We start from the raw sequence: 71,934 nt of genomic DNA on the forward strand, positions 1-71,934 counted from the left end.
AACAAGATGTTTATCTTTCATTTGCTGTATTGGACTTGTTACTGTGTGAAAGTCACATATTTCTAAAAAATATTTTTGAATTTTGCGCGCTGCCTTATCAGTGGAATGTTGTCGAGGGGTTCCACTAGCGGAACGCCTGCCCTAGAAAGGTTAAAAGGTTGGATGGAAACCTGGTTTATGATTGGTTCAGATTTGGTCCGGCTGAAACAAATTTGTTCTAGTTTGGGGGCAGAGCTATACCCAAATAGTGGGTAGAATAGTACCCAAATATGCAAAGGAGGATTATGCATATGTATACCTTTGAGTACCTATTTAGGATAGATCACCATGAAGAGAATGACATTCAGAGTTTTTGGAAAACGTGGTCACATAAAAAACTGAGGGAGATTTGCCGGAATTCTGTTACCAAACGTTGAATCTGCACAGTTCTTCCAGTGAATGTGTTTTTGTAAAGTCTTCAGTGTAAAGTGTTAAAAGTAGTCCTTGTGACTTGTATGGTTTGTTTAACTTTGAAGTCAATGGTTTTTGTTTGGCATATATTTTAAGTGAAAAATCTTAGTCTCAGCGCAATTCTGTTCCAGTGGAATTGCCCAGACAAATACTTCCCAGTTTATTCTATTTCCTGCTTAGGAATTCAAATACAGTATTACAGAGAGAGAGAGAGTCAAAATAACCATTGCTTTGCAATTTCTACGAGGTTGATGTCTTACCGGTTTTTCTTCTCCCTTTTTGTCTCTCTCTGTCCCTCAGGTGTGGTATCTGTGAATTTTGAGGAGGATGAGGAGGGCAACCTGTGTCTCATAGCGTATCCACTGCAAAGTGACTCTGGGGTGGGGGACCTGGAGAATATAGACCCATCGGTCAATGGCGAGCCCAACAGCAAGATTCACCAGTGGGGCATCAAGCAGTTGTCTGCCCAGAGTCTGCTGGACTCACGCAAAGACAAGGACAAGAGGTGAGAGACGAGAGAGAGACGGGTGCACTTGAAACACTGTTACAGAGACCTACTGAGATACACCAATAAAGAGATATACAGGGTGACTGTTGACTGAGACATACACACACACACACACACTTTAAAACCCCAATGCTCATTTGAGACCCCTCTTTTAAAGTCACTGAGATCTATTCTTCTAGTCAAAATAATGAGCAACTGGGCATTTTTATACATGACCCTAAACATTTTTATTTTATATTTATTTAACTAGGCAAGTCAGTTAAGAATAAACAGTTGATTAACTGCCTTGTTCAGGGGCAGAACGACAGATTTTCACCTTGTCAGCTTTGGGATTCGATCTTGCAAACTTTCCAAGTCCAACACTCTAACCACTAGGCTACCTGCCGCCCATGATGGGGATGTTAATTGCTTAATATACTCAGGAACCATACCTGTGTGGAAGCACCTGCTTTCAATATACTTTGTATCTCACATTTTCCTTTATTTTGGAAGTTACCTGTTACCTGTATGTTGAGACACATTGTAGGTTCTAGAATAAGCTTGATGCTCTCCACCCCTCTTGACTCCTCTCTTCCTATTTCCCCCAGTCATAAGCTCGAGGGGGAGGTGTTGGAGTGGCTGCAGCAGGAGGAGGTGCCTGTGGGAAGCAGAAACGCCATCCAACACAACCCCTGGAGACTCAAACTCCAACAGAAACACCTGCAGAGGATGAAGGAGAACGCCAAGCACCGCAACCAGTACAGTATCCTTTCAGCGTGGAACAACCACTTTGAACATCAGGCCGTCCAGCACCTGCCTGCAAAGTTTGTCCATGTACTGTTCCTAAACGTATTACTGTATAGTGCTGCCTATTTCTTCACTCTGCAGAATCTTGTGCCCAAAGTAGCCTTACAATCTCACAGATACTCCACTTGTGACATCTGTGTATTTGTAAGTGAAGTGGATTGATGTGAGGAAAGGCTCGAGATGGATTGGTGTCCGGTGCATCTGATGAATTAGTGTCTGCTGATAGGGATTCAGGTCTTCCTACTACATTAGCGGAGAGTTAAGTCTCCAACCAGGTGCATTAGGAATATGATGTGATTCTCCTGTAACCAGAGGCTCCTTGACTCAGGACCCCTTCCCAGAATTCATCCTGCTGGAGAACCTGACGTGGCGTCATGCGGTTCCGTGCGTGCTGGACCTGAAGATGGGCACGCGGCAGCACGGTGACAACGTGTCCGAGGAGAAGAAGGTCATGCAAATCCGCAAGTGCCAGCAAAGCACCTCTGCCTCCATCGGAGTACGCCTCTGTGGCATGCAGGTACAATGTTAACTTGTGTTATTGATGGGGATGGGGCAGAATTGAAGAGTCTGAAATTATATATTGGCGAGGCATAGCTTAGTTCTAGTTCAGAATGAAAGGGAAGAAATGTGTTTCTGAACCCCTCCGTCTCCTACCTCTCTCTCAGGTATACCAGTCAGACTCGGGTCAGCTCATGTTCATGGATAAGTACATTGGGCGTAAACTGACCCTGTCGGGCTTCAAGGAGGCTCTGTTCCAGTTCTTCCGTGACGGGCGGCGTCTGCGGCGCGAGCTGCTCTCCCCGGTGCTGCGGAGGCTCAGGGAGATGCAGGCAGCTCTGGAGGGCTGCGAGTCCTACCGCTTCTATTCCTCCTCCCTGCTCATCATCTACGATGGTGAGCCACCCCGCACACACACACGCAGAGGCCCCGAGGGCGGTCTGTCTGAGGAGGAAGAAGAGGAGGAAGTGGAGAAAGATGAAGAGGCAAGTGCGTTTGGGTTTCCCGGCAGCAGTAGTAGTGGTAGCACTGATGGTGGACGTCTGGCAGCCCGATCTGATACGGGCCCTGGCCCGGCGGTGGACGTGAGGATGATTGACTTTGCCCACACCACGTTCCCTGACTATGTGGAGGACAGTGTGGTGCACGAGGGCCAGGACAGTGGCTACATCTTCGGTCTGCAGAACCTCATCACCATCATATCCCAGCTGGAGGACCACTGCACAGACTAAAACACACACACATAGTTTCTCTTCTCTCTTTTGGACTCATAGAAGAAGCAGCACACTGGACTACAGAGGCTGGCCATAGGGGCACACTGAACATTGCTGTTGCCAGTTTTTCCACAGGAGTCCTTCATTTGGGTGTTTTTGTTTGTATCCACAAGGGATACAAAGGGCCATGAAGGTTACATTTGAAGAGACATTTGCAATCTTTTTTAGTTGACTCAGTGAGTTGTCGCCATTATCTGCTTACTCTGTTACCTATTACGAAGTTGGTTATTTTACCCAGTTATTTATTTAGAGAAAAAGCAACACAAGGAGGTTTGAAATGAAGTCCAAGACTGCAAGCATGGATTCCAACTGTCCAAAGGTGCCTGGCTTATGCAAGCATACACACACATGCACTGATTTTTATGTGTGCTACTGATCGGGCAGATGTACTTGAAAAAGCAAAGAGGAACTGATGTATGTGTGTGAACTATTAAAGTTGATGAGAGGAAAGAGAAAACATAATCTCATCTTCCATTTTTCTCCTAAACCAGTTTATTTTTCCACCCTCTTTTCTTAGAAGATACTAGAATAGAATAAAATTTGATTTGATTTGATTTGACTATGTTATATTCAGATAGCAATTACATTACATACAGGGACTATAGCTTTATTTATTTGACATGTTTCTTAAATAAAATACAAAATAAAAAATTGAAATAATTGTATGTTATTGTATATTATTCATTTTGTTAGAATAATATTAATTAATATTATTATTTGACATGTTCAGGTACAGTTGAAGTCGGAAGATTACATACACTTAGGTTGGAGTCATTAAAACTTGTTTTTCAACCACTACACAAATTTCTTGTTTACAAACTATAGATTTGGCAAGTCGGTTAGGACATCTACTTTGTGCATGACACAAGTCATTTTCCAACAATTGTTTATGGACAGATTATTTCACTTATAATTCACTGTATCACAATTCCAGTGGGTCAGAAGTTTACATACATTAAGTTGACTGTGCCTTTAAACAGCTTGGAAAATTCCAGAAAATTATGTCACGGCTTTAGAAGCTTCTGATTGACAGAAGCTAATTGACATCATTTGAGTCAATTGGAGGTGTACCTGTGGATGTATTTCAAGGCCTACCTTCAAACTCAGTGCCTCTTTGCTTGACATCATGAGAAAATCAAAAGAAATCAGCCAAGACCTAAGAAAAATAAATTGTAGACCTCCACAAGTCTGGTTCATCCTTGGGAGCAATTTCAAAACACCTGAAACTACCACGTTCATCTGTACAAACAATAGTACGCAAGTATAAACACCATGGGACCATGCAGCCGTCATACCGCTCAGGAAGGAGACGCGTTCCGTCTCCTAGAGATGAATGTACTTTAGTGTGAAAAGTGCAAATCAATCCCAGAACAACAGCAAAGGACCTTGTGAAGATGCTGGAGGGAACAGGTACAAAAGTATCTATATCCACAGTAAAACGAGTCCTATATTGACATAACCTGAAGATCGCTTTGCAAGGAAGAAGCCACTGCTCAAAAACCGCCATAAAAAAGCCAGAGTACGGTTAGCAACTGCACATGGGGATAAAGATCATACTTTTTGGAGAAACGTCCTCTGGTCTGATGAAACAAAAATACAACTGTTTGGCCATAATGACCATCGTTATTTTTGGAGGAAAAAGGGAGAGGCTTGTAAGCCGAAGAACACCATCTCAACCGTGAAACACGGGGGTGGCAGCATCATGTTGTGGGGGTGTTTGGCTGCAGGAGGGTCTGGTGCACTTCACAAAATAGATGGCATCATGAGGCAGGAAAATGATGTGGATATATGGAAGCAACATCTCAAGGCATCAGTCAGGAAGTTAAAGCTTGGTCGCAAATGGGTCTTCCAAATGGACAATGATCCCAAGCATACAAAGTTGTGGAAAAAATGGCTTAAGGACAACAAAGTCAAGGTATTGGAGTGGCCATCACAAAGCCCTGACCTCAATCCTGTAGAACATTTGTTGGCAGAACTGAAAAAGTGTGTGCGAGCAAGGAGGCCGACAAACCTGACTCATTTACTCCAGCTCTGTCAGGAGGAATGGGCCAAAATTCACCCAACTTATTGTGGGAAGCTTGTGGAAGGCTACCCAAAACGTTTGACCCAAGTTAAACAATTGAAAGGCAATGCTACCAAATACTAATTGAGTGTTTGTAAACTTCTGACCCGGAATGTGATGAAATAAATCATTCTCTCTACTATTATTCTGACATTTCACATTCTTAAAATAAAGTGGTGATCCTAACTGACCTAAGACAGGGAACTTTTACTCTGATTAAATGTCAGGAATTGTGAAAAACTGAGTTTAAATGTATTTGGCTAAGGTGTATGTAAACTTCGGATTTCAACTGTACCTATCTTGTAAATTATCTGGATTGTCCAGTTTGTTGGAGGGGAAATAAAAACTGTTTTGGTTGTGGTAAAATGTACTGTTCTGCTCTGTTTTCTTTGTGTGCTAATACTGTATTATACAGTTATGATCATTCTCACTACAATCAGACATTTTCACCATCTTAACAAGAGTACAAAAACAAAACTTGCATTGCAAGTTTTTACTGCTTCTAAAACTGCTTCTTGCCCCACATGTTTTCTAAAAATAGCTTTCAGCTAATACAATGTTGACATGTAATGGATGGAAAAACAAAATCAAGTCCCCTTCTGGCACACCGAGTCCAATTGGTTGTAATGGGACTTCGTGTTTTTACCCTGCAAACTAGAATGAACCCTGACTATAATAGACAGCTGACAACGCTCTTAGATTATACACATTTGATGGAAGGAAAGTTCATGTGAATGATGATGGGGAATGCCTCTCAAAGTGCCAGCGCATTTATAAAACAATTTAATCCATGATTCGTTTGGAAAGTATGAGAACTGCAGCTCCATAATGTCAGTCATGATGCAGTCCCACTACCACCTGCTGGGTCAAGGGGAAAGACCTGACCACAGGGCTCAGACTGCTCTGTTAGATCACATCTAAGAATGGAGGCTAGAATCCCATCTAAATAACACTTGAAAGTATCACTTTCAGTTTATTAAAATGTCAGATGAACATTTATCATGATCGCATTGGGTTGCTGAGAAACATGGGCTCTCTGGAGCTAATCTAAATAAATGATACAAAGCGCCACATGACAGCTTTATGGTCCAGAAAGGAATACAGAGACTGTGTGTGTGATGGTGCCAGATGGGGCTGGTACTACAGTAAGAGGTCAAGTGAGGTCATCCAGAGCTGGGGGGAGATGGTGTCTGGGGCAGCCCACCGTCAGGTCCTAACCAGTCTGAGGTGGAATCAGAGGAAACAAGACTGAGGAGAGGAGAGTCAATCAGCCAGTCTCGGGAGGAATGCTATGAGTCACAGACTTCTGGAGACATGTGATCCACTCACTGAGCATTCAGAGCTCTTCTCTCTCTCCTGTGTACACAGAGGTGGTAGACCATTATCTGCCTAGCAGCTCAACTTCCCCTTTAACTCTATGTGCCGTGCTTCAATAAATAACATATGGTGGACATTGACAATCAGAGATGCTTTCTGCAATACGCACAAGCCATTGTGTCGGTCAGTGCGTCAGTCTTCTGTCTACAGGTCTCTTGTTTCTCTAGTTAGTCTGACTGATTTAAAGGGGCAGTGTCCTGCTAATAAACCTATGTATGTGGGGTAGGAGTCTCATGTTAAACCTCTGCACTGCATGTGGAGCAGGTCTGACCAACTGGCTGATGTGACCCAGAGGACACAGCTCCAACCTCAGGGTAAACAGCTGGGTGGATCAGGGCAGGGGGCACACAGGCAGTACATGTACACACAAATGCACACAGGCACACAGACACGCACAAACACAAGCACATTCACTGCTTGAAATCACTCTCTCCATTTCTCGCCATACTAAAGATATTTGATGTGTTTTATCTAGTCCCATTCCTGTGTGAGATTGCAGATAGAGAGATTGAGTGATTTGATAGAGATAGTATAAACTGTCATATCTCCAGTCTCTTGAGAAGGGACTTTAGTTGATGTTAATGTAACAGTGAAGCCACTGAGTGGACTGTTCTATATTCTAGACTGTGTGTGTTGTTCATATCCTTGCCCTTCTTTTAACTCTGCTCTGGCTGCCATTGCAAGTGGTCCAGTTGCTTAACAGTGGTACAAAATCACTATGGCAACAGCAGCATAGTATTTTTAGGTTTTCTCTGAAGCTGAGGATAAAATGGTGTTCCAGAATCTCAGATGTTTGTGATCATCATACCCCAAATGATGAAACACAATCCCCTTCAAACACTCAGCTCCATTTCAAACAAAAGTATTTCTTTCTTACTTGTTTATGTGTCATTCTCCAGTGACTACCATGTGATTCACCTATATTTGGAATCAGAGTTTCAGCTCTCCTATTTTTCTCTCAACCTCATTCTGTCTCCTCTAAAAGCATGCGCTCAAATTCAGCATCTAGGCCTAAGGCCATTCTTAAAATACTCACCCCGGCTAACTTAGGTTTCTGTTTGGTGAAATCGAAAGGAGCCAGAATGCTGCAGAATTTAAGCTTAATTCCTCTTGCCCTCCAATTGAGTCCCACACAAACACCCATCTCACACACAAACAAATACACTTCAACAGCCTGCCAGAACTCACAAACGCATACACAGATTAAGAGTGTTTAAGAGTTCTGAGAAGACCAAGCTAGGCACAACAAAAAGCATGCAAATGTCAAAATGCATCAAGGGAAATAAACACAAACAAGTTTGTACAGACTGAGTATATAGGTTGATGGACGCAGGCAGACAAGCACACCGATTCCCTTTCAGTCCCATCTCCCACTCAGTCCATCTGTCTCCTCTCAAACAGACAGCCACAGAATCCCTCATTTGTCTGACATGCGATGGCTTGCAAAGGCTTCCATACATTTATTGTGGCTCTGCCGCTTTCGCCTCTCAAAATGGACTGTGTGTGTGTGCATGCGTGTGGTTATGCTTGGTTAATTCAGCCCGAGTCAGTGCCTGAGGGGTTTACATAAACAGAACGAGGCTGTGACAAGAGAGATGCTCTTTTCCAACTCTCCTCTCTCTTGCTCCTAGAGAGTACACAGAAAACTTCTCTGTGATAAAGGATGTTTCGTTGTGTCATCTGTAGGAAGCCAAAGGCAACGTTGACTTTTGAAGGAATTATATTATCTTCAATTCCATCACATGGAAAACGATACAATACATGTTCTATAGATCCAATACATGAATAACGACACTGAAAGAACAGGGATTGACATGACTGACATACATTAACGGCCTCTAAAAATAAGGAAAATAACAGTTTAATCTGGAGCAGTTGCAAAGTAACTGTCCACTCCATTCACTGTGTGTTCCCACAAGTCTCTACTGCACATTTCTCTGTGTGGATGTGTGTTTCTCTGTTAAGAGTTCATGCAGATTTTTCTTCAGGGCCTGTATGAGTGTTTGGCAGAGCTAAATGTATTTGTTGTATGGTAGCCTACTTGTCCAGTATGTGAGTGTGATGGTCAGCTACTTATAAGATCATAGACAACACTGAGTGAACCACTCAGACATGCCCTTCAGAGAGCTCTGTCCATTGACTGAGGGAAGCGTGTCCCCTCCGGGGCCAGCCTCACAAGGACAAACAGATACTGATGTTATTTTTCTGTTGTCTTAGTGTCAATATTGGTCTGTCATGTTGCTGTCAGTAATGCATTTTTGAAACAATATGCACCGTAAATATACATGTATTTTTATGTATAATTTTGATGTTCAGTCAATCAGCTCGTGGAGAAGCAGGTCAGAATTGTACTGATGGAAGTTCCAAACATGTTTTCCCCGATTAATCAATTAGAGAGGATGAAGGCAGGTACAGTGACAACAGTAGCTGATCAAGGTTGTTCGTACACCTCTAGGAAGAGGGAACGCAACACCCTGCTACAACTCAACTCCCCGTGGAGTGAAAGAGGTATGGGATTGTAGGTGCGAGTAAGGATGACAAGGCAGAGAATTTACCATTTACTGGGAATTTATTCCATCACACAGTAAATTTGGGGAAAGGGGGCTGGATGGAACCAAATAAAGTAAATGTCAAAGCCCCCTCTCCTACCTTACCTGCCTACCCACTACTTACCTAATTTAGCACCACCTGGTGCGCTAACCAAAATACAGGGGGTGGTCCGCCCAGGTCTTACCTAGTGTGCATAGACATAGTACATACTACGGGTATAAGTATGCCTGCAGGCCTCTTGCCTAAGCACTCCCTAGGTGCCTTCCCCTTCCCCCTGGGAACAAATTAAACAGAATATTACAAACAATTTCACAAAAACAACACAGGACACTAAATAAGCTCTATCTGACTGAGCAACAAACTAACACAGAAGATAACCATCAGCTCTCTCAGCAACAACTAACATAGTACATACCAAATCTCTTTCTAAGAACCAACCAACATATGACATAACCCTCAGCTTTCTTCTGAGCAACAGAACACTGGCTTATATAGCTGGAGAGGAGTCTAATGGGCTACAGCTGTATCCTGACGAGGGGGCGGGGTCAGCTCTCCAATCATCGATGTAGCCGACCAATCAGCTGCTTGGGGGAATTTCAGGAAGCCATCCTGAAACACACACACATAGAAACAAAACCACAACACAGAAACTGGGAAATGTAACAAAGGTGGATGAGGCCATCAGATCACTTAACATACAGATTGGGTTAGATTGGAGGTCCTAATGAACAAGTGCTCTTTCATCGGTGAGGGGATAGCTGACAGAACAAGGGACATCTTTGAGGGTTGTAAAACCAATATGTTATGCAAAATGCATTTTCAATGTTATTAATTTGTTATTGTATTGTCCATTGCTAATGATAATCATGGAAGGAAGGTTCCCATTGGGCACAGATGTTAATTCAATGTCCTTTCCTCGTTAGTTCCATGGAATTTCATTGAAATTATGTGGAAACAACTTTTATCCAACCAGTGTGTGCCCAGTGGGTTACCTCATATCCATTCCTTCTCTGGCTATGTTGCCAGATGTGTCTCATTGGGTCATATATTTTCAACTGCTAGAAACAAGCCACTTCCTCTGAAGTAATGGTGAAAACATAACTGTCATGAATCTGCGCTCAGTTTACTCTCAATGGCACACAGAGGCTGCGGTACAGCGAAGCCTATTATCACATCAATTATTATCTGGGTGATTTTTTTTCTAGGTCGCACAGCAAGATATTTTTTGAGCAATTTAGAGCAGACCGGAATGGCTTGTGTCAACTTGAACTAGCTAGCTAGTAAATGTTAGCCAGATAGCCAGCTAGCTAGGTTAAATAAGAAAAGATGCATTAATTCAACGTTGGCTAGCAATAAAGATACTTGGAAACAAGTCAAGGTACCTACCCAGCAGCTTCTCAAAATATTCTTCCACTTCATAGCCGCTTCAAGAAGATATTTTCTCAGATAGTCTGAACTTCATGTGTCTCACCTGACAGCATGAGGTTGGCGCCTGAAACAAATAACTTGTATCTACAGCAGGCATAAGCTATTACTGTAAAGAAATACAGTATGTTGGTGACATTTTTACAGTAGGCTTCCAATTACGGATAATAATGGCATTTTTCAGCATTTAACCATAATGCAGTGCAATCTACAGCATGATTGCTGTAAAACACATGTACAGTATTTTACTGTGCATTATACAGTGTTTTACTGTTAAATTACAGAAAAGTCTTACAGTGTATGTGAGTACAGGAGTCTGCGTGTGTATGAGGTGTGTGTGAGCTTGTGTGAGCTTGTGTGTGTGTGTTTTATATGAGTGAGTCCATCTTTGTGTCTTACTACACAATGGCTGTTCAACAGTCTGACTGCCTGGAGATGTTTCTCAGTCTTTCGGTCCTGGCTTTGATGCACCTGTACTGTCTCTTATCCATTTCATACACAAACCAAAATCCCACAAATTTACCATAAGCTTTTTTACACCAGCTTTTCCATATATCTGAAAGGGGTAAAGGGTAAAAGAAACATGGTTAAAAGCCACCTAAAGACCTAGTCATGATTCCAGTATTTTCACAGACCCTGTAACAAAAATATAGGTTTTGGGTTTCGGGTGACCACATTAAAAATACCCAAATGCGGGACAAAAGGATGATTTTGCGGGACATTCGCACAACAGTGTAGCCTAAATGAAAACTTTTTGGGCAGCACTGACAGATGAAGCCTATTGAATCTCATTAGAATATGCCCAAAATGCATACTCTGATTGCAACGTCTGCCTATGCCCACACATATTGTCTTAATTTAAAATATATATTTTTAAACAACTTGGCACATCTATATTTGGGGAGTTTCTCCCATTCTTCTCTGCAGATCCTCTCAAGTGCTGTCAGGTTGGATGGGGAGCGTCGCTGCAGAGTTATTTTCAGATCTCTCCAGAGATGTTCGATCGGGTTCAAGTCTGTGCTCTGGCTGGTCTACTCAAGGACATTCAGAGATTTGTCCCGAAGCCACTCCTGCATTGTCTTGGCTGTGTGCTTAAGGTCGTTGTCTTGTTAGAAGGTGAACCTTAGCCCCAGTCTGAGGTCCTGAGTGCTCGAAAGCAAGTTTTCTGAAAGGTGAATGTATCACCCAGTGTCTGTTAGAAAACAGACTGAACCAGGTTTTTCTCTAGGATTCTGCCTGTGCTTATCTCAATTCTGTTTATTTTTTTATTCTAAAAAAAATCCCCAGTCCTTAACGATTACGTGCATACCATACCCATAACATGATGCAGCCACCACTATGCTTGAAAATATGGAAAGTGGTTCTCAGTAATGTGTTGTATTGGATTTGCCCCAAACGTAACACTTGGTATTTTGGACAAAAAAGTGACACTGGCAATATTCAACAGTGCTCTGAAATCGGAGTAGATAGCCAGAACTAACAATGTCCATTGAAACGCACAACGACTATACCACTTTGCTAAGAATGATGTGAATAATCAAGTCAATAAATGTTGGTTAGTTAGTTAGATAGCAGATAGTAAATATACTGCCTGCCAAATTCGATGTATTAGTATCCAACTAACATTAGGTAACTACCTAACATACATTCCTGTAATGCTATGTGGTTCGCAAGGATAGCATAGCTAACAAATTGTCAACGTAACTTATTTCAAAAGTCATTACTTTATTACATTGCTCAACATTTTATTTTAAGTCAGTTAAGTCAGTTAAGAACAAATTATCATTTACAATAATGGCCTATTTTATTATTTTTTATTTATTTCACCTTTACTTAACCAGGTAAGCTAGTTGAGAACAAGTTCTCATTTACAACTGCGACCTGGGCAAGATAAAGCAAAGCAGTGCGACACAAACAACAACACAGAGTTACACATGGAATAAACAAGCGTACAGTCAATAACACAATAGAAAAAAAGAAAGTCTATATACAGTGTGCGCAAATGGCGTGAGGAGGTAGGCAATAAATAGGCCATAGTAGCAAAGTAATTACAATTTAGCAGATTAACACTGGAGTGATAAATGAGCAGATGATGATGTGCAAGTAGAGATACTGGTTTGCAAAAGAGCAGAAAAGTAAATAAAAACAATTTGGGGATGAGGTAGGTAGATTGGGTGGGCTATTTACAGATGGACTATGTACAGCAGCAGCAATCGGTTAGCTGCGCTGATGTTTAAAGTTAGTGAGGGAAATATAAGTCTCCAGCCTCAGTGATTTTTGCAATTCATTCCAGTCACTGGCAGCAGAGAACTGGAAGGTGGTCAAAGGAGGTGTTGGCTTTGGGGATGACCAGTGAGATATACCTGCTGGAGCGTGTGCTACGGGTGGGTGTTGTTATCGTGACCAGTGAGCTGAGATAAGAGCTCACATAGACTTATAGATGACCTGGAGCCAGTGGGTTTGGCGACGAATATGTAGCGAGGACCAGCCAATGAGAGCATACAGGTCGCAGTGGTGGGTTGTATTTGGGGCTTTGGTAACAAAACGGATGGCACTGTGATAGACTGCATCCAGTTTGCTAAGTAGAGTATTGGAAGCTATTTTGTAGATGACATCGCCAAAGTCGAGGATTGGTAGGATAGTCAATTTTACTAGGGTAAGTAAGTTTGGTGGCGTGAGGGAAGGAGGCTTTGTTGCAAAATAGAAAGCCGGTTCTAGATTTGATTTTGGATTGGAGATGTTTAATATGAGTCTGGAAGGAGAGTTTACAGTCTAGCCAGACACCTAGGTATTTGTTGTTGTCCACATATTCTATGTCAGAACAGTCCATAGTGATGCTAGTCGAGCGGGCGGGTAGGTGCGGGCAGCGAACGGTTGAAAAGCATGCATTTGGTTTTACTAGCATTTAAGAGCAGTTGGAGGCCACGGAAGGAGTGTTGTATGGCATCGAAGCTAGTTTGGAGGTTAGTTAACACAGTGTCCAAAGAAGGGCCAGATGTATACAGAATGGTGTCGTCTGCGTAGAGGTGGATCAGGGAATCACCCGCAGCAAGAGAGACATCATTGATATATACAGAGAAAAGAGTCGGCCCGAGAATTTAACCCCCATAGAGACTGCCAGAGGTCCGGACAACAGGCCCTCCAATTTGACACACTGGACTCGGTCTGCGAAGTAGTTGGTGAACCAGGCAAGGCAGTCATTTGAGAAACCAAAGCTATTGAGTCTGCCGATAAGAATACTGTGATGGACAGAGTCGAAAGCCTTGGCCAGGTCGATGAAGACGGCTGCACAGTACTGTCTTTTATCAATGGCGGTTATGATATCGTTTAGTACCTTGAGCGTGGCTGAGGTGCAGCCGTAACCAGCTTGGAAACCAGATTGCTCAGCGGAGAAGGTACGGTGGGATTCGAAATGGTCAGTGATCTGTTTATTAACTTGGTTTTTGAAGACTTTAGAGAGGCAGGGCAGGATGGATATAGGTCTACCCCGGCCAAACCCTAACCCGGACGATGCTGGGCCAATTGTGCACCGCCCTATGGGACTCCCAATTACGTCCGGTTATGGTACAGCCTGGAATCAAACCAGGGTCTGTAGTGACACCTCTTGGACTAAGATGCCGTGCCTTAGACCGCTGCGCCTCTCAGGAGTCATTAGTTAGTTCAATGTATTTGTATTCGCTCGCTTTGGACTTCGGCTGCAAATTTTCCGACATTTTCTTCAAATCTGAAAACATTGTGAAGCTACGGCCATTTTCTGATGAATTAAAAAGTATCCTCTGCGTGTATACTTCGTATTTTGGTTAATTTAGTACGACATCTGGGAACTTTTGGCATACTAACTATATCCATACTTTGACCAATAAGCATGCTATATACTCAATTCACACCACAAATAGTATTGTTAGTATGAGTATTCGAACACAGGTCTATTCTCCTTGATTCTACTTCCATTTTATTCAGAATCCACTTTATCACCCGCTTCCTCCATCTTTCTTCACTAGTTCCGAATACACGTCGCCTGCAGCCTCCTTGTTGATGTTCTATTCCAAAACCATCTAACCAAAACAGAGTGTTATGTTTCAGTATATTGGATCATTCCAATATATTGGTATCAATCCGCGGTGGAAGGATAGATCCGAGGTGAGGATTTACAGATTCACTCCCATGTACACCTGTGTCACGGCTGGGGTCCGCCCCTGTATGTAGACCCCATGGCCGCGACACACGTTCTCTTTCATTTTCTCGGCGGGCGTCCGTATGGTTTGAGGTACAAACTTTATGAAGTTCGCTTGGTGTCACTAGTAAGTGTAATATCTTGCGTGGAAGTATACTCACTGGCTGTTTGCAGCCTGGAGAAGCTGGCCACATGCGGTTGATCTGTATCTTCTGCCCATGGTTTGTCGTACTTGTGATTTGTTAGTGTTACACTACGACTCTGTGTGCATCTATTAGTATGGTGGCTCTTGCTGCCACAAACTGTAATTTACCTTACACAACTTGTCGGCTGGCTTGTTCTATGTGTGTGCTGTGAATTGCTTTAACATGCTGTTCCCTGCGCCATAGGTGCGGGTTCTCTGCTAATTACCCTGCTGGGTTTTTTTTATTGTTCTTTCCCCTGCAGAGTGTAAAAGTATCATGGTGGACTTTCCACTACGTTGAGACATTAACTTTGGAGTTCCTTAACGGAGTTACTCCATCATATGGCTGTTTTTACTGCTTGGATTAAACAGGCTAGGTAATATTGCAGTTGGTGTAAAACAAAAAAAACGAATAAATCAAATCCATTACCTGGTTGCTGTTTTTTTTTTGTCTGCCCGTTTTCTCCCACATGGGTCTTCCCCATTTTTTTCTAGAGGTACTGGATAATTTATCCCTCACCGGAGCTTTATGTATTCCCCCCTTTTCCCCTGATCCAGGCTGTGCTGGACAGGACCAGGATCATTGTCTGCTGGTGGTGGCCCCATACTGGCCCAGATGACCCTTATTTATTTGACCTTTATTTAACTAGGCAAGTCAGTTAAGAACAAATTCTTATTTTCAATGACGGCCTAGGAACTGCCTGTTCAGGGGCAGAACGACAGATTTGTACCTTGTTAGCTCGGGGATATGAACTTGCAACCTTTCGGTTAATAGTCCAATGCTCTAACCACTAGGCTATCCTGCCGCCCCAGCCTTCTCCTGTCCCTGTTGTCTGGGACACCTTGGTAACTGCCCCTGAGACACGACCTGCTGTCTCAGACCGGGGGAACTATATGGCATCCGAGACCGCACTGCCTCAGTCTGTGGGCTTGGCCGCTGAACGGCACCAATGGTCCATGTTAGGACTACTGGAGGGTGTAATGTACACCATGCAGAGCGCAAGGGCACCGGCTACTACCGCGGCATACCAGTTGCGTTGGTGGTTGTTCTGCTCTTGGTGCACTGGTATTGAGGTTGTGCCCGAGTCATGCGGGGTGCAGTATGTCCTCCAATACCTGCAGTCTCACTTGGATGAGGGCTTGGCAGCCTCTATATCTGCCTGCCATATGGGGTGGATGGACAGGCCAGTGGGGTGCCATCCCTTGGTCTCCAGGTTTATGAAGGGGTTTCGTTGCCTGTGTCCAGCTAGCACCCGCTCAATGGCAAGCTGGGATCTGGATATGGTCTTGGCAGCTTTGGCAAAGTCGCCTTTCGAACAGTTGGAGTCTGCCTCCCTGAAACACCTCTCTATGAAGGTGGCTTTCTTGGTAGTGATTACTTCCATGAAGAGGATGGTTGAGCTCCATGCTCTTTCGGTAAGTTCTGAGTGCTACCGGATGGACCCCGGGGCGAGGAGTATATCTCTCCTCTCCAACCCTTCATTCCTCCCGCAGGTTCTGTCAGACAGGCATGTGAACATCCCTTTTATCCTGTCTGCTTGCGATCCCCCAGGAGTGGTGGTGGACTCTGGGCCTCCCTCCGGCATGCTGTGCCCTGTGCGGACACTGGCTGCCTATGTGGAGCGGACATGGTCAGTGAGAACAACAGACCAGCTTTTTGGCTGCTATGGTGAGAGAGTCCTGGGGGCTGGGTTATCAAAGCAGAGGCTCTCTCACTGGATCGTGGTCACGATTACGACAGCATACCGCCTGGCTTGCAAGCCAATGCTGGGATCTGTGGTGGCACATTCAACATGAGGTGTGACTGCATCCTGGGCTCTATTGAGAGGAGTGCCCCTCGCCGATATCTGTGCTGTGGCCAGCTGGGCTTCCTCTTGCACCTTTGCTAGGTACTATCGGGTAAGTGTGGCACCTCCCTCTGCATTTTTTTTGGCGGGCCTGGGCATCGCCTCCCCTTCCGGGGACTGTGCCAGGACCCCCCTTCCACATTGATGGCCCCTGCGTCTCGTTCCCGCGCTGGGACTTCGCCGCTGGCTGGCCAGGTCCCTCTAGCACCGACTAAATCTGGTACAGGTATACCAACATATTGGAGTGATCCAATGTAGTGAAACATAATGAAGGTTAAGTATGTAACCACGGTTATGTGAGCTATATGGATCACTCCAATCCTCTACGATGCTAGAGGCGCCTCAAAAATGATGTAGAGAATATGTTGCAGCCATGGGGTCTTTTTATAGGGGCGGACCCCAGCCGTGACACAGGTGTACGAGTGAATCTATAAATCCTCACCTCGGATGTATCCCTCTGCCGCGGAGTGATACTAATATATTGGAGTGGTCCATATAGCTCACATAACTGTGGATACATACGTAACCTTCGTTTTCGACACACCCACTACTTTCCTTTCGAAACACCCACTTTCCCATACTCCAGTTGCCATATTGGGATGCAGCCACCCCCTTCTCTGAGAGTCTCATCTTTCGATAGGTGGTGAGTTTGTTGCTTGGTTTGGGTTTTACACACGATTTCGTGACGATTTTCTTGTGTGGGTGTGTCATGTGTAGAAAAAAGCTGCTATCACAAGCCCCATGTTTTGGAAAAGGGGCAAACTTTATATTGGCTGAAAGAGGTGATTAAGCTGCAGCCACTACAATAGATAAATCAATAGCATAAACACACAGGGAGCTAGTTATTCATGGGTGCCTCAATCGACTCTAGGTCTAATAGAGAGACACTTAATCATTGTCCAATTTTTTTTGCACATAATTGATTTACTTAGTCACTTTACCAGTTGCTCACTTTTCTGTGTTTGCATGATTCAATGTCATTCTAGAGCCAACTGAAAGCTGTACAAAAAATAACATGCAGTGATAAAAATTGTATAATGCTGACCCCTGATGGCAGTGTTATCTAGAGCATTTTCTGCATTCCCAAATCATTGAAGTCAAATAAACAGTATTTTAATTTGTTCATGATCATGCATTTTAATTTCAGTGAAGGTAAATTAAACTACTGAATGAGCAGTCTCATGTAAACATTTATAAATTGTAATGACCTAGCAGTTATTCTGAAGTTTTGCATTTACTGCAAGTGTAATTTTTCTTGTTTTATCATAATCAAACGCATATTTGAGATTTATCTGTTTTGACTAATGGGATTCATTTTTGTCAGATTTGACTTTTGGCAGCAGGTTAGGATAATTAATTTAGCAGGTTATGAGAATTATGCCGTGTTCAAAAATACTGGGAACTCTGAAATCTCCGACTTCAGTCCGTTCAAGACAACTGGGATCTCGAAAAAAAAACTGCTACGACTGGGAAAAATCGTTTTGAACGGTCATCCTAACTCAGAATTCGAATTCGGAATATCGGACATCTTTCTAAAGCTCCGTCATTCCAACCTGAAAATCAGTGACATCATGATTTTACCTAGTTTTTTTTCTCCTTTTACCAGTTGTATTGAAAGCATCACACGTTTCAAATTCAGAAATTCGTGAACGCGGCATTAGAAACCCCAAGATCTGACGTGTAGTAGGAGCTTCATTGATGACGTGTCTTTTCTGTGCAGAGCGGTTCAATGGTGCCACGCAAACGGTGCTGATCCTTCAAGTGGCACCAGTTTAACACAACGGGAATCGGATAAAGGACACCATGGGCAGTGAGTCATTTTTCTAACGTCTGTCGATGTATCTGTGAATTGCATCTTAAATGTATATTTTGAACGTTTAGTTAGTTAGATTGGCTGTGAACGGACATGTATTGTAGCTTGCTACTAGCTAGCCAATGCTAACGTCAGCTGTAATGTTAGGTCGTTAACTACCTAAAGTTACCGTACATTGGCTAGTTAGCTAGTAGTTATGGTGTTATAGTTATTAGCTAACCAGGGTTACACAATCGTTTTACTTATCTATTAACTGTAAAATGAAGAATATTATAACGTTAGTTAACGGAATGGGAAGCTAACGGTAGGAGGCAGCTAACGTTCAATCGCTGCTTACTTTAGCTCATGAAATGCCCACAAATTGTTGACTCTTGGCACTTAGTTGCCACATTTCAGATTGCTGTGTGCAACATTCGCTAACTAGTTACCCTCTACAGTCTTTGTGTCATACTAGGAAATGTTACTAGCTAGCATAGTCTGCTGTAATAGTGTCAGTACCTGTGTGCAGAGATACTGCCGGTTCAAGTCTTTGTAGTGACATCAGACAAACAAACTGGGTGGTTCGAGCCCTGAATGCTGATTGGTTGAAAGCCGTGGTATATCAGACCGTATGATAACATTTATTTTTACTGCTGTAATTACATTGGTAACCAGTTTATAATAGCAATAATGCACCTCAGGGGTTTGTGATATGGCCAATATACCACGGCAAAGGGCTGTGTCCTAGCACTCTGCGTTGCGTCGTGCGTAAGAACAGCCCTTAGCCGTGGTATATTGGCCATATACCACACCCCCTTGGGCCTTATTGCTTAATTATGACTATTTTGCTGCTAGCTTGCTAACATTGTTTTTGAATAAACCACATTGGCATTCCCAATGAATGTCAACTTATTTGAAGAACTATGGTTAGCTGTCCAGCTACAGTAGATATTAGAGGTTGACTGATGATTTTAACGCCAATACCGATTATTGGAGAACCAAAAATATATATTTTAAAATCAGCCGATTTTAATCTGTATGTTTGTGTGTGTAATAATGAAAATTACAACAATACTGAATGAACACTTATTTTAACTTAAGACTTTTATTTATGTATTATATTAAGTCTCAAATAAATAATGAAACATGTTCAATTTGGTTTAAATAATGCAAAAACAGTGTTGGGGAAGAAAGTAAAAGTGCAATATGTGCCATGTAAAAAATTAAAAAAGCTAATGTTTAAGTTCCTTGCTCAGAACATGAGAACATATGAAAGCTGGTGGTTCCTTTTAACATGAGTCCTCAATATTCCCAGTTAAGAAGTTTTAGGTTGTAGTTATTATAGCAATTATAGGACTATTTCTCTCTATACCATTGGTATTTCATATACCTTTGACTATTGGATGTTCTTATAGGCACTATAGTATTGCCAGCCTAATCTTGGAAGTTGATAGGCTTGAAGTCAAAAACAGCGCTGTGCTTCAAGCATTGCGAAGAGCTGCTGGCAAACGCAGGAAAGTGCTGTTTGAATGAATGTTTACTAGCCTGCTGCTGCCTACCACAGCTCAGTCAGACTGGTCTATCAAATTATAATATAATGAACACACAAATACGAGCCTTAGGTCATTAATATGGTCAAATCTGGCAAATTAATTAGTCTTTGTTAGGAAGAAATGGTCTTCACACAGTTCACAATGAGCCAGACAGCCCAAACTGCTGCATAAATTCTGACAATGCTTGCACAGAACGCAAGAGAAGTGACACAATTTTCATAGTTAATATATCCTGCCAACATTAATTTATTTTACCTAAATATGCAGGTTAAAAAAATATATACTTGTGTATTGATTTTAAGAAAGGCATTGATGTTTATGGTTAGGTACATTGGTGCAATGACAGTGCTTTTTTTTTTGCAAATGCGCTTGTTAAATTATCACCTGTTTGGCGAAGTAGGCTATGATTCAATGATAAACTAACAGGCAACGCAGGACAAGCTAGTTAAACCAGTAATATCATCAACCCTGTGTAGTTAACTAGTGATTATGTTAAGATTGATTGTTTTTTATAAGATACGTTTAAAGCTATCTAGCAACTTACCTTAGCTCCTTTCTGCACTCACATAACAGGTGGTCAGCCTGCCACGCAGTCTTTTCATGGAGTGCAATGTAATCAGCCGTAATCGGTGTCCAAAAATGCAGATTACCGATTTTTATGAAAATTTGAAATTGGCCCTAATTAATCGGCTATGCCGATTTTAAATCGGTCGACCTCTAGTACTGTATTTCTATTGCCTCTGTTAATCTGCTCACATAATCAGCCTAGCTATAGGCCCACTAGTTTGTTCCCACATATAATAAAGCTAGTTAACTCACTGGATTGATTACCTTACTTAGCTAACTAGCTAGTTAGTATCTCATTGACGATGTCTGTAAATGTGAGTGGAGCCTAATTTTTCCATGCATGGGAGTGATGAAGTTTCATCCTGATCAAGTGTAACTATCTTGCACTGGTTAGGACAAGACTTATTTTCCTGTGCATGTAGTTTTTTTCCCCCAAAGAAACTAACCAACCATTTTTTCTTTTTCAGTCAAATTTTTGGAAGTCATAAAGCCGTTTTGTGCGGTCTTACCCGAGATTCAGAAACCAGAGAGAAAGGTATAGTATACCGCAATCTCTACTCACTAGCTCTTCAACAATCTTAGCTCTAGTGATGATTCTAAAACCTCCCTCTTTTACCTATACAGATTCAGTTCAGAGAAAAAGTACTATGGACTGCCATCACTCTCTTCATCTTCCTGGTGTGCTGCCAGGTTAGTATCTGCTGAACATCTGTCTCTGTAATTCTATAGATTGTATGTTTCTTGCCGAGAAGCCCTGCCTGTCTTTGGTCTTATTATCACTAGCTGATAATATGGTTAAGGCCACAGGAAATGACTCAATGAGTGTAGTTTTAACTCTTGTGGGTACAGTGTATTGGGTTCATTCTTTCTTTGTCTCCTGTCCTCCTAGATTCCCCTCTTTGGCATCATGTCCTCGGACTCTGCAGATCCCTTCTACTGGATGAGAGTAATCCTGGCTTCCAACAGAGGTGAGAAACGAACAGTCGGGTTCTACTTAGTTTGAATGCTTGCCTGTGTCTTTAATCATCAGTCCATAGGGAGGAAGACGAGTTTAAACGTTTGAACTGTGCGTCCCTAGTAACAGATTTGGCCCCGCCCACAAAGGGTTTAATTTTTTTTTAAAGGAATCTCTCATTGAAATGCATTAATTTTAGTGCTGCGTTAAATGGCTTAAATATAATATTTTTAAATAACCAAGTGTTCTATCTATAACCGAGTTGATGCCTGATATATGATGTGTAAAGCCAGCAAGTAATTATTTCAAGCTACAATGCCAAGGTGGTAAAATGCTAATTCAATGCAATAACTGCATGCACGCTGGTGTCCCGTGCCATTGTAAAAACAGACAAATTTGCTGGGTCCATAGTGAGAGTGGGAACATTATCATAGTTTTTGCTTGGCTTCTTCTCCACTACAGTGTATTTCTGGAGGTTAGGACTGGAAATATATCGTGCTGGTTGGATAGTCAGCCAGTCATGATATTGGCTGCTAAGTAGCTACAGTTACTACTAGTAGCTAGCTAATAGAAGAGAATACTAAAAAGAATGTTTGTCAAGTGTCATGACTGCATGTTATGTATACCTAGCTAGCTGTGTGTGCGTTTTGAACATGACAACTTTCAAACAACCCAAAGATGGTACGCTATCTAGTTGGCTAACTATTTTCGAATTAGGCATTAGTTTCATAACCCAATCTAGGTAAGTTTGCAAGCTAGCTTTATCTGGCCTGCATAATATATTCTGCCTTGTTTGTCGATCTTTAATGCTACCTAACAATGCAGTACCAACCTGCCTAGCTGCCCATCCAACCAGCTAGTAATAGGCAGCTAGCTAATAGTGCTGAGTGATTAGTGCTTTTTCATTTCTGTTTGATTTAAAAAATAATAATGGATTTCTGTATTTAATTTTTAAAAATCACAATGCATTATGAAATGACATTCAAATGTTTGTTTTTTTTTCGTCATGTTAAATTTCTAATCCAAAAAGAATTAACATTCAATTGCCAAAACATTTAAAATATGTGATTCTCTCAGGTCCACATTGGATAGACATCAATAGGAAATGACTATAAAATATTTCAGATGTGTATATTACTTTGTTTTTATTTGACTTTATTTTTAATTCCTTAGTCATCATCTCATCTCTGCTCAGGCAGTAGCAGCCAAACAGCTCTGTGCTCCCCAAATACTGTACTGTCTTTAGTCATCCTATTTAGCTAGGCTAGCCTGCTCAAGCATGCTGCAGAGCTGTCTGAGAATCCCTTTACTAGTTCTTCAAAGTAAATGAGACATACTTTCAGGAAGTATCTCCATCCCTCTGTGTACATTCCTCTCTCATGAGGTCTGTGTGAAACTAACTGAACATAGTTAAGTGTATGTGTTCTTGTACTGAACTAGGTTGGATATTTGCTTTATGGTAACTACAGCTTCCTTCAGCCCAGCGTGCCACATTTTTCTTGATGTGATTTCTCATGATTTGATTTCTCTGTAGAGAAATGGTGCGTTGGACTCACCAAAACCCTCAACTAAATGGAATTCAAGTAATTGAACAGCTGTCGGTCAATTAGTTGTTTAATAACCAAAAAAGGAAATGTTGGTGACTCACTCAGCACTACTAAATACTTATAGTACAGAAAATACCTTCAAGTCTAAGTTGGATATTAGAAGTGCTGTACTTACTAAATAATATATTGTACTGCCAGTTAAGATCGCATGAATATGATCTTAACCAATAAATATTGCATGTTAACTTTAAACAAAACACAGCTTTACCCTAAAGCTTTACCCTTCCTGGTTGTTGCTAAGCTAAACAATGGGCTCACGTCATTGACACAGCGGTCTAACGCACTGGACCTCAGTGCTTGAGGCGTCACTACAGACATTCTGGTTCAAATCCAGGCTCTATCACAACCGGCCGTGATTGGCGGCGCACAATTGGCCCGGCGGCGTCTGGGTTTGACCGGTGTAGGCCGTCATTGTAAATAAGAATTTGTTCTGAACTGACATGCCTAGTTAAATAAACAAATATTGACACCTGTCTCTTCATTTATTAACGTCTCTCAATCTTGGCTACTGATTATGTTAGAGGCTGTTTGGTTCCCACCTCTTACATGGAGAAATAATTATTCCCTGTGATGTTATCAGGTCTCATCTCTTTTGACAAGCAGTCTTTGCAAAAGCTGACATTCTTTAGCTGATATCAGCGTATTCAGAGCTTTGCCTTTGTTAGAATCCCCTTTTTCATTACAACAGTGTTGGTTCATAATAATGGTTGACTGATCCTCCACCATTCTACAGGTACTCTGATGGAGCTGGGTATCTCGCCCATTGTTACCTCTGGTCTCATCATGCAGCTGCTGGCTGGAGCCAAGATCATTGAGGTTGGAGACACCCCCAAGGACAGAGCACTCTTCAATGGAGCACAGAAATGTAGGTCCACCCTCTAATCATCTTGCACAGAAGAAGTATTTACCAAGGAATGGGATTCATCATAATATGTTGAATTATGGTTATATAGCCACCTGGCAACTGTTCTGATTTGTGGGCTTGTATATGACAGGTATTAGAACAAGGGTCTCTAGCCTGTCATAAGGCTGGGGTGTATTCAGTATCCCGTTGCAAAGTGTTTTTCCACTCACAACAGTCCAAGGATATTGAATGCAACAATCTTCCTTTTTCTCTGCAGTGTTTGGCATGATCATCACCATTGGGCAGGCCATTGTTTACGTTATGACTGGGATGTACGGAGACCCCTCAGAGATGGGTGCTGGGATCTGCCTGCTCATCATCATTCAGGTTAGTTAGACCCCTCCCCAGTTCATAAAAACAGTTCACTAATTGTACCCTTTAGGTACAGAGACCTAACTTTCACAACTAAAACCCTTTGGCAGCCATTTCTTTAATCTGTCAATCAGCCATGCTCAACTGTCTGCTCTGCTTTCATCCGCCTGGTCAGAGCGTTGGGCCAGTAACTGAAAGGTCGCTGGTTCGAATCCCTGTGCCGGAAAGGTGGAATAATCTGCCGTTCTGCAAGGCAGTTAGCCCACAACTGCTTCCCGGGCGCCGCACCTCTCCCATTTCAGTTGAATGCGTTCAGTTGTGCTGACTCTGTATACCCTTTCCCTTCCCTATTTTAAGCTCTCTCCTTCTTCCCCAGCTGTTTGTGGCAGGTCTGATTGTGCTGCTGCTGGATGAGCTGCTGCAGAAGGGCTATGGTTTAGGCTCTGGTATCTCCCTGTTCATTGCCACCAACATCTGTGAGACCATCGTCTGGAAGGCCTTCAGTCCCACTACTGTCAACACTGGGAGAGGTAGGTAGCACTACGGCTAGTATACATATGACCAAAAGTAGGTGGACACGTGCTCGTCGAACATCTAATTCCAAAGTCATGGGCATTAGTATGGAGTTGGTCCCCCCCCTTTGATGCTATAACAGCCTCCACTCAGCCACAAGAGCAGTAGTGAGGTTGGGCGATTAGGCCTGGCTCGCAGTCGGTGTTCCAATTCATCCCAAAGGTGTTCTATGGGGTTGAGGTCAGGGCTTTGTGCAGGCCAGTCATGTTCTTCCTCACCGATCTCAACCATTTCTGTATGGACCTCACTTTGTGAACGGGGTCATTGTCATGCTGAAACAGGAAAGGGCCTTCCCCAAACTGTTGCCACAAAGTTGGAAGCACAAAATAATCTAGAATGTCATTGTATGCTGTAGCATTGAGTTCCAGTGAAGGGAAATAAAGGGCCTAGCCCGACCCATGAAAAACAGCCCCAGGCCATTTATTCTTCCTCCAACAAACTTTAGTTGGCACTATGCATTGGGGCAGGTAGCGCTCTCCTGGCATCCGCCAAACCCAGATTCATCCATCGGACTGCCAGATGGTGAAGTATGATTCATCACTCCAGAGAACGCATTTCCACTGCTCCAGACTCCAATGGCGGTGAGCTTTACACCACTCCAGCCGATGCTTGGCATTGTGCATGGTGATCTTAGGTTTGTGTGTACGTCATCAGCTAAGGAAACTAATTTCATTAAGCTCCCGATGAACAGTTCTTGTGCTGATGTGGCTTCCAAAGGCAGTTTGGAACTTAGTAGTGAGTGTTGCAACCGAAGACTGACAATTTTTATGCGCGTCAGCATTCGGTGGTCCTGTTCTGAGCTTGTCGCCTACCACTTCACGGCTGTGCTCCTAGAAATTTTTACCTCACAATAACAGCACTCACAGTTGACCTGGGTAGATCTAGCAGGGCAGAAATTTGACGAACTGACTTGTTGAAAAGATGGCATCCTATGACGGTGCCATGTTGAAAGTCAATAAGCGCTTAAGTACAGGTCAATCTACTGCCAATGTTTGTCTTTGGAGATTGCATGGCTGTGTGCTTGATTTTTATACCTGTCAGCAATGGGTGTGGCTGAAATAGCCGAAACCACTAATTTCAAGGGGTGTCCACATACTTTTGTGTAACTAGTGTATGTGTATTTACAATGTGCTCTTGTTCTTCAGTCAGGGTTGTTCCCCCTGCTGTGCTGTGGTTAGTTAGGTAACCTTGTCTCTTGTTGTGTCTCAGGAACGGAGTTTGAAGGTGCCGTCATTGCCCTGTTCCACCTGTTGGCCACCCGCACAGACAAGGTGCGCGCCCTGAGAGAGGCCTTCTACCGCCAGAACCTGCCCAACCTCTTGAACCTCATCGCCACAGTCTTCGTCTTTGCTGTCGTCATATACTTCCAGGTCAGTGGACAGGCAACCCGTTTTATAGCCTATATCGTCTTGACTGTCATTTGATTGGTTTTACAAATGGCTTTCAATTCATTGCTTACGTGACCTTTATGACCATTGGCTCTGTTGACAATGTGAACATAAATGTTCAGACCAAAAAGCTGCATGCATAGAATAATTGAAGATGAACTTTGAATACCATTGGATTTCCGTGGTTGTTTTTGAAAGGTCTTGAACACTTCTCGCCTCCTTCCAGGGCTTCAGGGTGGACTTGCCCATCAAGTCTGCCCGTTACCGTGGTCAGTACAACACCTATCCCATCAAGCTCTTCTACACCTCCAACATTCCCATCATCCTCCAGTCTGCCCTTGTGTCCAACCTGTACGTCATCTCTCAGATGCTCTCCACACGATTCAGTGGCAACTTTCTGGTTAACCTGCTGGGCACCTGGTCTGTAAGTACCTGTCCGAAATGACCTTTGAGTGTCGCTTCTGTGTTCATTACACAGAGGTGGAGACTTGCCTCATCCATGTTCATTACACCAGTACTATTTAAAAATGTACAGCCACTTATTTTTTTCTCATCACATTTAACCTTCATGAGGTTAAAACCAATACTGAATAAATCTGTGTGACTGTAAACAATGAAGAGTCTGTTTGATGCCATAGTGGTGGTTATGATCACATGTTTTGGACTACTATGACAGCACACTGGTAGTGTTGACCGATTAGACACTTATTTCAGCAGTCCTGTGTAAGAGAGCTAGCCGTAGGAAGGTTTTAAGAGGGCTCAGACTAACATTTTCCCCTGGTCGCACTGGTGCCTCTGTTTTTCAGTTGGTGGCACCAGCCCAAGATTTGGTCGCACTTCCATGGGAAATGCATAACCATGGTAGCAATTGAAAGGGAACAGTTTGGAGATTATTGAAAAATTGATTTTATGTGCATTTTAATCTGAAAATACTCCTGATACATTCAGTAACATAAGAATATTCCTGGAAAATGTAGGGTAGAACGTAAGACCAAAAGACCAATCTCTTAAGTGGCCACACCTCTCCAAATTGTGCACAGTTCCTAAGTAATTTCAATGCCCTTTTATTACTCAAGATTCTTCAACTAGTAAGGTGCTTTTGAGCTCACCTAGCTGTGTTGTTGAGGAACTACAGCAAGCACAACCCTGCATCCCCACCATCACACAATCTAAAAAACAATCCATTTATAAATCGCATAATGGGTGAGCTGTGCATCACATGATATTTTAGTGTTAGACTTTCACAATGAAATTCAAGGAAAGCGTCATTTTGATACACATAGAAAGGAGTCATGATTGGTGGGCACGGTTTTCTTTCTGAGCTCTGTAGAGATAAATCAGATAGCCTGAACTGTACGACATGGTTTCCAACAGACCAATATTCTACATACTTTAGTGCAAAAAACTTGGTCATTTAACTACAATGAACATACATACAAGTCCATTCTGCGCATACTTGTCCGGTCTGTTTCTTTTACGCCTGCTATGTAAAAGAGACAGAAATGCATAATCGAGAGAGAGCAGATGCTTAGCGCGCTATCAATCTTGACCTGAAAATACATGATCTAAGTGATTGATAGTTGGTATTCAACAGTCATAAAAGTATGCCTTAGATATTGATTTACTTTACTTTTAAGTCGTTCTTCAGACTGCATAGGCAGTAGCTCTATAGACATGACTTGGGGTGAAATAAAGTAATCAACTAAATCAAATGTAGTATACACAACTGAAATATTTTATTGAAGTGATGTGAATAAGTGATGAGCAGTAACTACCATCATGGGAATTGTATTAATGTTTAAAGAAAATGGTCAAAATTGAAATGTATTTTGTTCGGTTTGAGTATTAGACTTCAAATAGAACTAATCGCTCAGCACTACCAAGCAGGAATGCATAATTTAAGATTTTGATGTGCAACCTATTCCAGTGATTGTCATGAATTTGGGGGTTGTTTTCTGTTATCCAAAAGAGATGTTTTGGGTGAGGTTGCAATGTAGAAAACATGTAACTCGCACCGCTAAGTCAAAAGGTTGCAAAATGTGACTCAATGGTCGCAGTCTTGAGCCCTGTTTTACTCATAACAGCCCTGATTGGGCTATGCTTACATGGAGAATCTATACTTAATTGATTGTGTTTTGTATAGGATACTTCCACTGGAGGACCAGCTCGTGCCTACCCAGTTGGCGGTCTCTGCTACTACCTCTCCCCCCCGGAGTCCTTTGGTTCTGTTTTGGATGACCCCATCCATGCTGCAATCTACATCGTCTTCATGCTGGGCTCCTGTGCCTTCTTCTCCAAGACATGGATTGAGGTTTCAGGATCCTCTGCCAAAGATGTGAGTCACTTGATGTATTTGCTTCATCTGTTACAGATGCACTTTTACTGTAGGTACACTGAAGTATGTGTGGTAGTTGCTAACTCTGCATGTCTGACAGGTGGCTAAGCAGCTGAAGGAACAGCAGATGGTGATGAGGGGACACAGAGAGACCTCCATGGTGCACGAGCTCAACCGGTAAAAACATACACACCTTTTGGTTGCACTCTGGCCCAAGTGTTAATTGCTGTGTATGTTTCTACACATTTCTAAAATCTTGTGTTCTTTGTGAAGGTACATCCCCACGGCTGCAGCTTTCGGTGGCCTATGCATAGGTGGGCTGTCCGTCATGGCGGACTTTCTGGGCGCCATCGGTTCGGGTACTGGAATTCTATTGGCCGTGACCATCATCTACCAGTACTTTGAGATCTTCGTCAAGGAGCAGAGTGAAATGGGCAGCATGGGAGCGCTGCTATTCTAGAAACACCCTCCAACATGCACCACAGACACACAGCCTCCACCCTCTACAAATTACTTTTTATTTTGCATTGTATCTAATGCGCACAAATCAGTACATTCTGCCTCTGCGACACGTCCTCTTTCTCAGCTTCTTTGTGTTCCCAGAAGCTCTTGAGGGCTCACGCAGACTGGATCTCACTGGGAAAGAAAGATGGTACTTGACCCAGTGTTCGGCATGGAATTGCGTCTGTTCTGTCCCGTTGTTTTTCAATACCATTCACCCTCTCTTCATCTGACCAGCCAGGCTACTCTGCTGATGGTCTTATCTTCTATAGAAGCTTGCTCAAGGAAATTGAAGACTGACTCCATTTTAAAGGAGTCTGTTCTTAAACCAACAAGCACTACACCTGGACATTTTTGGAGAGTGGAAAGAAAGTCATGTCATGTTCATTTCAGGTCATTGTAAGCTGTGCATGGGGTTTGAAGAGCCACATTGGGGTAAAGAAAGTATAAATATACTTGTATATGTATCCTTTAAATGGCTCTGGGAATCTCCAACAAGCTTTGTTGGTTTATTTACTTTTTAAAACATTTTAATCATGGAATATATTTGTATTCATGCTGGTCCTATCAATAGCATATGTTAGTACTTTGTCTCTGGGTCCTAAAGGAAAGTGTTTGTGTTGTGGTCTTTTATTCCCAGACAATCGCTGTAGAAACTGCCTAGATGTCATTGGAGGACGGTGGGTTTGGTAGGAATGGAATGGGGTTTCACTTAGAGTTTTTTACTTTCTGTATTGGACATAATTATGAAATTTGACTAGGATTTAATTTTTTAGATCCTCATCCCCCACTGAAAACTGTCAGTGTCCCCCAAATAAAACACTACCATGGACATAGGGCCCATGTCTTTGTTCAGGCCAATATTTTTCAATAAAAAGCTAGAAAACAACATTCTGTGTTGAACCTTCACATGGCATAAATCACAACAATATGCATCAAACAAGGTATATCCCAATATTATTGTGGTACATACTGCCAGATGAGTGCAGTACAGGTTTCACTTCTCTTTGGGAGAGTACTGCCAAATAGTCACCTGGTACTGTTGGTAGGAGTTTCCCCGCACCACTGGTCCAGCCTCAGTTTTTATCCTCATTATGGGGGTTGTGTAATCTGATCCTGGATCTACCTCGAACTGCTGCACAAATTACCAGTGGCTGCCCGGATGACGTCATGAGACTGCGTCCAGAAATCGAAGCAGAGAGAGGTCAAAGGAAACGGAAACCGAGCGGTTATTAATTACATGGCTATGTTCACTGCAGCTAATTGTACAAAAACCGTCGTTGCTTCTGATCTAAGTAGAGGACCAACGGATATCACCACCGTCTGTCATGTCGTACTGTAAGCAAGAGGGTAATAGTGCACCTTAAGATTTTCATTCATTTCGCTTGTCCAATGAATGTAATTTAAGGGGCTAGCATGATAACGTTAGGTATCTAGTGAACTTGCGAAGCAGGTCAGCGGTGCTTGTTCCAGCTTGATTTGTGCAGTAATTTCATGTAGCTTAGTTCCAGTCAGTTATAGGGTTTGAAGAGGTCTATAAATGGGGCAATCAAATTCTCAGGATTAATCTGATTTGTAAAGGAAGGCTATTCGTACGAGACGAACACATTAACTTCCACGCTAGCCAGAACTTCAGGCAGAGCTGTCAACGCGTTTACCAGATAAGTAGAGGACCAACGGATATCACCACACTAAGGTCAAAACGCGATCATGGTTCCATTTAGTTCTGACTCGGTGGTATTCAGCCATTCGCTTTGCCCACGACTACTCTGTGTGTGAACTACATCCACGACGCTGTTTTGAAACATTTATAAACGTCAATCATGGCTTTCGAAACGTATGGCCCTTTATCTTTCTTCAGCAAGAACCAATCCTTCAAATAAAAGATATGCTGACCACACTGTTCGCGTTGCGTGAGCAAAATAAATGTACATGGTATTCAATCATTGCACCCACACTGCTCACAATATTCTGCGTAGCATTTATATAACTTGGTTCTATTTGTGATGTGCTGAAAGTCCCGCCTCTCCCATATCCTCATTGATTTTTAGGAGCATATACCCACGTGGGTGGTAGTGTTAATGCACTTTACAGTTGGTTGCCGACCACCTGATAAAGTCAGAAGAAGAAGGAGAGATTACTTGAAACAAACTTTTACCCTTTTATCTGTGGATTAATTGTCGGAGTAAAGGACACTTAATATCCCAGGACAAATTAGTTGCAACAGCAAGCTAGCTAGCTAAATTGACATCAATGTTTAATGCTTTTTGACCTGTCCCAAAATTAATATAGTTGGTTCAGAGTTCGTTTTGATATTTCAACTTGCGTGTCCTGATTGCATCTGGTATGTGTGGACAAAATCAACATGCATTTGGTCAGCATGTTAAGGTGTGTTCACACTGCACCTTAGACTAGGGCTAAGAGTGATTTTAGCCTGGGGCTAAGTGAGTTTTCACACTTGCATATTCTAAAGTGGGCTAGCACCAACCTTAGCCCAGGACTAGCTGGCCCTGCTCCGGAGCACTTTTTGGGGTTTTCCAGTGTGAATCAGGGTCAGGAACAAGTACTAGAATGCCCAGTCCAATCAATAAAGCTGCACTGTTATTTTGACAAGTCAATTCATACTATTTAATCCTATTTGAGTACAAAAACCAAATCCATGCAAAAACATTGATTGCTATGCCTAACAAATGTGGTTATTATGGCTGGCTGGCTAATGTCTTCTCACTTATCAAACTAAAGCTACAAACTACAAATGGAAAGGCAGCAAACACTTCATTTGTCTGTTTTCATAGATTTTCCATTTACTTTTAAATGGATATATCCATGATAATATTGTTGAATGATTCCTACTAGATCAGAAAAGTTGATGCCTCGTTCATGCACACCATTCTCTGTACAGGGGTGAGAAAGAATTTCAAAAGTGAAACATTGTTTCTGAGGTCAGACAGGCAGATGGCGAAGTTTATACAAGCCATCACTGTTGGAAATGCTAGGCTAGACGCAAGATGAAATAATGTGTTAATAAATGCCGTATTGCTTATAACATTGGTCACATGTTGTTTGTCTGTTAGCCCTGGGCTGTGGAATACCAGTGTGATTCCTTAGCCCAGGGCTAAAGCTTAGCCTAGGGTTAACAAATGCTTGTGTGAACACAGGCTAAGCTAGCCCAGGGCCAGTCTAGCCTGTGGCTATGATAGTCCGAGGCTAAGAACAATGCAGTGTGAAAAGGCCTTTTATAGCAGTTTTGCACATATCCATACCGCTATGGGTACCTTACACTTACAGACAGATGTGCAGAGCATGCTAGATAGTTAAACTTACCTCAATGCAGGGATGGGATATGCCACTGTACTCCAATTTGTACCTTTATCCAAATCCACACTGCTCCGTCAAGAAGATTGAAATACTGCTAGTTTTTTTCTGAAAACTGCCCTTTTCATTCTCATGCTCGCTAGCTGTAGCCACTGCAGCCATTTTGGAATGGCTTTGTCAGCCAATCAGCTCCTTTGTTGTTCAACGCATCATGCCATTCCATAATGGCAGCTGTAGCTACTGCTAGCTAGCATGAGGATGAAAAGGGTTTTCAGAGAAAATAGCAGTATTTAAATCTTCTCGATGGAGCAGTGTGGATAAAGGTCAAATTTGAATACAGTGGCATATCCCATCCCTACATCCGACCCATGTCTCGCGCCGGCTCTACGGTGTCCGATTGTAACCATGATTTGCTTTCCGACCTCAGTGCAGCTCAGTGTAAACAAGTATAACAAGTAGGGTCGGTATCTTCTGGCAATCGAAGCGCATGTCATGTCAGGTGACAGTTCAGTTGTTTTTATATCTGGACCCTGCTGGTTAAACATAGTTAGTGGGCATTGATTCAGCGTTCTATTTACAGAACTCTGGTGAAAAACAGCTGATGTCGAATTGTAAACTTAGCAGCTATTATGGCCAACATATTAATAGCCAACCACTTGCCTTGATCCAATAGATAAATGCATTTGTGTGTTTATTGGGTCAGTCAGACCATATTAACCATGAATTTGTATAATTGGTCTCCCACTTTGCTTTAATAAAGCCAGCCTGGAGACAGGGAAGGGGAAGTGCAATTAGCATGTCATGGTCATAGCAGGGTGCCCATTGTTTCCTTAGACATCGCATCTTTTCATGCCATCGTCTCACCTGTGTTTTCACCTTGCCAGGTAAAGATCGCATCATCTTCGTTACCAAGGAAGACCATGAAGCACCTAGCAACGCTGAGCTCATTGCAGATGACCCCAATGACCCCTACGAAGACCAGGGTAAGTGGGCTGTGAATTCATGTCAGGGATGTAGAAGGATTATGAAACACTCAACAGTGGTGTAGTCATTACAAAGGTACCAAAGAGGTGAATTCTGAAGTTACAACCATGTCAATTGAGTGCATTCGGAAAGTATTTAGACCCCCTTGACTTTTTCCACATTTTGTTATGTTACAGCCTTAATCTAAAATGGATTCAATAAATACAAATCCTTTCTGTTCTTTATTTTTAATACATTGACAAAAATGTTTAAAAAACAACAACAGTTTTCACTTTGTCATTATGCGGTATTGTGTGTAGATTGCTGAGGATATTTTTTTTGTTCATCCACTTTAGAATAAGGCTGTAACATAACAAAATGTGGAAAAAGTCAAGGGGTCTGAATACTTTCCGAAGGCACTATATATGTGTGTTTGTGTGAGTGTGTGTGAGTGTGTGTGTGTGTGTATAGAGAGAGATATTACAAATTTAAAACAGAAATACCTTATTTACGTAAGTATTCAAGACCTGAAATTGAGCTCAGGGGTATCCTGTTTCCATTGATCATCCTTGAGATGTTTCTACAACTTGATTGGAGTCCACCTGTGGTAAATTCAGTTGATTGCACATGATTTGGAAAGGCACACACCTGTTGTGTCTATATAAGGTCCCACAGTAGACAGTGCATGTCAGAGCTAAAGCCAAGCCATGAGGTCGAAGCAATTGTCCGTAGAATTCCGAGACAGGATTGTATCTAGGCACAGATCTGGGGAAGGGTACCAAAAAATGTCTACAACGTTGAAGGTCCCCAAGAACGCAGTGGCCTCCATCATTCTTAAATGGTGAAGTTTAGAACCACCTAGACACTTCCTAGAGCTGGCTGCCTGGCCAAACTGAGAAATCGGGGGAGAAGGGCCTTGGTCAGGGAGGTGACCAAGAACCCGATGGTCACTCTGACAGAGCTCCAGAGTTCGACTGTGGAGATGGGAGTACCTTCCAGAAGGACAACCATCTCTGCATCACTCCACCAATCAGGCCTTTATGGTAGAGTGGCCAGACTCTCAGACCATGAGAAAGAAGATTCTCTGGTCTGATGGAATCAAGATTGAACTCTTTGGCCTGAATGCCAAGTGTCACGTCTGGAGGAAACCAGGCACCGCTCATCAGCTGGCCAAAACCATCCCTAAAATGAAGCATGGTGGTATTTTATTAGGATCCCCATTAGCTGTTGCAAAAGCAGTAGCTACTCTTCCTGGGGTCCACACAAAACATAAAACATAATACTGTCAGGGGTGCGTAACTGGTGGCAGGGAAGTCAAACGCAGGAGAGCAGAACTTGGTAAATAGCCAGAGCCGTTTAATGTACATAACTACCGGCATACAAAAATAACAAAACACATGGGCACAAAACCCGTATCGCACCAGTCACATAAAGCACACATACTTACAATAAACAATTCCCGACAAGGACATGGGGGAAACAGAGGGAAACTATACAACATGTAATTAGGAAATCGAATCCAGGTGAGTGAAAACAAGACAAAACAAATGGAACATAAAAAAATGGATCGGTGATGGCTAGAAGGCCGGTGAGGTCGTCCGCCGAACACCCCCCGAACAAGGAGAGGAACTGACTTCGGGAGAAGTCGTGACAAATACAGAATGGCATAATACAGGACATCATTCGACAACAACAGCTCAAGGACATAACTACATACGTTTTTAAAAAGGCACACATAGCCTACATATCAATGCGGACACAAACTATTTAGGTCAAATAGGGGAGAGGCGTTGTGGTGGCAGCATAATGCTGTGGGGATGTTTTTCAGAGACAGGGACTGGGAGTCTCAGGATTGAGAGAAAGATGAACGGCGCAAAGTACATAGAGATCCTTGATGAAAACCTGCTCCAAAGCACTCAAGACCTCAGACTGGGGCGAAGGTTCACATTCCAACAGGACAACAACCCTAAGCATACAGCCAAGACAACGCAGAAGTATCTTTGGGACAAGTCTCTGAATAGTTTTTTTTATTTCACCTTTATTTAACCAGGTAGGCTAGTTGATAACAAGTTCTCCTTTACAACTGCGACCTGGCCAAGATAAAGCAAAGCAGTGTGACAAACAACAACAACACAGAGTTACACATGGAATAAATAAGCGTACAGTCAATAACACAATAGAAAAAAAGAAAGTCTATATACAGTGTGTGCAAATGGCGTGAGGAGGTAGGCAATAAATAGGCCATAGTAGCAAGTAATTACAATTTAGCAAATGAACACTGGAGTGATAGATGTGCAGATGATGATGTGCAAGTAGAAATACTGGTGTGCAAAAGAGTAGAAAATAAATAAAAACAATATGGGGATGAGGTAGGTAGATTGGATGGGCAATATACAGATGGGCTAGGTACAGCTGCAGCGATCGGTTAGCTGCTCGGATATCTGATGTTTAAAGTTAGTGAGGGAAATATAAGTCTCCAGCTTCAGCGATTTTTGCAATTTGTTCCAGTCATTGGCAGCAGAGAACTGGAAGGAAAGGCGGCCAAAGGAGGTGTTGGCTTTGGGGATGACCAGTGAGATATATCTGCTGGAGCGTGTGCTACGGGTGGGTGTTGTTATCGTGACCAGTGAGCTGAGATAAGGCGGAGCTTTACCTAGCAAAGACTTATAGATGACCTGGAGTCAGTGGGTTTGGCGACGAATATGAAGCGAGGGCCAGCTGATTAGAGCATACAGGTCGCAGTGGTGGGTGGTACAGTGGGGCAAAAAAGTATTTAGTCAGCCACCAATTGTGCAAGTTCTCCCACTTAAAAAGATGAGAGGCCTGTAATTTTCATCATAGGTACACTTCAACTATGACAGACAATGAGAAATAAAATCCAGAAAATCACATTGTAGGATTTCTAATGAATTTATTTGCAATTGCTTCCAAAAGGTGCTTCAACAAAGTACTGAGTAAAGGGTCTGAATGCTTATGTAAATGTGATATTTATTTATTTAAAATGGTATAAGTTTGCAAAAATGTCTAAAAACCTGTTTTTGTTTCATCATTATGGGGTATTGTGTGTAGATTGATGAGGGGGAAAAGTCTATTTAATCAATTTTAGAATAAAACTGTAACATAGCAAAATGTGGAAAAAGTCAAGGGGTCTGAATACTTTCCAAATGCACTGTACATGCCAGCAAGGTGAAAAAACTTGCAGTTCTGCCCTTGAGTAAGGCAGTTAACCCTCAACAGCAATTACTTTCTGGGCGCCGATGACGTCGATTAAGGCAGCCCCCTGTACCTCTCTGATTCAGAGGGGTTGGGTTAAATGCGGACGACACATTTTGGTTGAATGCATTCAGTTGTGCAACTGACTAGGTATCCCCCTGCCCTTTCCTCTTATATCTCTATTCCTCTAGGCCTGATTCTGCCTAGTGGGGAGATCAACTGGAACTGTCCATGCCTGGGAGGGATGGCTAGCGGGCCCTGTGGCACACAGTTCAAGGAGGCCTTCTCCTGCTTCCACTACAGCAATGAGGAGGTGAAGGGTTCAGAGTGTATCGACAACTTCCGCGCTATGCAGGAGTGTATGCAGAAGTACCCCGAGCTCTACCCACAGGAGGACGAGAACGAGGGAGTCGCCGCGGGAGGGGCAGATGCTACTGCCCCTGTGCCTGCTGAGAGCTCTGCCCCCGTTGATTCTACTTCACCTGAGCTGGCAGAGGACTCGTCCCCAGCACCAGTGGCGTCTTGTGACTCTACCCTGTCCTCCCCAACACCTGAGTCTGCCCCGTCATCCGACAATACACCCCCCACAGACAGCCAGGCTGCCAGCTAAAATCACCCACTCTCCACCATCCCCCGGTCTCTCCCTGAAACCACTGCCGTGCACAGACCACTCTCTGGGGAGATCAGCTCTGTCAACTGATGCCTCAGACCTGTTCTCTTGGTTCAACATTCATCACGAGGGAGAATTACTTTTAAAGGGGGCCTAGAACTGCAGAGGAGTTAAGGCTCCTACAGGGAATATGCTGTGAGAAGAGGAGGACAATACAAAATAAATACACATCTTTTTTCTTATGCTTTTTTATCCAGTGGTTGTTGAGCTACTGATGTTCCTACAGTGGGGAGTTTGTAGAGGAGGACTTGTTCGCTGAAGGGGACTTTAGTTAAAGGTTTCTCATCCAAAACAATTTAGCTGCTTATTATCAAGCTTCAAATCAGATAATTTGTGCCATTCTATGTTAATTCTACACTGGAGGTGTGTAACCTACTATCAATGTTACTGGTCAGACTAGTTTGTGATCACTTGACTTATGTTAGGCTTGGGCGGTATACCTCATACCAGGGTATTTGGAAATAGTTGGGATGTTTTTTTCAATACTGTTAATGGCATTGAACATTTAAACTATTTATTTGATGTTTTTCAATACATTTTAATATTTGTTGCTAATGTTTAAGTAAATACCCACACAGTCAACTTGTGCAATACTTTAGGAGATAAAGCAGGTTGCGTTCTTCATTTCACCGGTAGTTCTTCATTTCACATAGGTCCCCAGAACAGTTGAGCCAATGACGTGGTTGTTTGTTTGTAAATAGCACAACTGGAGAAAGCGGGAGGTGGTGAGAACAGCTGTGTATTGACTGGTCGCGTTTTATATTGAAAGTCGTGTTTTTTTTTGCTTCAATAGAGTGATCAGGGAAGTGCAACTATAGTTTTCCTTCAGAAAAAAATACGTTAGTGCAACACATTAGGCAGAAAAAAGCTTCATTGTAATCAGATGACAAAAGTACTGCAATGCTATTTGGCTGGCAGTCACACACAAGTAAACGAGCTTGCAATGAAAAAGCAAGGTATTTTTTGCAAAAAATAATGCATGGCCATCGTGTGCCTGTTTATCATAGAAAGAATGTAGCCAGCTACATTTCCTAATGTTTTGCTTAAAGTTAATATTGGAGTTAATCTTTTACCGAAGAAAAGTAGGCTGGCTACACCGAGAAAAGTAGCTTCACATCAGTCAGAGCACTGTCTGCTGATATAATGCCCATTTGTGAATTCTCATCCGAGTGGAGAAGTGCAATTGAAGCACAAAATGAGTCTGATGCAGAGCAGAAATTACATTAAGTAGCATTTTACGTCAGCGTTTACAAAACGCTGCAAGATATTTATTTTTAAAATTTAAATTCTGCATTAAATTGGCTTCCGAGTGGTGCAGTGGTCTAAGGCACTGCATCTCAGTGCAAGAGGCGTCACTGCAGTCCCTGGTTCAAGTCCAGGCTGCATCACATCCAGCCGTGATTGGGAGTCCCATAGGGTGGCGCACAATTGGGCTAGCGTCGTCCGGGTTTGGCCGGGGTAGGCCGTAATTGTAAATAAAAATGTGTTCTTAACTGATGTGCCTAGTTAAATAAAGGTACAATTTTTCAAATTTAAATTAAAGTGACCCCTAAATTTAACTTGCTAAGTAAGTTGCTGAATTAATTAAGTGGAGGCATTATATCGTGTTAGCTTTCTACCGTGTTCTCCCATCTTCTCAGAGCAGGCAGGCCAGTTGCCCTAGCGACTCCAGACTCCACACAGGCACAATGTGTAGTCTACACATGCTGCTTCAGAGCCAGTACTGTTCTTCCTTCAGACAAGCATGCATCAGAACTTTCTTAATTTGCAGTGTCTCACGTTCACATTCACTTGTAAATGTCCAAACTCACAAAAAATAACATTTGGTAGCTCCTAACTATATATGTATAACTTTATGAGCTGGATTGCCTGTTTTTGCAATTCCTTTATTTTTGTTGGCGCCCGTTAGTATATTTAGTCAGCAGCCCCCATTGAAATTCGCTATTACCTGTGCTAATTTTGTTAGCATTCTGTTAGACGCCCAATGTTTTGTTTGTTTTTGCGCCCCCTTGTATACGAACCCTGTAATGCCGTATATCCCGGTATGAGAAAAGGATGGTATGATATGAAAATCTGGATACTGCCCAACCCTACTGCATGTTTGTGTTTGACAGATTATGGTAAGAGATAGGATTAAAGGTTGATTACTCTTGTGTACTAAATTGCTGCTCAAAGATCATGTGACATGTCTGTTTTTCAATTTTAAGTTTTGTCAAAAGTCCTGAATGTTGCTGTTGGCATGATGTTTTTCCACCAATCTGTTCTTTGATTTTTACCTCACTATTACTTAATAGATTTTTCCATCCAATGACCACCCTTCATAACCCATATACCTGAATAAAGTGGAAGTCCATTGTCTATGCAATCATTTCCTCAAAGGAGATAATTAAACACTGCGTGCCAACTGGGATTTGGTTATGGGTTGCATAATAGTCTCTTGAAAGAGGGAGCTGTTGGAAATGTATTGGACAATGACACTGATAATCAGAGGGAGGGTTTTGGAAGATTGGGGTTAAATCCTAACTTGAGATGCGTGTTTTAGGGCTGACCCATTTAGTCAACTGGTCGATAGGCTGTTGGTCGAGCAGTCGCAAATATACATTTCTTTATGGCACACGAGAAACCCGTCAGATTCACGCGGGCCTTAGTGGACTAATCCATTGCGAAGGCCACGGGGATGGCTCACCAGTAGTACATTTACCGTTCTAATCTACAATATTTGTTTGGTGAAGGTAATTTCTGTTAATACATTCAATATATTATTGAGGTATTTTACATTTCTCATTGTCGGAGTGGATACGTTATTTGCGGACCGCACAACCTAAGCTACGCTTGTGAGGAACGTGTTTTTGGTTTATTTCACGAGGGTTATCAATGTTTGGATTGTCTTTTGTTTGTAGCGCTCCTGTCAATGTTCATTAATAATGATGCGCGCCAGATTATGCATAGAAGTAGGCCAAGGCTACCTGGTTTGCGCAAAAAAGTAGACCTATAAATGTGCCCATATGAGGAACTGATAGTATTTCTGATTGTCTTAAAAAACCTGTTCCCAACCCTCCTCCCCTTGCTGATGACCTTAGCTCCTGAAGTTGCCGGTAATAGGCTACACCACGGGTCGGCAACCTTTTCAATTTGGAGTGTCAATTTATCTTACCATTTCTACCAATCTGCCTGCCAGTTATTATTTTCAAAAGTCTCATTGTCGTGGAAAAGTTTCATTTATAATAAAGTCTTAGTATCTCAAAATCATTATCATATGCTTCATCAAAATTCTAAAAGTAACTTATATTTCCATTGCCAACTATGTAGACTAAAAATAGCATACATAAAGCCAACAAATAAAAACATTGCAGCCTGCAGGTAAAACATATTTTGATACAAATAAATATCCTATAAATCACATTGGCCACATGTGACCTGTCTGCAAGGAACTTGAAACATTGAAACAAGGTGTCAAAAAGACACCATTTAACATTTTGACCAAGATTCTTTTTTAGTCAGACAGCCCTAGCGTGTTTAATGCAATGACGTCAATACAGGATTCATGTGAAAATGTGAGATACAGTGTGTTTAAATCTCAGGATTTGAGCCTTTGAGATATGACTCTTCTGGTTAGGTGCCCCAGGTCCTGGAAGGCCAAATATGTTTGGTGCTGGCCGCTATTATCAACAACTCATGTTCTTATGAAGAAAGACTGAGTACATAGAGCGGCCTCTAGTCAGAGCACAGTGAAGGTGCTTCCTTCACCTGCTTTTGACACATGTCATTTCAAGCCTTTAATGCACTGGTACTTTCTTTTACCTGTCCTGTTAAAGTTATTACTGAACAATGTCTTATTACCTCTTTCAAACATTTCTACCCATATGTTTAAATACTGTTCAAACACATGAAACTAGAGCTTCATACATACGACTGGACCATGATGCTTTGAAAGTGAGTCGTCCTCTGGGATCTTGTTCATTCTTCGGTGAAACTGCACCACATACATTGAACCTTGTATCTTTTCAGATTAAGATATTAGCTGCATGTTCCTAACACTTACATTTCTCAGGTTGATCTTTTTATGTACTCTGTAGGCCCTATTTGTTGCAGAAAAGATGGCGGTGGCTGGGACGTGTGTAGACTGCCACCAGAACGTGCACCCTGCGATTGCACTACGCTGAAGAGAAAGACAGGACGCCCAAAAGAGACATGGAGAAGAACAATAGAAAATAAGGTGGAGTGGCTTGACCTGGGGAGCCCTCACTAAGAAGGCTGCAGACTGGAAGCAGTGCACTCTCCTGTGGATGCCTTTATGTGCCTCAAAATGTAAATAAGTGTGTGTGTTTGTTGCACTTTTCATTAGCACACTACACATGAAAAATAAATGATTGGAACTGGACACTGAAAAAAATACAGTACACTAAAAGCAGTCAAAAGCAGCACTGTACTGAGAACCTGGTAGGCATAAAAAGGCATGGCTTTGGTTAAACACAGTCTGAAAAGCTGGTATACTAGGGTTTGTTGTGTCTAGTAGATTCCAGGGGGGTGTTTGTCTGTCTATGTAGGACGCCTCAAGTAAAATCATCTTCATAAGAAAGGCTCTAAAGATTCCAGTATCCAGTCCATCCTCTTTGCATCATATGGCAGGGTTGTAGTCTTATATGGGCACGATTTTCCATAGCAATTATTGGTCAAGACACTTGGTCAAGCCTTATCCACTGAGTTTGTCCCTTTCCTGAATGATCTAGTGAACCAGTGATTTCCATTCAGGGTGCTCTGTTATGGGTTTGGAGAGGGTGTTCAGGGGCAGCCCTGCCTTAGGCCCTCTGATATGTGGGCCCCCAGTTGGGAGGTCCAGGGAACCACCACACTCTGCATGGTGACCAGCAGCCGTCCCGTCCCTGCCTCCTCTGGACCCGCCAGCATGTACTCCACCCCTGGAAGAAGAGGGAGAGGGTTCAGCCTCAATCCTGATTATTGGAACTTATATCAGAGTGAACAGAGTAGCTCCCAACCTTGTGGAAAAATAAGGACAATATTTAGAACATATTGAATATAGTAGCACACTACTCTGTTCTGTTTGGTGATGTATATGTTGGGTTACCTGGATTAAGGATGGGGCAGGTGCACCCCCGGATAGTCCAGGATATGGGGTAGAGACTGTGTGTGCCATGGGAGAGGGGCACCTGTCCTGACCGCAGGACCTTGCGAACTTTGACCTGTACCTCTGCGTGGCTCCCCTTGTCATGAGCAGACAACACACTGGCTTTGATCACTGCCACAGACACACATGAAGACATTCACCAGTTACACCCAGCTAAATCAAAGGATTGTGGAATGTATGCCTAATGTAGCATAAATCCTCACCGGAATTTAACGCCATGTACTGTATGCACTGCTTATATCACTTGACTAGATCAATGGTCAAGAGGCCATTACAGAGTGAGGGGAAAAATGTAAATACTGTGAGATGTACAGTATGTGAGAGCCTTGGAAAATATTTTACCATAGGCATGTTTGGTCTTACAGAGATCCGAGACACTCCTCAACTTTCTCTCCTTACAGCTGCATTTCCCTGGAAGGTGCCATAGACAGACAGTGTCAGCAGTACATGCATGTGTTTACTCAAACCAGTGACAGCAAGCTTTAAGTAGTGAGGTGCATAACTCTAATGCTAGTGTGCATCATCATTCACCTGTGTAGTGCATGGAAGAGACTGTCAGTTCCTTTGACCACACTGCCTCACCCTCACTGGTCAAGGCATGGTCCATGTCAGGAATCTTGCCCCCCATAGGGACATTGAAAACCTGGTTATTTGCATAGCTGCTGAAATGACAACGAGAATATGGAGGTCAGATGAAACTGGTAATAGGAAAGAAAGCCACATTAAAAATGTTGGATTTAGTAGAGAATTTTTTTTTCTTTCCTGTCAAGGCAAAGCCCAGTGTCGGGGTCACAGTTTTGGGGACAAGCACAGGGTTTGCACCCCTCTTCCCCAAAGCCCCAGTACCCAGGGAGACAGTGGCTACAGCTTGTTCCCCCCACACCAGGTCTGCAGTGGCACTGTCCACTCCTGGGGTGGCACCATGGGCACTCCTCCCCAGAGCTGGCTGGTAATGAGCCCAGTGGGTCACACCAACAACCTGTGAAAGAGAGAAAAAGACATAAGACCACACACACACACATATTTCTCCCTCGTCTCTTCTCGCTCTACCCACACATACTACTGTGACAAATCCACACCATTAGAGGCAGATGTTTTAATATACACCCATGCCTGCAATTTCAAGTACTGTTATACATGATGTATAACTGGAATTCACTGACAACAATTAATGTACATCAGATGAAATGTAGCATTCACACGTTATTCTATATTACTTTCACTTGTCCAGATTTTGTCCCGACTTACGTGTGCAGATGTGGGAGGAGCCAAGGGGCATGGCTGGGTGGCGGTGGTAACCGTGGCGACAGCGCTGGCACCTGCGCCCTGCTGTGTTGTGTCGGCATTCGTCACAGACACCCCCACTGGTGGCCCCTGAGGACAGCCACGCCCTCTGGGAGAAGTGACAGCTTGTCGCGTGGCCGTAACACTCACACTCTGGAGCACAGGGAGACAACAATGGGACGGGAGAGAGGACGGAGGGGTTAGTCAACTGGAAGGATAGATTATGCGATGACACCCAACAGTAGGTTTGCCAACACTCCCGGTTTGGCTTGGAGTCTTGACCTCCCTACAAGCAAAACTTTTCCAGGAGATTTGATTCATGTTTGAATGAAAAGTAATAACTGACATATGAACAGTGTTGAAGTATTTCTATGATCTCTCAACATGAGCTTGATTTGAGTTGGCAACCCAGCACTGCCTGGCCATTGACCCATCTTAGTAGGGCACTCACTGTGGCACGGGTGTGGCTCCCCACTGCTGCCGTTGGCTGCCCTCCAGGGACGGTCATTGTATAGAGGGGCACACCTCTCACAGTGTTCTCCTGCTGTGTGGTGAGTGCACACACACCTGCCAGGCACCTGCAATAAAACAGGGCTATTTAACACAAAGGACAAGCTTAGATAATGAAGCATTTTTAACACACACACACACACACACACACACACACACAGGCTGAGCAGGCCACACTCACCATGTCCTTCAGTTTGTCCTGTCCGCCACTGTGTAAACAGTGTTCTGAATGGCCATGACAGAGACAGGTACCTCGAGCCAGGAAAGTGTAAATGGCAAAGGGAGCTGAGGCAGGGGGCTCTGAGCTGGGCTGGGGGGAAGGGAGGAGGGGGGGATTCAGGTCTGTAGGAGGGTAGGAGAGTCCAATGGAGGAAGAAGAGGTGGAAGGTGCGACAGATAATGGGCAGGTCTGGGCCTTGAGAAGTCTGAGGCGGAGGTTGGTGAGGGTCAGCTGGGAAAGGCTCTCTGGACTGTAGGGGTCAACTAATCCACCAGGGCCCAGAATCCGGAATATTACCTTTTGAGAAAGATAAGGATCTACTGTATACTGTTTGTCTACTATGCTTCTAAAATTGTGTCTTACACCACAGAGTAAATGAGACATTCTGTCGCCTTACCTCTCCCCTGCTGCACGGCTTGGCACTGGAGTACCGGGACGTACAGAGCGAGCCAGGCTGACCGGTGTCATCAGGAAGACCAAACGCAAGACTGCAGTTCTGCGCAAACAGCTTGAGTGTCTCCCACGTCCGACCAAAGTCCTGCGAGCGCTCCATGGCCATGGCAGCGGGCCTGGGTGAGTGGAACAGCAGCACCACGTGGGTCAGACAGAAACGAGTCTCCAGGTCCAGACGGACTTCCTCCTCCTGGTCAGTGCCCATGCCCGAGGCCCACCAGGTGGCTGGGTGCTGGAAGGGATCATCCACCATGTGGGCAGGTGGGTGAAGGTCAACTGGACAGGGGTGGAGGGGAGTTGGGCATGGGGAGTGTTGGGACCCATTCCCACAGCAGCCTGAGAGGGATGTGAGGGTCCTGCCACTGGCCAGGTTGCCCATGGGAGGACTGCAGGCATGGTCTACACACCTCGAGGCTGAATATGGGGTGGATGGAGAGAGTTAATGCAGAAGAAATTTAAAATAAGAGATCTGTGTCAATGCACTCAGTGTCCAGCAGGAAAGGAGGCTGCGTCATCCACGTTAACCCAATAATATCAGAGTAAATCAGGTGACAGCAGATTGATGAGTGCTGCATTCTCTGCTCTGAACACATAACACCTCACATAATTTTGCCCCAAAACAATGAAAACATCTCACCCAGTGGCATATGGGCTATTAAGGTGAGCGCAGATGCCGCCCCATGATAATCAGCCCACTTTGCCAAACTCAGGTGCGCACAATATATAGCTTGTCTTTGCCCAGCGTGCCTCTCCATGGTGCTGTTGGAGACGCAGCACTGTGGCGCTCCACCAATGCTCTGTCAACGTCATCGAACATAAATCATGTAGCCTATACAATAGAAAGAGTATATAGTCTCTTTGGGCTTTTCTGTAGACTACAGGGCGACCAGATTTATGACAATGTCATGAGACACTTTTTACATAATCGTGTTTAAGATCAAATAGCATAACTGGCGCACTCTTAAATAAAAATGCGCTTGGATGTGAATATTAATTAACATGTTAACAAACACACCATATTCTAAAAACATGACAGGTCAAAGTAAAATGGACAATAGCCAATGGAATGTAATTATGCTACTCAAGACTACTGTCAGAGAGTTTGCGCAGTGGGCTAAATTGTCATGAGAATGAGCAATTTCAAGTTTAGGCCTATTCGTCATTTTCTGAGCTGTTGATTGCTAAGAAGAAAATATGAACTGCATTTTACAAGATAATGCCATGCCTGAAAACCTGGGTAGCTAACATACAGAGTTTTATGTTTGGGGAAGCTTACAATTGATCCTACCATTTCTACCGATCTGATCTGCGTGCCAGTTAGAATGCTCATATGCGCATTTCAATAATAAAATTTCGTTTCTCAAAATCATTGTCACATTAATACAAATCTGAATTAAAATGATAAATCTATCAAGTTGAAATTAAACGAATGCAAGAGCGCCAGCCTCGGACATATTGACGCATTGATACAGTGCTCTCTGCCATATGGACTGATAAACTGTGGGCCATTGGTGGCTAAAGAAATGAGCGCATGGAACTCAGAGATACCTTAGGCCAATTCAGTAAGCCTATAACTTCCATTGTCAACTAAGTAAACATATATAAAGCCGACAAAATAGAAACAGAAAATATCCTGATGAAAATGCAGGTTCTTGCAATCGCATTTATCCCTCTACTTCCCCCCTGTGCCTTCCTTTCTATTTGTCTTGACTTTAACTATCTAGTGAATTGCAACATTGTACCAAATCAATCAACTGGGTCAAGCCGGAAGCTGTAGCTATAGCAAACTTGCAACATTGTAGCCTATTCCGTGGCCTCCGTTTCCAGTGCACGTGAGTTCTAGACAGACAGCTGTTTTTCTGCGTGAGGGAAAACTGCTCTGGTATTTTTGGGCGCTTCGACTAGGGCAGCATATCAGCAAGGATCGGGCCTGGGTGATAGGCTTTCAGTTATCGATAAAATGTGCCATTCATAACTGTAAAGAGAACAAGCCAGATTACGGAACCTTAAACTGGTGGCACGGCACTGTGTATCCAATTCATCCCACAATGGAATGTAATTATGATACATTCCTATCCACTGCTTCGTCACCATAATAGCGCCGAATATAGGCGTAGCCAACATAAGCATTAGGCCTATATTATTGGAAAAATCGAATCTAAAATGGGGAAATACCATAGGCCTATTAGGATATTATTCATAAGAGTTAAAATAGCCCATGTATGGTGATCTTGAATTCCAGATATAGCCTATAATCTGGCTAGTTGGCTGATAGCCCTTTGCTGCCTCCCGTCATATCAAATTAATATCAAGATGATGGCCACTCACCTGTCCCGCTTTGCATGAGCGCTAAAATTAAAGCGCAGGTAATCGCCAGCATCTCAAATCGAAGACGAACTGTAAGTGGTTTCACAGGCTCAGAATCCCGCTGGATGAGTTATCACCAATCCAATGACAACAAACGTGCACACAGTCAAATAGTCGAATTATTCTCGCCGGTAGTGCCGATGCGCTTCAGCATCACATGTTTTTGTTTATACCCAAAATGAGCGCATTCCAATGAGAACATCAAAATTGCGCATACCTGCCCAAATCCCTGTTATTTGAAATCCTATCGTGGCGCAGTTCGAGTCATCCAAATGTTTTGTTTGACATCTTGTCATTAATAATGATGGGGGAAATGATTGTATTCGCATTCAGAGAATTAACAATTAGCATTAATCAATGACGAAGTGTTCCGTGCGCGGTTGGTCCTTGTCGCACAGATCTCATCTAGGGACAAGTCAGGCATGCCCTCATGTCAACAACGATACCAGCTCGTGTTTCCTCGCACAATACATTGTCATGTTATTGCTACACCTCTACACTCTATGCAGGACCCTATGTGTGTAGCCTATGCCGAAGCCACCTACGGTCAAGTGTTGTCTTGAGTGAGAGTTTAAATGGGCTCACACACGCCCTGAGATTGGTTGGCATTTACCCATGACCGTTCTCATAGCAGCCGGATATTATGCTGGCAGTACGATCGAGGATTTATTTGTATTTTTTCATAGTAAGAGTCCCCTGCAAAGACATACTAAACTTTGTGAATATTTTTAACACAGCATGCTAACAACTTTTTAAAATAAATGGATCATTTGACATTTTATTTTTAATATTGTATTTTTCATACAATTTATATTGAAAGTTTGCACAAATACTGATATGTTGAAAGCTATTGTGTAGGTCAAATAGCCTTTCATGCATGTCAACATCAGAAGCCTCCTCCCTAAGTGTGTCTTACTCACTGCTCTAGCACACTCTGCTAACCCTGATGTCCTTGCCGTGTCTGAATCCTGGCTCAGGAAGGCCACCAAAAATTCTGAGATTTCCATACCCAACTATAACATCTTCCGTCAAGATAGAACTGCCAAAGGGGGAGGAGTTGCAGTCTACTGCAGAGATAGCCTGCAAAGTAATGTCATACTCTCCAGGTCCATACCCAAACAGTTCGAACTACTAATTTTGAAAATTACTCTCTCCAGAAATAAGTCTCTCACTGTTGCCGCCTGCTACCGACCCCCCTCAGCTCCCAGCTGTGCCCTGGACACCATTTGTGAATTGATCGCCCCCCATCTAGCTTCAGAGTTTGTTCTGTTAGGTGACCTAAACTGGGATATGCTTAACACCCCGGCAGTCCTACAATCTAAGCTAGATGCCCTCAATCTCACTCAAATCATCAAGGAACCCACCAGGTACAACCCTAACTCTGTAAACAAGGGCACCCTCATTGACGTCATCCTGACCAACTGGCCCTCCAAATACACCTCCGCTGTCTACAACCAGGATCTCAGCGATCACTGCCTCATTGCCTGTATCCGCTACGGAGCCGCAGTCAAACGACCACCCCTCATCACTGTCAAACGCTCCCTAAAACACTTCTGTGAGCAGGCCTTTCTAATCGACCTGGCCCGGGTATCCTGGAAGGACATTGACCTCATCCCGTCAGTTGAGGATGCCTGGTCTTTCTTTAAAAGTAACTTCCTCACCATTTTAGATAAGCATGCTCCGTTCAAAAAATGCAGAACTAAGAACAGATATAGCCCCTGGTTCACTCCAGACCTGACTGCCCTCGACCAGCACAAAAACATCCTGTGGCGGACTGCGCTAACATCGAATAGTCCCCGCGATATGCAACTGTTCAGGGAAGTCAGGAACCAATACACACAGTCAGTCAGGAAAGCTAAAGCCAACTTCTTCAGGCAGAAGTTTGCATCCTGTAGCTCCAACTCCAAAAAGTTCTGGGACACTGTGAAGCCCATGGAGAACAAGAGCACCTCCTCCCAGCTGCCCACTGCACTGAGACTAGGTAACATGGTCACCACCGATAAATCCATGATTATCGAAAACTTCAACAAGCATTTCTCAACGGCTGGCCATGCCTTCCGCCTGGCTACTCCAACCTCGGACAACAGCTCCCCCCCCCCCGCAGCTACTCGCCCAAGCCTCTCCAGGTTCTCCTTTACCCAAATCCAGATAGCAGATGTCCTGAAAGAGCTGCAAAACCTGGACCCGTACAAATCAGCTGGGCTGGACAATCTGGACCCTCTATTCCTGAAACTATCCGCCGCCATTGTCGCAACCCCTATTACCAGCCTGTTCAACCTCTCTTTCATATCGTCTGAGATCCCCAAGGATTGGAAAGCTGCCGCAGTCATCCCCCTCTTCAAAGGGGGCGACACCCTGGACCCAAACTGTTACAGACCTATATCCATCCTGCCCTGCCTATCTAAGGTCTTCGAAAGCCAAGTCAACAAACAGGTCACTGACCATCTTGAATCCCACCGTACCTTCTCCGCTGTGCAATCTGGTTTCCGAGCCGGTCACGGGTGTACCTCAGCCACGCTCAAGGTACTAAACGATATCATAACCGCCATCGATAAAAGACAGTACTGTGCAGCCGTCTTCATAGACCTTGCCAAGGCTTTCGACTCTGTCAATCACCGTATTCTTATCGGCAGACTCAGTAGCCTCGGTTTTTCGGATGACTGCCTTGCCTGGTTCACCAATTACTTTGCAGACAGAGTTCAGTGTGTCAAATCGGAGGGCATGCTGTCCGGTCCTCTGGCAGTCTCTATGGGGGTGCCACAGGGTTCAATTCTCGGGCCGACTCTTTTCTCTGTATATATCAATGATGTTTCTCATGCTGCGGGCGATTCCCTGATCCACCTCTACGCAGACGACACCATTCTATATACTTCCGGACTGTGCTATCTAACCTCCAAACGAGCTTCAATGCCATACAGCACTCCTTCCGTGGCCTCCAACTGCTCTTAAACGCTAGTAAAACCAAATGCATGCTTTTCAACCGTTCGCTGCCTGCACCCGCACGCCTGACCAGCATCACCACCCTGGATGGTTCCGACCTTGAATATGTGGACATCTATAAGTACCTAGGTGTCTGGCTAGACTCTAAACTCTCCTTCCAGACCCATATCAAACATCTCCAATCGAAAATCAAATCAAGAGTCGGCTTTCTATTCCGCAACAAAGCCTCCTTCACTCACGCCGCCAAACTTACCCTAGTAAAACTGACTATCCTACCGATCCTCGACTTCGGCGACGTCATCTACAAAATTGCTTCCAACACTCTACTCAGCAAACTGGATGCAGTTTATCACAGTGCCATCCGTTTTGTCACTAAAGCACCTTATACCACCCACCACTGCGACTTGTATGCTCTAGTCGGCTGGCCCTCGCTACATATTCGTCGCCAGACCCACTGGCTCCAGGTCATCTACAAGTCCATGCTAGGTAAAGCTCCGCCTTATCTCAGTTCACTGGTTACGATGGCAACACCCATCCGTAGCACGCGCTCCAGCAGGTGTATCTCACTGATCATCCCTAAAGCCAACACCTCATTTGGCCGCCTTTCGTTCCAGTTCTCTGCTGCCTGTGACTGGAACGAATTGCAAAAATCGCTGAAGTTGGAGACTTTTATCTCCCTCACCAACTTCAAACATCTGCTATCTGAGCAGCTAACCGATCGCTGCAGCTGTACATAGTCTATTGGTAAATAGCCCACCCATTTTCACCTACCTCATCCCCATACTGTTTTTATTTATTTATTTTTATTTTTCTGCTCTTTTGCACACCAATATCTCTACCTGTACATAACCATCTGATCATTTATCACTCCAGTGTTAATCTGCATAATTGTAATTATTTGCCTACCTCATGCCTTTTGCACACAATGTATATATAGACTCCCCTTTTTTTCTACTGTGTTATTGACTTGTTAATTGTTTACTCCATGTGTAACTCTGTGTTGTCTGTTCACACTGCTATGCCTTATCTTGGCCAGGTCGCAGTTGCAAATGAGAACTTGTTCTCAACTAGCCTACCTGGTTAAATAAAGGTGAAATAAAATAAAATAAAATAAAAAAATACAAAAATGTGTTATTGGAATTACTCAATAGAGTCTGCAAAACTTAAATTATTCTCTTTTGCTGAGTAATGCTTTTAATACAAAGTGCTGGTGACCCCTTAATTCACGCACTCCATTCACTGCAGTGCAACACACTGTACATGGGATACATATTGGCTTGCAGAGAGAATGTTTTTACCTCTCAGCTAAAGTGGGGTGGATTATACTCAGTAGGTTCTTTACTAACCAAATATGGTTCATTTTTGAGTGAGACTGTGTAGTACACATCCAGCAGCACTTGTCAGATAGTAGTTTAACCGATAAGGAACATGCGCACACTAAATTATTGTGAAGATGACTCCAAAACACAGATGTAGAACCACTGATAGGCAAGGAAACACTTGAGTCTAATGATTCTGAGGATGAAGTAGATAAACAGCCAATGATCCAAATAAGCAAGGACACACTCCAGTGTGTTTTTGTCAGCTTAAGCAGCTATTGATGAATTTAGGCGAGAAACTCCAAGTCAGTGTTTACACTGACCCTTTGTGAACGGGAAAAGGTCCATTCACAAAGAGGTGTCAGGAATCCATTTAGCTGGAAGGGCTTATTTGCAGCAAAAGTAAAGGAATCAAATCCATATTGTGCCATTCTTTCTAGGAATCATCACTTTTCCATATGCAAAGAAAGGCAGTGAAAGGACAGACTACACAAACCATTGGTTCAAAACAGCAATATGTGTGAAATTATAGAATCTTTGTCAATGAAATGCTACCTGCACATTTTCTTTGCCAATGATCTCCTCCACATTCAATGTTTATACTCTCCAAATTGCAGTCAGTGCAAGGAAGCAATGTTTTACCGGGGGTACAAAAATTAATACTTGTACCAAGTCATATTTCAGACAGGTAGCAAAGTTCTCTCTACAAGATAATATGTATCCCATGTTCAGTCTATTACAGTGCATTGTGTTGGGAGATATGGAAGAGACAGAGTAAAAAGTCATCAGCAGGCCTTGCAACACAGTCTACTGAGTATTTCCCACCCCACCTTAGCTGAGACGGGTAGAAAAGTTTCTCTCTACAGCCCAATATTCTCGGCATACCAGTGTGAACATAGTATTCTATTATTGGTCTTAATTTAATTTAATCTTTAATTTACCAATTTTCTCATAAATAACGTATTGCTTTTTATTGTTGGCACGATAAAAGTGGTCATTGATTAAAATGATTTTGAATGAGTTGTCCAGATTGCAATGTTTTGAAATGCGGGCATTTATTTTGAAGTTTTCCTCATTACCATACGAATGTGACATCAACATTTGTGCTGCTGGCAGAATAATCGTAATTGACCCAACCCCTTTTACAAACATGAAGTGACACTGTTCTCTTCATCCAACAGAACATGACAACCTGGATTCAGGGTTTGATGTAACACAATAAATGTAAATCTGTTTCCCTCCATTTATTATGCAATGTTATGTTTCATATTGTATTAATTTGTGGACGTCCATCATCCTTTCGCATGATATGTTATGAATTGCAATTCGTACAATATGTTATGAATTTGCAAAGCTTATGATATGTTACAAATTCCCATTTGTTGTGGCTAATGTTAGCTAGGTGGCTAACATTATCTAGGTTAGGGTTAAGGTTAGGGTTTAGTTAGTGTTAAGATTAGGGTTAATTAGGGAAAGGTTAGCTAACATGCTAAGTCATTACAAAGTAGCTAAAAAGTTGTAAGTAGTTGCAAAAATGCTAAAGTTGTCTGTGATGAGATTTGAACAAGCAACCTTTGGATTCCTAGACGTTTGTGTTATATGCCCACCCATCCACCTTGACCATCCACCCTACATTTGCTTTTGCCTTAAGTAACTTTCTGTCTCATGTAACTATACCAAACGTACCATGTAATACTAATTAGTGTCTCAAATGTATGTTTACAATGTTACATCTAGTCTGTGAGACCAGGCTGTGCAATAACAATTTAAAATCGACCAAAATTGCCCTGCATGGGATAGGCTTTTTTTTCAGTCTGGCGGCACACAGACTGAATTCCAGACTCATCCACGAGGATTCCGTAAATGAGCGTGAGTAGAGTGTGTGAGGTAGGCTTATTTGCAAGGGCTCATGAACATGGTTAATGTGAACCAGCCGCAGAGCGCATACCAGCTAGCAGCCTTACAGCACACAAACCAGGGCCTCCTTAATGGCAGGGAAGGAAATTAGTTTATCTACTTTTTCCTCCTGTTTTTTTTCAGCCACAGCAATTCCTTATTACAGTTCTCTTTGATGCCCAGTTTGAAGAAACCTGAACCACTGGCGAAAATAACCCAATTCTTATGGCTTGATAGCTCATTGTCACACTATGATATGCTGCACCATTCCATGTGAGCAGAACAAACCCAGATTACTCAGTGGCATGCGACGCGTACAAGGCAAGCAGGTACATATCCGCAAAACATTAGGGTTTGACAACTCAGACTTGCGACACATGTGGGAAGGACTTCAGACTATCACAGACAACAAAGGCACATCCTGTGATGGCCACTGAAACCTCCCTCCCAGATGAGCTTAACATATTCTATGCTTGCTTCGAGGCAGACAATACAGAGCCATCCCAGAAGTTTCTCGCTGCTCCGGACGACCAGGTGCTTTCGCTCTCCGAGGCTGATATGAGGAAAAAGAGTGAATACTCACAAAGCCGCCATCCCAGATGGCATCCATGTCCGTGTCCTTAGAGCATATGCTGACCAGCCAGTGGGCGTCTTCTCGGATATCTTCAACCTGTCCCTGTCCAAGGGTGTTTGTCCCCACTTGCTTCAAGGAGACCACCATCGTACTAGTGCCCAAGAAAAACCAGGTGACATGCCCAAATGACTATTGCCCCATCGCACTCACCACAGACATCATGAAGTGCTTCGAGAGGCTGGTCATGGCACACATCAAGGCCAGTATGCCAGTCACACAAGACCTTCTCCAATTTTCCTACCGCTCCAACATATCCATGGAAGATACCATTTCCATCGCTATTCACATGGCCATAACACATCTGGACAAGAGGAACACCTATATGAGAATGCTGTTCATTGACTGAAGCTCAGCATTCACAGCAACTGGATCGATTTCCTGAGGGACAGACCACAGGCTGTGAGGATTGGCAACAACAACTCCTCCACACTGACACTTAACACAGGGGCCCCCCAGGGGTGTGTCCTCAGCCCTCTGCTGTACTCCCTGTTCACCCACGACTGTGGCTTTGCAAGACATCAACTCCATCATCAAGTTTGTTGACGACAACACAGTTATAGGCCTGGTAACCAAGAACAATGAGTCAGCCTATAGGGAGGAGGTAAGTGAACTGGCAATGTGGTGCCTGGACAACAACCACTCCCTCAACTTTGAAAAACAAAAGAGTTGATTGTTGACTTCAGGAAGCAGAGGAGGGAACATGCCCCGATCCAAATCAAAGGAACTGCAGTAGAGAGAGTCAGCAGGTTTAAGTTCGTCAGAGTCCACATCACCGAGGACTTGACAGACCAACAATACTACCACTCTTGTCAAAAGAGCACAGCAACATCTCTACTTCCTACGGTGGCTGAAGAAATTCGACATGCCACCCCGGGTCCTCTCCACTGCACCATCGAGAATGTCCTGACCAGACGAACACAGCCTGGTATGGGGATTGCTCCACCCTCCAGCCCAGTACATCACTGGGACAATGCTCCCACCCATCCAGAAAATCTACTCAAAACAGTGCCTGAGGAAGGCCTGCAGCATCAAGGACCCCACACACCCCAGCCACGAGCCGTTCACTCCCTTACCGTCGGGCAGACAGTATCGGAGCATGAGGTCTGATACCAACAGGCTCAGGGACATTTTCTATGTACAAGCCATTAGACTGCTGCATACTTGAACTGGACTGACCACCTGCTCTGAGTCTCTTCTCCTAAGCACACATGCACTCACTCACACATACACACACACACACACACACACACACACACACACACACACACACACACACACACACACACACACACACACACACACACACACACACACACACACACACACACACACACACACACATGCTACACACATCACAACTGCTGCTACCAGACTCTTATTATTATTGCTAAATACTGCACAATTTAAACACCTCTTCCCCAAAACATGTGTAAATATTGGACTATAAGTTGTCCCTTTCTGTATTATACTTATGCTTAAATGTTTATTCTATTCCACTGAGCCATTAACTTTATGTTCATATTCAATATTTAATTATTTCTTAAGCATTTCATTTGACGGTGTGTACAGTATGTGTCCTGTACATACGGCTAATAAAACGTAAAACTTTGAACCAGACAAGTTTGAGGGATGGGCTTGATAGCCTACCACAATAACTTATCTGGACTTTATGCATGGTTGAATATATCCAATATCCACTCTACCACATGCTTCTCTGACTTTGTATTAGCCTAATACCCTGACTACACCGCTCGCATCGCAAAATACATTTAGGAATATATGTTATTCAATTATTGCACCCACACTGCTCGCGCGCGCCAACAAGCGTCTGTGTTGCCAAGGGCTAAAATAGAAGCATTCCTATTTCTGACGCAGATCGCGCTGCAAGTCCTGCCTCTCCCATCTCCTCATTGGTTTATAGAAGCAGGTATCCACGTGCCATCTCCTCATTGGTTATACCCACGTGGGTGATTGAAAGACAAACTGTTTTGCTGGTTGTCGTGGTAATACTATGAAAGTTTAGATGCCAAACACCATATAAGTTCAAAGATGAAAAAGCCTGGGAGGAGAGATGACTAGAAACAATTCGGTTGACCGTTTTATGTGTGGATTAATTGTTGGAATAGAGGACCTTGTGCATTTCAGGTAAAATAACAACTCAATGTTTATTTCCCAGGACAAATTATCTAGCATCAGCAAGCTAGCTAAATAGGACAAATGAGCTATCAAGTGCAAGCTAACTAGCTAAATTGCCATACATATGTAATTCCTGTCCCCAAATTGGTTCAGAGTTTGTTTTGATATTTTTTTTATTTTATTTTATTTTTTACCCCTTTTTCTCCCCAATTTCGTGGTATCCAATTGTTGTAGTAGCTACTATCTTGTCTCATCGCTACAACTCCCGTACGGTCTCGGGAGAGACGAAGGTTGAAAGTCGTGCGTCCTCCGATACACAACCCAACCAAGCCGCACTGCTTCTTAACACAGTGCACATCCAACCCGGAAGCCAGCCGCACCAATGCGCCGGAGGAAACACCGTGCACCTGGCCACCTTGGTTAGCGCACACTGCGCCCAGCCCGCCACATGAGTCGCTGGTGCGCGATGAGACAAGGACACCCCTACCGACCAAGCCCTCCCTAACCCGGGCGACGCTAGGCCAATTGTGCGTCGCCCCACGGACCTCCCGGGCGTGGCCGGTTACGACATAGCCTGGGCGCGAACCCAGAGTTTCTGGTGGCACAGGAGGCCATAAGAATCCTTTCTAATACAAGATAGTGATGCACAATATTAAACACATGGCCTTCAGAGGGTTGATATACCACAGTGCTTCTATACTGAACAAAAATATAAACACAACATGTAAAGTTGGTCCCATGTTTCATGAGCTGAAATAAAAGATCCCAGAAATGTTCCATAGCACAAAAAGCTTATTTCTCTCAAATGTTGTAAACAAATTAGTTTACATCCCTGTTAGTGAGCATTTCTTCTTTACCAAGATAATCCATCCACCTGACAGGTGTGGCATATCAAGAAGCTGATTAAACAGTATGATCATTACACAGATGCACCTTGTGCTGTGGGACAATTAAAGGCCACTGTTAAATGTGCAGAACACAATGCACACAGATGTCTTAAGTTTTGAGGGAGCGTGCAATTGGCATGCTGGCGGCAGGAATGTCCACCAGAGCTTTTGCCAGAGAATGCAATGTTAATTTCTCTACCATAACATAAGTCGCCTCAACGTCGTTTGAGAGAATTTGGCAGTATGTCCAACCGGCCTCACGACCGCAGACCACATGTAACTATGCCAGCCCAGGACTTCCACATCCGGGTTCTTCACCTGCGGGATTGTCGGAGACCAGCCACCCAAACAGCTGATGAAACTGAGGAGTGTTTGTCTGTAATAAAGCATTTTTGTTGAAAAAAAAAACAAATTCTGAAAGGCTGGGCCTGGCTCCCAAGTGGATGGGCCTTTGCCCTCTCAGGCCCACCCATGATTGTGCCCCTGCTCAGTCATGTGAAATCCATACATAGGGCCTAAAGAATTTATTTCAATTGGCTGATTTTCTTATATGAACTCTAACTCAGTAAAATCATTAAAATTGTTGCATTTTATATTTTTGTAAAGAATACATAATTCCCTTTAAATCACATGCATGTGAGGAAATGAACAGTCCACTGCTGAACTTATTGATACATTCCTAGCTCCTGGCACTGTGGCACACACGCTCAGTACTGTAAATCAAATAAACATAATGTCTCCAGGTGTATGGCTCATTGTAGATGTTAGGGGCATAGAATTGTTGAATAGACCCACAAAATTGGAATTGATTCTTCTAAATGCCTTTAATACCATACAAACTATGTACAGACCAGACTGATGGCATTTCCAGCAGTGAACACAAATTGGAACCAACATGGTATAATAAGGACATTTATATTAAACAGAATGGTTGTGCATGAAGGCCTCTATGATTTTCAATATCTGACATATCATTGAGTTATGTCATTCAGACATAATTGGAGAGCAATCAAGTAATAAAATGGCACGCAAGTCTTTATGTGGCAGCTGTGGACAAAGTGGATGTGCAGTGGGTTCATTATGAGTTTGAGTTTTCAAACGCAGCTCATTTCCCCCAACTTATTTATTCCAAGTAGGCCTACCCAACCGAAACCTTTCTCAGTGGTTACCTTCTAACTACATCTCACCATTTCAAATATTTGTTTTCAGTTTGTGTTCTCTTCATCTACCCAACTTGTAATATCTCACTTCATTCTCATCCTCCTCCACTTTAATACCCACCATAGAGTCTGGCAGCCCGCCAGGCAGCAAATAATGGGATTTCTCTCCATCCTCAACATCTCATTGTTTCTCCTTTGTTCCCTCTCCAAAGCTGCAGTGTGTGTCAAAAATGTCTTTATGAGAGATTGTGTTAATCCTGTTTATGAGGAATTAGCTGTTAGCTGGTAAGGTTAGTGGCATACAGATGTAGAATCGGGATGACCGTCATCTTTTTGACAGACTATTAGAATGGCTTATGTTGTAAAAAATAAAAATAAAAAGAGATTCAGATTCTCTCACAGTGTAAGATTGTGTGTGTGTGTTATCTTTAATTGTTTTTTTGTGTGCAAATTTGATGATTTGTGTTATATTCACATATCCTCTCATCATTTCCATGTTTATATTTTCTTACCTACTGAGTAAGTTTGGTGGCAGTTCTTTAACAGAACCAAGATTCAGATCAAGTAATTGAATGAGAATGGGGAGTGGAGGCATTGCAAATGGAATTGATGGTGTTGCAATGTTGTTACTACAATGTTAACAAACATTATGACACCAGTCATATTTGGGGATGTGTTTTGCATGGCAAATGTGGATGGTTTATTAATTACTTCAGAATTCTGCTAGTTTTGTTGTAAATCCAATGATGGTTTGGATCTCAGAATGGTGTTGTATTTAGGTTAATTTCAGCTCACAGAGGTGACAGCTGAAAGAGATTAACTGGATGGGAGGGAGAGCTATAAACTATGTTTAAAGCTGCACGTATAGCCATCTATATTTGGCTGCTCATTTAATTAAGCTTGAAATGCAGAACACATTGAAATGTTAATTGACTTGTCAGTAATTTACTATGAAAAAGGAGTGACTAGTGTGGTGCCAGCCCACAGGCAATAAAACTGTTGTTTATAATGTGAAAAGATAGAGAAAGCAAAAAAGAAAATTCACCGGCAAACACAGCATTCCGACAGCAGTCAACGGGGAATTGCTACATGAAGTACATGCTCTTGTGTCCCTTTTGTTCCTGGAATACATTTTGTCTCTCAGTTCATCACATCCCCCAGACATGAGGAGTCAAATACCAGCCAGGCAGGGTCCCAGAGGTCAGCTACCTGGCCAATGCCCCTACCTCTAATTGCTGCTGGCTCTCTAATTTACAGGGCTTAATGGAGACTGGGGTCACCAACGCAGGGTCAGAGAATCAGAGATCTCCCTGTCCCTATAGTCCTCAATGTTTGTGCAGGCAGGTCATACATTCATGTGTTGGGGGAGTGGGTGTCAGTCTCCATCTCGCTTTCTGTCTCCTCATAGGTCTCTTCCTAAGGATCAATTTCTCTGCTGTTTTATTTACCTGTCCTGTCAGTGGCACTATCAAAGACTTTCTTTTTTTGTCTGTCCCCCCTGTTTGTGCATTCATTCATCTATTACTCAACAGTTGGTCTTTGTTACTGAATTTCCCTATACTATATTCAGTATAAAGATAAGAGGGGAAATGGCTCTGTCTGTTCACTCTGTGCCCATTTTCTTCATCTCTACTGTACAACACATCTCAACGCACCTATCTGGTGTATGCTACAAAAACATCTTATTTATTATTATTTTTACTGTTGACTATCCATAGAGTAAAATGTGGTAAGGCCTATGGGCTTGAGCTGACTGGGTGGGTGGGTGGCCACATAATAATGTCTCCTGGCCTAACGGAGACATGTGAAGACCATGGTTTTGTGGGCTGTGCTCGGGTGAGTACTGAGGTCAGAGTTCAATCATCCTGTTGAAATGTTTTAGTTAGTTCTGTGTGGGTATGGGTAACATAGTACATCGAAACATAGTAGATATGTGCTGCAGAGGGTCATAACACAGAGTTTTCAAACCAGCAATGTGTTGCGAAGCAGACTCAACACACCAGACCGGATTTGGGGGTTGAGCAAGTCAATGGGAAAAGTAAAAAATTCATCTTTAGTTGTTAATTTTCTCGAGTTCTAAAGGCAAAACCAAGATTCCAGTGAATGTCTTAAGTAACTGAAGATGCATAAATAATATTTACAAATGTTCTAATGACATTTCCATATAAACCTTTGAAATGTCTGATACATGCAATTATAAACAGCAATAATGACATTAACTGCTAAGAATGTGACAGTAGGGTGACTCCCCTGGCAGCTCACAAACCCAGGTCACCAGCACCAATGACAAAGTCTCTAACCACGTTCCAAATAAGGGGTGTCTCTGGGGGCATGTGCTTATTTGGTGAGTATAGTTAGGCTCTGTCCAAAAGCAACCATAACCCCTCCTCCCTAGGCACTTGTGTAAATCTGAAACAACTTGATAGGTGTAAGCAATAGGGTGAATGAACTTAAGTACATCTCAGCTCTGTTAAAAGTACACTCTAAGAAAATAATTAATTGATCACAGTGATTCAGGAGTATCATTACAGCAGGTTAATACAGTGGCTTGCGAAAGAATTCACCGCACTTGGCATTTTTCCTATTTTGTTGTCGTACAACCTGGAATTAAAATTTATTTTTGGGGGGTTTGTTTCATTTGATTTAGACAACATACCTACCACTTTGAAGAAGAAATAAGACAAAAAAAAAAGAAAACTTAAGCGTACATAACTATTCACCCCGCCAAAGTCAATACTTTGTAGAGCCGCCTTTTGCAGCAATTACAGCTGCAAGTCTCTTGGGGCATGTCTCTATAAGCATGGCACAGCTAGCCACTGGGGTTTTTGCCCATTCTTCAAGGCAAAACTGCTCCAGTACCTTCAAGTTGGATGGGTTCCACTGGTGTACAACAATATTTAAGTCATACCACAGATTCTCAATTGGATTGAGGTCTGGGCTTTGACTAGGCCATTCCAAGAAATGTTTCCCCTTAAACCACTCAAGTGTTTCTTTAGCAGTATGCTTAGGGTCATTGTCCTGCTGGAAGGTGAACCTCCATCCCAGTCTCAAATCTCTGGAAGACTGAAACAGGTTTCCCTCAAGAATTTCCCTATATTTAGCACCACCCATCATTCCTTCAATTCTGACCAGTTTCCCAGTCCCTGCCGATGAAAAATGGATGGTGCTCTCGGGATGATGAGAGGTGTTGGGCTTGTGCCAGACATGGTGTTTTCCTTGATAGCCATAAAGCTCAATTTTAGTCTCATCTGACCAAAGTACCTTCTTCCATATGTTTGGGGAGTCTTCCACATGCCTTTTGGCGAACACCAAACGTGTTTGCTTATTTGTTTCTTTAAGAAATTGCTTTTTTTCTGGCCACTCTTCCGTAAAGCCCAGCTCTGTGGAGTGTATGGCTTAAAGTGGTCCTATGGACAAATACTCCAATCTCCGCTGTGGAGCTTTGCAGCTCCTTCAGGGTTATCTTTGGTCTCTTTGTTGCCTCTCTGATTAATGCCCTCCTTGCCTGGTCCATGACTTTTGGTGGGTGGCCCTCTCTTGGCAGGTTTGTTGTGGTGACACATTCTTTAAATTTTTTAATAATGGATTTAATGGTGCTCTGTGGGATGTTCAAAGTTTCTGATATTCTTTTGTAATCCAACCCTGATCTGTACTTCTCCACAACTTTGTCCCTGACCTGTTTGGAGAGCTCCTTGGTGTTCATAATGCCGCTTGCTTGGTGGTGCCCCTTGCTTAGTGGTGTTGCAAACTCTGGGGCCTTTCAGAACAGGTGTATATATACTGAGATCATATGACACTTAGAATACACACAGGTGGACTTTATTGAATTAATTATGTGACTTCTGAAGGTAATTGGTTGTACCAGATCTTATTTAGGGGCTTCATAGCAAAGGGGGTGAATACATATAAGAACCCACCACTTTTCAGTTTTTTTCATTTCACTTCACCAATTTCGACTATTTTGTTCATTACATGAAATCCAAATAAAATTCCATTTAAATTACAGGTTGTAATACAACAAAATAGGTAAAACGCCAAGGTGGGTAAGTACTTTCGCAGAGTTCAAATCCCAGAAGAGGACATAATAATTACTCTGTAAGTTAACATGCACAATGTAATCATTCTAGAAATACAGGAAAGAATAATCTATGTACATTATGGTAATAAACAAAGATTCATAAATAATATTTCCAACCATGTTCTGTGTATGTTTGGTGGGACGTTGATGGAATATTCTCCTAACTCACTGAAAACTGGACTCAAGGTTTTTGCCACGTTCCCATTAAACATGTCTTAAACATTAATATCCTGTTCTGAGAACATGGGAACCACGTTCCCATGAAACATGTCTTAAACATGAATATCCTGTTCTGAGAACATGGTAACCACGTTCCCATGAAACATGTCTTAAACATGAATATCCTGTTCTGAGAACATGGTAACCACGTTCCCATGAAACATGTCTTAAACATGAATATCCTGTTCTGAGAACATGGTAACCACATTCCCATGAAACATGTCTTAAACATGAATATCCTGTTCTGAGAACATGGTAACCACGTTCCCATGAAACATGTCTTAAACATGAATATCCTGTTCTGAGAACATGGTAACCACGTTCCCATGAAACATGTCTTAAACATTAATATCCTGTTCTGAGAACATGGTAACCACGTTCCCATGAAACATGTCTTTTAAACATGAATATCCTGTTCTGAGAACATGGTAACCACGTTCTTGGTAAGTTCTATTTGACATTAAGGAATTGTCTCCTGGAAACATTCCTTGCACAACATGGGAACATTCTCATGAAAACGGTAGTTAATGGCCTCAAGAGACTCTTAAGGGAACTGTCTCGAAAGTTGTGGGAACATTTCAAATCAAATCAAATCTTATTTGTCACATACACATGGTTAGCAGATGTTTATGCGAGTGTAGCAAAATGCTTGTGCTTCTAGGTCCGACCATGCAGTGATATCTAACAAGTAACCTAACAATTTCACAACAACTACCTTATACACACAAGTGTAAAGGAATTAATAAGAATATGTACATAAAAATATATATGGATGAGCGATGGCTGAACGGCATAGGCAAGATGCAGTAGATGGTATAGAGTACAGTATATACATACAGTGCCTTGCGAAAGTATTCGGCCCCCTTGAACTTTGCGACCTTTTGCCACATTTCAGGCTTCAAACATAAAGATATAAAACTGTATTTTTTTGTGAAGAATCAACAACAAGTGGGACACAATCATGAAGTGGAACGACATTTATTGGATATTTCAAACTTTTTTAACAAATCAAAAACTGAAAAATTGGGTGTGCAAAATTATTTAGCCCCCTTAAGTTAATACTTTGTAGCGCCACCTTTTGCTGCGATTACAGCTGTAATTCGCTTGGGGTATGTCTCTATCAGTTTTGCACATCGAGAGACTGACATTTTTTCCCATTCCTCCTTGAAAAACAGCTCGAGCTCAGTGAGGTTGGATGGAGAGCATTTGTGAACAGCAGTTTTCAGTTCTTTCCACAGATTCTCGATTGGATTCAGGTCTGGACTTTGACTTGGCCATTCTAACACCTGGATATGTTTATTTTTGAACCATTCCATTGTAGATGTTGCTTTATGTTTTTGATCATTGTCTTGTTGGAAGACAAATCTCCGTCCCAGTCTCAGGTCTTTTGCAGACTCCATCAGGTTTTCTTCCAGAATGGTCCTGTATTTGGCTCCATCCATCTTCCCATCAATTTTAACCATCTTCCCTGTCCCTGCTGAAGAAAAGCAGGCCCAAACCATGATGCTGCCACCACCATGTTTGACAGTGGGGATGGTGTGTTGCTTTTACGCCAAACATAACGTTTTGCATTGTTGCCAAAAAGTTCAATTTTGGTTTCATCTGACCAGAGCACCTTCTTCCACGTTTGGTGTGTCTCCCAGGTGGCTTGGGGCAAACTTTAAACGACACTTTTTCTGGATATCTTTAAGAAATGGCTTTCTTCTTGCCGCTCTTCCATAAAGGCCAGATTTGTGCAATATACGACTGAGTTGTAGATCTCTGCAGTTCATCCAGAGTGATCATGGGCCTCTTGGCTGCATCTCTGATCAGTTTTCTCCTTGTATGAGCTGAAAGTTTAGAGGAACGGCCAGGTCTTGGTAGATTTGCAGTGGTCTGATACTCCTTCCATTTCAATATTATCGCTTGCACAGTGCTCCTTGGGATGTTTAAAGCTTGGGAAATCTTTTTGTATCCAAATCCGGCTTTAAACTTCTTCACAACAGTATCTCGGACCTGCCTGGTGTATTCCTTGTTCTTCATGATGCTCTCTGCGCTTTTAACGGACCTCTGAGACTATCACAGTGCAGGTGCATTTATACGGAGACTTGATTACACACAGGTGGATTGTATTTATCATCATTAGTCATTTAGGTCAACATTGGATCATTCAGAGATCCTCACTGAACTTCTGGAGAGAGTTTGCTACACTGAAAGTAAAGGGGCTGAATAATTTTGCACGCCCAATTTTTCAGTTTTTGATTTGTTAAAAAAGTTTGAAATATCCAATAAATGTCGTTCCACTTCATGATTGTGTCCCACTTGTTGTTGATTCTTCACAAAAAAATACAGTTTTATATCTTTATGTTTGAAGCCTGAAATGTGGCAAAAGGTCGCAAAGTTCAAGGGGGCCGAATACTTTCGCAAGGCACTGTATGAGATGAGTAGTGTAGGGTATGTAAACATTATATAAAGTGGCAGCATTTGTTGTTAGCTGGGTTTCTTTTGATGGCCTGTGCATTACTGTTTCTGCGCATGAGCTATGCTAGCTAACGTTTCCATGGCATTGCCTACAACTACAAGTGTGATCATGGATTTCTAATGGAGAAGCAGTTTTGGCATATCTTCATACTGTATTGTCTTTGGTCTTAGAGTAATATTTTCTTGGGGTGTCAATACAGTTTTATCTGTGGTGTCACTAAAAGCCTAGGTCGGTCACTAAGGTTCATGTGCATTCATTATCATCTAGCTTATGATACTTTAAACACTGCACTATAGTGAAACCCTACACCCTGAACCAGTGGACGTCAGGGCAGGCAGGGAGGTAGTTCACTGAGGTGGGCTTCACCAACAACTAGAGATAGGGTTTTCTCTGCATATCTGACCCTAACATAGTGTCAGTCGGGCCTGGTTTGAAGTGGATTTGTTAAGTTTGGTTTAATTTCCAAAGTTCTAGTTCAGGTCCAATAAAAGAAGGAATTGTCATTCTTACCCATTGGGCACAGATGTCAGTCAGTTCAACGTCTATTCCACATTGGTTTAATGTCATTTAATTGAAATGACGTGGAAACAACATTGACTCAACCAATGTGTGCCCAGTGGGTCGGGTTTGTTTTATAGTGGTCCATTGTCTCCACTTGCAAGTGCTTCCTCTGTTCCTCTGTTCAGTGAAGATGCCATTTCAATTAAATGCTCTTCCCTGGGGATGCCTGCCTCACATATCTGAATTCAGTGTTTGCTCGCTCACCTATGTCCACATTTATGTGTGTGTCTGTTTGCATCTATCTGTGTGTGTACTCTACATGTATGTTTGTCTTTACGTGTGGGTGTAATGGATGGAAATTGCAGTGAGGTTCTTTGATCTGAGAGAATGAATGACACAGATTAAGCTGTCAGGCCAGTGACTGATTGAGGCCAGATGAGGCAGGATGACAGACTAGGGCCACTGTGGAACACTTAGGCATACTACCAAAGTAATACTGCTCTCTCTCTCTCTCTCTCTCTCTGTGTTTGTGAATTCATAAGAAGAATGACTGGAATTTTTAAGAGAGGTTTTGATTGAAGAGGTTTGTGTTGATTGGCAGACTTATTTTACGAATGCAGCTGAAGCACTGCTGATCTTCCCAGACACGTTAACAAACATATACTGAACAAAAATATAAACGCAACATGTAAAGTGTTGGTCCCATGTTTCATGAGCTGAAATACAAGATCCCATAAATGTTCCATAAGCACAAGAAACGTATTTCTCTCAAATTTTGTGCACAAATTTGTTTACGTCCCTGTTAGTGAGTATTACTTCCTTTGCCAAGATAATCCATCCACCTGGCAGGTGTAGCATATCAAGAAGCTGATTAAACAGCATGATTATTACACAGGTGCACCTTGTGCTGGGGGCAATAAAAGTCCACTCTACAATGTGCAGTTTTGTCACACAACACAATGCCACAGATGTCTCATGTTTTGAGGGAGCGTGCAATTGGCATTCTGACTGCAGGAATGTCCACCAGAGCTTTTGCCAGAGAATTGATTGTTCATTTCTCTACCATAAGCCACTTCCAACATAATTTTAGAGAATTTGGCAGTACATCAAACGAGCTTCTCAACAGCCGACCACATGTAAAAACGCTAGCCCAGGACCTCCACATCCGGCTTCTTCACCTGCAGGATCTTATGAGGCCATTCACCCGGACAGCTGTTAAGCTGTGGGTTTGCACAACCAAAGAATATATGCACAAACTGTCAGAAACCGTCTCAGGGAAGCTCATCTGTGTGCTTGTTGTCCTCACTAGGGTCTTGACAGGACTGCAGTTCGGCGTCGTAACCGACTTCAGTAGGGCAAATCCTCATCTTCGATGGCTACTGTCACACTGGAGAAGTGTGGTCTTCATGGATGAAACCCGATTTCAACTGTACCGGGCAGATGGCGGACAGCATGTATGGTGTCGTGTGAGCAAGCGGTTTGCTGAGTGCCCCATGATGGTGGTGAGGTTATGAAATGGGAAGGCATGAGCTACGGAATATTGAACACAATTGCATTTTATCGATGGCAACTTGAAAGCACATAGATACTGTGATGAGATCCTGAGGTCCATTGTTGTGCCATTCATCCGCCGCCATCACCTCATGTTTCAGCATGTTGCATGGATCTGTACACAATTCCAAGAGCTGAAAATGACCCAGTTATTCCATGGCCTGCATACTCACCAGACGTCACCCATTGAGCATGTTTGGGATGCGCTGGATTTACGTGTAGGGTATAGGGTGTAGGGTTCCCGCCAATATCCAGTAACTTCGCACAGCCATTGAAGAGTGGGACATTCCACAGGCCACAATCAACAACCTGATCAACTCTATGCGAAGGAAATGTGTTGCGCTGCATGAGGCAAATGGTGGTCACACCAGATACTGACTGGTTTTCTGATCCACACCCAACTTTTTTTTATGTTATCTGTGACCAACAGATGCAAATCCATAGATCAGGGCCTAATGAATGTATTTCAATTGACTGATTTCCTTATATGAACTGTCACTCTTTGAAATTGTTGCATGTTGAGTTTATATTTTTGTTCAGTGTACATGCCTACTGCATAGTACATGCACTGACTCTCTCACACACACATAACCATGTTTCCAAACACAAACATATTCTGAGCTGTCTATTCTGAGCCTGATTGAGCATGATTTACTTCTTCTGCCCACACATGCCAACAAACACTATGCCTACAGTGCACACATTGACTTATGCATACATTTGTACACACACACATCGATTTAGATACACTCTCTTATCCTGGCCTCTCAGAGCAATGATTTTTTGTTCCAATGACTATAGGATATCCAGGATATTAATGATTATGCATGGTCTGGTTCATTATAGTCCACTATCCGAGTGGCTACCCCCCCTGGCTAACGTCTCTGTCCCGAAGCAAGCACCAGTGAGCCTGGAACTAGCCTTGTGCTAGGCCCAGCCTACGGCTAGCTTAAGAGGTCCATCAGCCCCTCCTTGGGCTACAATACATATTTTGCCAATTGGCCTGGACCCCTTTTACTGCCGACATGGATCCCCGCCGATTCCACCACGACTGGTCAACCAACGTAATCCGCCCGAGGGATGTCAACAGGCTCCTCCGTCGCGACGCCCCCTGAAGGCCCATCCGCTAGCCTGCTTGCCGCGTGCCACTAGCTGTCTGGAGCATATCGGACTGCTAGCTGAAGAGGACCATCAGCCAAATTCTTGGGCTACAATACCTATTTTGCCAATTGGCCTGGACCCTTTTACTGCCTACATGGAGCCCTGCCAATCCAACACGACTGGTCTGCCGACGTAACCGCCCCAGGGAGCAACAACAGACTTTCTTCCATCGCAATGTCCCCCCTAAGGCCCTTCTGCTAGCCTGCTTCCCCGGCCCGCTAGCTGTCTGAATCGCCGTGTCTCCAGCTCACCTAGCCTCCCACTGGTCCCTATGATCACTCGGCTACACATGCCTCTTCCTAATGTCAGTATGTCTTGTCCATTGCTGTTTTCGTTAGTGAGTATTGTCCTATTTCACTGTAGAGACTCCAGCCCTGCTCAATATGCCTTAGCTAGCCCTTTTGTTTCACCTCCCACACCTCACCTAGTCTAAATGATGTCTCTAGAGACAAAACCTCTCTCATCAGCACGCAATGCCTAGGTTTACCTCCACTGTATTCACATTCTACCATACCCTTGTCTGTACATTATGCCTTGAATCTATTCTTCTAACCATAAAAGCCTTGGTTTCACCTGTTCCTTTTACTCTGTTCCGAATGCACGAGATGACCAGTCCTTATAGCCTTTAGCCGTACCCTAATCCTAATCCTCCTCTGTTCCTCTGGTGATGTAGAGGTTAATCCAGGCCCTGCAGCGCCTAGCTCCACTCCCATTCACCAGGCGCTCTCATTTGTTGATTTCTGTAACTGTAAAAGCCTTGGTTTCATGCATGTTAACATTAGAAGCCTCCTCCCTAAATTTGTTTTACTCACTGCTTTTGCATACTCTGCCAACCCGGATGTCCTAGCCCTGTCTGAATCCTGGCTTAGGAAGGCCACCAAAAATCCAGAAATTTCCATCCCTAACTATAACACTTTACGACAAAATAGAACTGCCAAAGGGGGCGGATTTGCAATCTACTGCAGAGACAGCCTGCAGAGTTCTGTCATACTATCCAGGTCTGTGCCCAAACAATTCGAGCTTCTACTTCTAAAAATCCACCTTTCCAGAAACAAGTCTCTCACGCAACGGCTTGCTATAGACCACCTTCTGCTCCAAGCTGTGCCCTGGACACCATATGTGAATTGATTGCCCCCCATCTATCTTCAGAGCTCGTGCTGTTAGGTGACCTAAACATGCTTAACACCCCGGCCATCCTACAATCTAAGCTAGATGCCCTCCATCTCACACAAATGATCAATGAACGTACCAGGTACAACCGTAAATCTGTAAACGCGGGCACCCTCATAGATATCATCCTGACCAACTTGCCCTCTAAATACACCTCTGCTGTCTTCAACCAGGATTTCAGCAATCACTGCTTCATTGCCTGCGTCCGTAATGGGTCTGCGGTCAAACGACCACTCCTCATCACTGTCAAACGCTCTCTAAAACACTTCAGCGAGCAGGCCTTTCTAATCGACCATTTAGAATCTCACCGTACCTTCTCCGCTATGCAATTCTGGTTTCCGAGCTGGTCATAAGTGCACCTCAGCCACGCTCAAGGTCCTAAACGATATCATAACCGCCATCGATAAAAGACAATGCTGTGCAGCCGTATTCATTGAACTGGCTAAGGCTTTCGACTCTGTCAATCACCACATTCTTATGGGCAGACTCAACAGCCTTGGTTTCTCAAACGACTGCCTCGTCGGGTTCACCAACTACTTCTTAGTGTGTCAAATCGGAGGGCCTGTTGTCCGGACCTCTGGCAGTCTCTATGGGGGTGCCACAGGGTTCAATTCTCGGGCCGACTCTTTTCTCTGTATACATCAATGATGTTGCTCTTGCTGATGGTGATTCTCTGATCCACCTCTACGCAGACGACACCATTCTGTATACCTTTGGCCCTTCTTTGGACACTGTGTTAACTAACCTCCAAACGAGCTTCAATGCCATACAACACTCCTTCCGTGGCCTCCAACTGCTCTTAAATCCAAGTAAAACTAAATGCATGCTCTTCAACCGATCGCTGCCCACACCTGCCCGCCGGTCCAGCATCACTACTTTGGATGGTTCTGACTTAGAATATGTGGACAATTACAAATACCTAGGTGTCTGGTTAGACTGTAAACTATCCTTCCAGACTCACATTAAGCATCTCCAATCCAAAATTAAATCTAGAATCAGCTCCCTATTTCGCAACAATGCATCCTTCACTCATGCTGCCAAACATACCCTCTTAAAACTGACTATCCTACCGATCCTTGACTTCGGCGATTTCATTTATAAAATAGCCTCCAACACTCTACTCAGACTGCATCCAGTTTGCTATCACAGTGCCACCCGTTTTGTCACCAAAGCCCATATACTACCCACCACTGCGACCTGTATGCTCTCGTTGGCTGGCCCTCGCTTCATATTCGTCGCCAAACACACTGGCTCCAGGTCATCTATAAGTCTTTGCTAGGTAAAGCTACGCCTTATCTCAGCTCACTGGTCACCATAGCAGCAACCACCCGTAGCACGCGCTCCAGCAGGTATATTTCATTGGTCACCCCCAAAGCCTATTCCTCATTTGGCCACCTTTCCTTCCAGTTCTCTGCTGCCAATGACTGGAATGAATTGCAAAAATCACTGAAGCTGGAGACTCATACCTCCCTAACTTTAAGCATCAGCTGTCAGAGCAGCTCACAGATCACTACATCTGTACATAGCCCATCTGTAAATAGCCCATCCAACTACTGCGGCCCCATCCAAAGTTACTCCCAAGTTGGACGGGGCCAACCGGGCAGGATATAACACGACCAACTTCGCCAAAGTGTAACCCCCACACCAACAAAGGGAAATCAATATACCACTAACTTACTACCTGAGACAAAGCAGAGTGTAGCCCACAAAGATCTCCGTCACCGAACGAGCCCAACGGGTGCAAAACCAGACAGGTAGATCACGTCAGTGGTTCAACCCACTCAAGATGAGTATAGCGAAAAAAGCATAGGATGACGTGATGGGCCCTAGGGGCGGCATTGGAGAGTGGGAGCGCGAGCAAGCCAGTGACAGCCATCTCTGCTGAATGCTTCTGATCTTTGAGCTTTAACGTGATTTTGGTTCCCCCTAAAAGTCACAGTGAAAAATGGGGCAAATGAAGAGGAGAAACCAGACACAGCTCTTTTCGAACTAGGTGCAAGGTTTGGGAGATGCAAGGTTTGGGAGAAGCCCCCGTTGCCACCCATTAAATGCTCTGGTTACGAGCATGCCAATCGTCCACCTGTGACCTGCCCCAACCGAAGGCATCCACTTCATGCCCCCAAGAGCCACGGAGGTCACATTTCACACCCCCTCACCAACCTGCCCGTCGTCAGTACCAACACTCCGTAGGACAACCTTTCTTAAAACCCACAGCCATAAAACACTGCAGTGTTAGTGACATTTGCTTCCCTAACGGTGTATCAATTTAATCTATTAAGTAACATATATGACATTCAGCTAGTGCATTTGGTGTTTTTGTTGTTGTAGTGTGTGCACGCCTCATAAAGACAATAAATACTTTGAGAATGATGTGTTGCAATAGTTAAGATGTTGTAAAATCCAAGGTGTGACCATTTTCTAGTGTTTCCAGGTGTGGTATGCTCACACGTATTCCCATCATCCCCACCCCCCCCCCCCAATATAAGGGATCTCTATGATTAGTACTAAAGAACCCCTCCGCAATCAGTCTGTAAGTATGGAAGGCTTTTATATGCAAAT

General features: G+C 43.2%; 4 protein-coding genes across 5 annotated transcripts in view; 3 read left to right on the forward strand and 1 right to left on the reverse strand.

Moving 5' to 3' along the window:
• LOC110527936 (inositol hexakisphosphate kinase 2) overlaps positions 1-3,675 on the forward strand; it is a 9,032-nt gene extending 5,357 nt beyond the window's left edge. Inside the window, exons 2-5 of the mRNA XM_021609572.3 lie at positions 751-955; positions 1,546-1,700; positions 2,086-2,261; positions 2,410-3,675. Coding sequence (XP_021465247.2) covers positions 751-955; positions 1,546-1,700; positions 2,086-2,261; positions 2,410-2,973 — 1,100 coding nt within the window. The 3' untranslated portion in view covers positions 2,974-3,675. The remainder of the gene's footprint in view (positions 1-750; positions 956-1,545; positions 1,701-2,085; positions 2,262-2,409) is intronic.
• Positions 3,676-17,956: 14,281 nt separating this feature from the next.
• Positions 17,957-30,010, forward strand: LOC110527938 (protein transport protein Sec61 subunit alpha). The gene is made up of 12 exons (XM_021609574.3): positions 17,957-18,444; positions 21,014-21,081; positions 21,171-21,236; positions 21,436-21,514; positions 23,842-23,973; positions 24,230-24,339; positions 24,701-24,854; positions 26,107-26,267; positions 26,512-26,709; positions 28,429-28,620; positions 28,721-28,797; positions 28,894-30,010. The coding sequence occupies exons 1-12, from the start codon at positions 18,438-18,440 to the stop codon at positions 29,078-29,080; spliced, it is 1,431 nt and encodes a 476-aa protein (XP_021465249.1). The 5' UTR covers positions 17,957-18,437; the 3' UTR covers positions 29,081-30,010.
• Positions 30,011-30,165: 155 nt separating this feature from the next.
• Positions 30,166-39,640, forward strand: LOC110527940 (mitochondrial intermembrane space import and assembly protein 40-A). 2 transcript variants are annotated; one of them, XM_021609575.3, is made up of 3 exons: positions 30,166-30,471; positions 33,321-33,419; positions 36,804-39,640. In XM_021609575.3, exons 1-3 carry the CDS (start codon positions 30,450-30,452, stop codon positions 37,220-37,222), a joined length of 540 nt encoding a protein of 179 aa, XP_021465250.2. In that variant the 5' UTR covers positions 30,166-30,449; the 3' UTR covers positions 37,223-39,640. The 2 variants fall into 2 exon arrangements, with proteins under 2 accessions (XP_021465250.2, XP_021465251.2); XM_021609576.3 differs by having other exon boundaries at positions 30,271-30,459.
• Positions 39,641-40,749: 1,109 nt separating this feature from the next.
• On the reverse strand, positions 40,750-47,323 carry LOC110527937 (netrin-4). The gene is made up of 10 exons (XM_090241087.1): positions 47,224-47,323; positions 44,840-45,309; positions 44,404-44,739; positions 44,164-44,290; positions 43,677-43,865; positions 43,194-43,407; positions 42,960-43,090; positions 42,771-42,839; positions 42,369-42,539; positions 40,750-42,201 (listed from the first exon to the last, which is right to left on the reverse strand). Exons 1-10 carry the CDS (start codon positions 47,273-47,275, stop codon positions 42,065-42,067), a joined length of 1,896 nt encoding a protein of 631 aa, XP_090097213.1. The 5' UTR covers positions 47,276-47,323; the 3' UTR covers positions 40,750-42,064.
• Positions 47,324-71,934: the final 24,611 nt, after the last annotated feature.

Source organism: Oncorhynchus mykiss, chromosome 7, assembly GCF_057628025.1.
Source record: "Oncorhynchus mykiss isolate SJ-2025 chromosome 7, ASM5762802v1, whole genome shotgun sequence".
Classification (NCBI taxonomy): Eukaryota; Metazoa; Chordata; class Actinopteri; order Salmoniformes; family Salmonidae; genus Oncorhynchus; species Oncorhynchus mykiss.

Excerpts from the sequence above, each read along its gene's own strand:
- LOC110527938 (XM_021609574.3), top strand. Across the intron at positions 21,082-21,170 it reads TTCAGAAACCAGAGAGAAAG|ATTCAGTTCAGAGAAAAAGT; the intron begins GTATAGTATACC and ends TTACCTATACAG. Across the intron at positions 24,855-26,106 it reads TACTGTCAACACTGGGAGAG|GAACGGAGTTTGAAGGTGCC; the intron begins GTAGGTAGCACT and ends GTTGTGTCTCAG.
- LOC110527940 (XM_021609575.3), top strand. The coding sequence starts at position 30,450 with ATGTCGTACTGTAAGCAAGAGG. Across the intron at positions 30,472-33,320 it reads GTCGTACTGTAAGCAAGAGG|GTAAAGATCGCATCATCTTC; the intron begins GTAATAGTGCAC and ends TCACCTTGCCAG. Across the intron at positions 33,420-36,803 it reads TGACCCCTACGAAGACCAGG|GCCTGATTCTGCCTAGTGGG; the intron begins GTAAGTGGGCTG and ends CTATTCCTCTAG.
- LOC110527937 (XM_090241087.1), bottom strand. The coding sequence starts at position 47,275 with ATGCTGGCGATTACCTGCGCTTTAATTTTAGCGCTCATGCAAAGCGGG. Across the intron at positions 43,866-44,163 it reads GGAGCCACACCCGTGCCACA|AGTGTGAGTGTTACGGCCAC; the intron begins GTGAGTGCCCTA and ends CCTGTGCTCCAG. Across the intron at positions 42,840-42,959 it reads CTCTTCCATGCACTACACAG|GGAAATGCAGCTGTAAGGAG; the intron begins GTGAATGATGAT and ends GGCACCTTCCAG.